Below are 72,089 nucleotides of genomic sequence, written 5' to 3' on the forward strand. Positions count from 1 at the left end.
TGTCTGGCATATGTGTGGCCCGGGTTCGATCCTCAGCACCACATACAAACAAAGATGTTGTGTCCGCCGAAAACTTAAATTAAATAAATAAATAAATATTATTTAAAAAAAAAAAAAGAAAACATTTTGGGGGGTGGAAGTGGCTCACTGGTGGATGACAGCCTAGCATGCTTGAGGCCCTGGGTTTGATCTGCAGCCCTATGAGAAAAAAAGAAAAGAAATGAGGGCTGTAGCTCAGTGGTAGAGCACCTGCCATGTACACGTGAGGCACTGAGTTCGATCCTCAGCACCACATAAAAATAAATAAATATAAAAAAAAGAAATGAAATGAAAAATAAAATATTCTCAAATGATTAATCAGAGGTAGCTTTTTTTCTCCAGTGGAAGTGCCTCTAAATTTTTCATGTTAATAAAGGAGAATGGAATGGATGCTGAAACAGACACATCATTTAATGCTAAATTATGTTCTATTCAAGTTCATGTTACCTTTCCACAAGTGTGGCTGAGGTTACCATTAAAATCTGGCACAAAACATCATTGAACTATTCCTCTGGGTCAGTAGTGTAAGAGGACCTCAATACTTCCTGCTTAAGTGTCACAACACCAGATTAATGGTAGTGAACTAGAAAATGTTTTCCAGGCATAGATTTGCACTCCCAATCCTGAAATGCATAGGAACAATTCATCACCTACAGTATCAGACTTGAGAAGGCCTGAAGGGGACTGATTTCTATTAATTCTTGCCATTGACAACTTATATACTTAAGATAGCTTTTTTGTTGTTGTTGTTGTTGTTCTCTTGAGTTGAAGAATCAAAATGAAAATTTATAACTGCCACAGTATCATGTACCCTTTTTATACAGGAATATTTATAGCACCAACGTCCATCTCCAGAGCATATTCTGTACTTTCACTTCTATACTAAAACTCTAATCAACTGAGTCATAAATTCTATTGTAAACAAATCATGATTGTAAATTCTAACTTGACAGTGACATAATTTTTCCTTATTCCAACTCTCCCTGTAACTTTATTACTAGCACAAAACCTTATTTTGTGGGCAGAGGTGAGCTCCTGAGGATCCAAAGTAGTGGATGACACAGTCACAGACACGTGATACACACAGGTCAAACTACGAATCATTCTGTCTTGGTTATCAATGTCAAAATGGGCGTTGCCTTCTTTCCTAAAACTCATTCTCCCTAACTCAGACCTTTTCTGTACTTCCAGAGCTTTCTCCACAGGGCAAAAGCCTGGTTTTGGAGAAAAATACAGGACTCCTGTTCTGCATGGTCTTGGCAGGCCTCCTCTTTTTTCCTCTAACACAAAATGTGCCACCAAAGTGGCACACACCTGGAATCCAGCAACTTGGGAGGCTAAAGCAGGAAGATCGCAGGTTCAAAGCCAGCTTCAGCAACTTAGTGAGTCCCTAAACAACTTTATGAGAGCTGTCTCAAAATAAAAAAAATGGGGATGTAGTTCAGTGGTAAAGCACCTCCAGGTCTCCCAGTACTGGGGGGGGGTGGTGGGGTGGTGGTGGAGAGGGAGGGAGAGAGGGAGAAGTGTATTTTATAATTTAAGAAACCTGTAATATACTTTCCAATGGCTAGCTACTGATAAGATAATGAAGATTACAACAGCCTAAAGACACTAAGAAAGATTATAAACATTCTTGTGATCACCAGATTGCTGTCATCCTCACAGATCTTTCCATGACCACCCTTCACAAATATCCTTTAAAAGAAGAACCTGAGAAACATAAAAGTATCTCTCACTCTGAAGATGCCCCACATTTTCCCTTGAGTGTGTATTCCTTGCTTTACTCCAAAGTGCATCTCTCATTTGAGATAGCCTACTGTCTGTCTTGAATGTGTTTCTAGTTCCTTAAATAAATCTTTCTGTTTCTAACTAGCACGGGCTGAAATTCTTTTCCAACTAGTAAGTCAAGGACCCCACTTGTCCTGAATTTCCTCCTCTCCATGAACTCCTTGAACCCTCTAGTTCTTTGTCTTACTGCTGAGAGCAAACACCTGTCTGTGTTTCCTGCCTTTTTCCTTGTAGAAGACTCAAAAATTCCAACCTGACAATCAGAAGAATAGCCAAACCGTCCCGCAAGCATTTTTGGAGGTGTGGACATAGGGACTGGATTGTCCACTGTTGTCTGGCGGTGGACTTTCCCTGCAGAATGTGCCCAGTGACTGCGCGGGGTATTGCCTTGTAGGCACACAGATCCGTGCGAGTTTGCACGTGTGGCCAGAGTTCCCGGGCGGTCTCAGGTTAGCATCCCAGAGCTTGGGGACTGGGCAGAGCTTCAAGTCCGAGCTCCCAGTTTAGGAGGCGGACTGCACCAGACCTCTCTGGGCTACTGCGGGGTAGAAGCCACGTCTCCCCTCCTATGCGTCTGGGGGAAAGGGAAGACAGAAAGGAATTGTGAGTGTTGGGCGCCACCGTGGCTCCCCCCACTATTCCCAGTGCAATTTCAGCAGTACCAACCATTTGTGGTGAGCAGAGGACCAGTACAAGACTTGTAACCCACCCCCCAGTGCCGAACCAACTCCTCCCCTTCCTTCAGAGAGAAATCTCCCAGGTGCATCCGAAATCGCGGGGTGTGGGACAGAGCCCCAAGAACTGAGAGAAGAAAAGTGGAGACGGAGAAAAGGAGGGGAAGGGAGCGAGGAGCTGGCAGCAAAGGGAACAGCAGATTGCGTCCAGCCAATGGCAAAGGCTGGACGAGGTGGCACCAAATTCCCTTTGGCCAATGACTGGCCAGAGTTTACAGGAGTCTCATTAGCATTTCCCAGAGGCTGGGGCTGGGGCGGCGTGGTGTTGGCGTCGGCTGTATCCCCCGCTGTGTCTCCCGTGGCTGAGCTACACGACTTTCTGTCCCCTCCCCTCTCCCGCCCTTATTTCCACGCGGGGCTGTCTCGGCCAGGCAGCTCTGCTCACTTTGTCCCTTTTGGCAGCAGATCAAAGAGTTTTGAGGAAACGGTCGCCCTAGGCTAACTCTTCCCTTTAAATTTCGAGCCCAGAGAGATCCGCGCACAGCGGGTCGGGCCAGCACAGCCATCCACGTGCCACAGTAGAGAGGTGTTCTGAGCGCAGCTCCACCGACGCCCCGCACCAGCGGACCCCTGAGCCGAAGTCCATCCTCTGTCTCAACTGCGCCAGAATTGCTCCGCAGCCTCAGCCCTGGGAGGGCGATCCCAGCACCCGAGAGCCAGATGCCCGCCCACATGCTGCAGGAGGTAAGCGTCCCAGAAGTGGCCTCCGTCCCGCTGCGTAGCGGGCGCGAATGGGGCTTGTAGGCGACTGGTTAGTGGGGGAGACAATTAAGAGCTTCTGTGAGGAAAGGGCCGTCTTTTCTGCTGCCCTCGGTTGGGGGCGGGGTGTGTGTTGCATTCTGGAGGATTTATTCCCTGACTCTTGGTTCTTGAGCTTTAAAGTCAGGAAAACTCTGGTCCTGCTCAGACCCCCTGCATACATGGGGTTTCCTTTGCGTGTTGCTAGGGGTGCGAGCTGTTTACCCTCCTGTCTCCTTCTGCTCCTTCACCTTATGATTTAACTCCCAATTCATCTGCAATTTCTGGAAACCGTCCCCTATTCCATCTCTAGATACCTACCACCATCACATAGCCTAGGTACTGAGGCAGGGTCTGTGCCTCTACTGCACACCACCCCCCACCCCCAGCTGCATTAGAGAACAAGTGTCCTTTACTGCCCCAGCCTCTGCGTTCTCTTGACTCTCCACTTCTCTTTTCAGATCTCCAGCTCCTATGTGACCACCACCACCATCAGATCACCTCCAAATGAGGGTCTCCATGATGGAGAACAAAAATTGGAGAAGATGTCCCTTTACTCAGCAGAAGATATCCGCCCTGAAATGAAAGATGATATATATGATCACAGCTATCAGGATGCCGAGGGTCCCACACCCAAGCTTGAGTATGTCTGGAGAAACATCATCCTCATGGGCCTGCTGCACCTGGGAGCCCTGTATGGGGTCATACTGGTTCCCACCTGCAAGTTCTACACTTGGATCTGGGGTAAGCAGGTTCCTTTATTCCGAACCAGTACCCCAGGTTTCTCACTGATATTTAATAAGGTGGCGTCTTCCACAGAGCAGAGGCTCCTCTCCTCAGGTTTTGCCTGCCAAGTGTCTTTGGTTGCCTGAGAGACTGACTGGCCTGGGAATAGAGCCTAGTGAGATTGGGGTGCAGGAAGGTAGGTTCTACAGAGTCCCTTAACATGGGTGCTGAGGAGCAAGCACTGAGACCATGGGCAGGGGGCTTTGAAGTATAGATATGTGTGTGGCACAGAAGCAGCTGTCCCCCCAAAAACTTTTCTGTTTGAGTCAGTTGGCTCCCTGTCCCTGTCCTGCCTGCCTGGGTGACTGAGAACCTGGGGCTAGACCAGAGTTTCTGAACTGCACACCAAGCACAGTCAGGGTTGTAGGAAAGGAAAGCTGATGAGGAGAGATCATGCAAAAAGGAAGAACATAAAGGATTATCAATAAGATTCTGACCTGACCCCAGACCAGACCAGGCTGGTTTGTCATAGAGGGGAAATAATAAGGCCATGACCCAGGCTGCACAGATGTGTTGCTCTGTCACTCTAGGTAGGTCTGGATACAGCTTATGCCAGTCAGCAATATGTGCTTAGAATGAAATAATGTTGCAGAAATGCTTCCTGTTCCATTCCCCGCTCTGCCATTTCCTCCTGCTCTTCTCTCCTGAGGCTAGGAAGTGCCCAGGACCTAACAACTTCTAACACCAGCTGCTATTCCTGCTCCTCCCTATTCCTTAGGCAGCTGTAATGAGAGAGAGGTTGCCAGTTCTCCCCTGACCTGCCCATAGCTTAGCATTTTTGGAGATCCATGGCTGGAGGCTGATAGCCCCTGGACCCATGCATGTGCTTTGCAGACAGATTGACCTTTGCCCCTAAAGCCCGAGTAGGGAAGGGGGAGCAGGGAGGTCTAGAGACCCACTGGCCCAATTGCTGCTCTCCGAGAAGTAGGAAGCCAGGACACCCTCTCCAGGAGACAACCAGAAGTTTTCAGAACAAAGAGGCATGAGGAACTTTCTGACAACTTTCTTGAAGGGTAGTGGTGTAGAAGGGCTGATTGGCCATGTGTTAGCCTGTCCCCACCAGGCCTCTTAGGTCTTATAGGTGGCTATATCTGGTCTTGGTAGTTAAACTTTGTCTTGGAGAATTCTCTAGGTGCCATATGGAAATGAAACTGAGAAGATTCCCTTTCTCAGAATCACCTGATACTAAGTGGCAACAACACTACATTTATAGGATTGAAAAGGTCCTATTGAAGTAGGTCATTGTGTGTCATTGCATCATTTCTCCTCAATCAGCTATTTCAAGTGACTTCTGTGTCTGTAGACTCTGGAAGAGCACTTAGGGCAGGGTTGAGGAGATGTCTCTGGCAATGCTGAGGGCCAAAGTGCAAAGCTGTGAGATGTTGCTTAACCATCAATGTGGACACTAACAGTCCTCTGGGGAAGTCAGAGTGAATCTAACTGACTGAGCCTTCTTGAGAGTCTGACAAGTATGCATAGAACAGGCACCAGAGTGCCTGGATTCTGATCCAGTTACCCTTATGATGGGATGGCATATGCTTTAGGAGCCAATGAACCAGGGTCATATGCACCATGATGATACTTCCTGGCCTCTCAGCTGAGTGTTTCTGCTTTGTCTAAAGCCCTTTCTTTCCTTCTGGTGATTGCAGGGCCCTGGCTCACTGTGGTTTTTCTAGGTATGGGTGATGCATATCAGATCTCAGTTACCACATGGCCAGAGGCCATATCAGCTGGAGCCTCCAGTCCCTCTCAGAGAGAATGTGGCCAGTACTTTCCTTGGTATAGTCACTATCTCTTTGACTCTCCTGCGAACCCTGTGGGAGGAAAAGGATAGGGTACAGGAGGGAAGGGAGGGGAGAGAAAGGAGCTGTTTAGGAAACTCTTTATCTCTGGCTGTAGAACACAGGATAATTTGTTACCATATATACCATTTTCAACCCAACTAAATTCTGTGGCTCCTTAAAATCATCCTTTCCATCCGGGCTCCTAGGAATGAAACATTGTTAACAGTTTCTCCCAAGGTCTGAATCCCTGCCTCTTAGAGCTACTAAACAGGAAGACATAGGTACACCTGCCTACTTGCCCTTTAGAGATTGTATCTGGTGCCTGGTGAGCCTGTAGAACTAGAGGAAACAGAGGCAAGACAGTGCTCAATAAACAGGCACCCTTTAAACCATCTATTTCTTTACCTGCAATGTGTGGTGTTACTAACAACTACCTGTGATAAAGCTTGAGCCACTGCACACACGACTGTGTGCAGGACTGACTTACCCTGATAGTATTACACTGCCTGGTACAATACTTAAAAGTTTTTCACCAGCTGGTACATTGCTACCCCTAGTGTCCACTACATCCAGTTGAGCAGTGCCCAGATTGCTATGGCTATCTTCAGAAAATCCTTGTATATAGGGTTCTGAGCTCTGTAGGAATAATTTGATTATCTTCGAGAGGGTAAGCTGAATGTCAAACTGGACAAGACCTTGGATAATACCTCCACCTTTGACAATGACAGTGGCACAGTGGTGAGAGTTTTATTCCTATCTTGCCATCCTGCCTCCTTAGTTCATGAGAATCCTTGACTTGTCTCCATTCGTAGGTGGAGAGGCTAGGAAGTGGTGGTCACTTTTCAAGTAGTAAAAGGCACAGGCCTTGAATGCCAAGGCAGCCCTATGGTTCAGGTAAGGCGGATATTCACCCAAAGCCTAAAGAGCACATGAGTGGTATAGGAGAGTTACTTTGATATGTTTCCCTATGGAACTTTCCTGTTGGTGACTCCCCTATCATCTTGTCCTGGCAGCCTATGTGTACTATTTAATCAGTGGTCTGGGCATCACAGCAGGAGCTCATCGCCTGTGGAGCCACCGAACTTACAAAGCGCGGCTGCCCCTGCGGCTCTTCCTGATCATTGCCAACACCATGGCGTTCCAGGTGAGAAGTGGGTGCTGCTTGGCTTTTGTATCTCTACCTTGTTGATGACCTAGGGTGGAATGGAGGGTGTCAATGCCCTGAGAGAAGCCTCAGCAGGACCATCACTGACCTTTCCAGTTTCCAGGGGTCACCTAAAGTGTAAGCTCAAACATGGAATGCTTCAGAATACTTCAATAGGAAGGGAAGTAGGGGGAAAATAGTCAAAGCTCTGGAGGTACAGGATTGTTTTTGATACCAGTGTGTTCAGCTATTGTGGTCCTTTATCATAAGGGGCCACATCACATAGCCACACACTGAACCTGGTTTCCTGGGCAGACACTGGGAGTGGGGGATACTCTTGGTTTAGGGAGACTATCTTCAGACACCACCTTTTTTTTTTTTTTTTTTTTTTTTTTTTGAGGATGATGTTATCTAAGAGACTCAGGAACTTTGTTGTCGTGGATAATAAGATCACATTTCTATAGCATTGTGTGCTGGGGGCTATGCTATGCACTTCACATAGATGAACTCATTAAGTCCTGATACATCTTAGGAGATAGGTGCTATTATTTAGCTCCCTTTTACAGATGAGGAATTTGAGTCACTTAGAGGGTGGATGGGCCAACCTTGTCACCCAAGGGCAGTATGTACCTCATGACCATGACCACATTTCTATGGTAGCTAAGTCAGCTATTGAGGATAGGTTGTGGCCCAAATTTATATCAGAAATAGAATGAAGGGAATTGGGGTAGAGGACTCTTACAGCTGGTACATTATAGCAATGGGCACAGGATAACTCGTGGTATTAGGCTTAAGAGGAGAAGAAAAAACAAATTAGTCCTGTTTTTCTTGGCAATATCTGAGGTATGGAACCACATTTGGATAATCATCTCTGGTCCTAGAAATTTACACCTTCAAGGTTCCTGATGTTGTCTCTGTGGGCCAAAGAGAAAGAAGAAATACATTGGAACATTTTTTGAAGGAATGGAAAAAGCCCCAGACAAGCCCAGAAGTCCTTTGGAGATGCAGTCATGGTCATGAGTTACATGCTGCCCTTGAAGCTGTCACTTACAAACACATCAAGATAGAACTTCTTGTAGTTTTCCCCATAAGCCAGCACCCCAGGGCCTGAAGCCACCTGCCTCATTCCCTTGCTACAAGAATTGCCCTGTTTTCTCCTAGTGAAATTATTTGAGCATGGTGATTTACCTGTATTCTCCCCATCCTGTAACCTGCAGGAAGCGGCAGTTCTATTCCTGGGTCTATACTGTAAGTTGCTTTTCCATCTGATCTTCAGGGCAAGTGTGCAGAAGAGGGCAGGCCCCTCTATGCCTCCTCTGGAGCCAGACTGTGTGAGGTCATGCCAAAAGCCATGGACCCTTTACATACATTTAAGAATGGCATTTTTCCCATGAGGGCGTCCCTCCTCAGGCCTGCGTTCCTCTTCTCTGTCCCTCCAGAACGATGTTTATGAATGGGCCCGAGATCACCGCGCCCATCACAAGTTCTCAGAAACACATGCTGACCCTCACAACTCTCGCCGTGGCTTCTTCTTCTCTCACGTGGGTTGGCTGCTGGTGCGCAAACACCCAGCTGTCAAAGAGAAGGGGGCGACCCTGGACCTATCTGACCTAAAAGCTGAGAAGCTGGTGATGTTCCAGAGGAGGTGAGTAAAGGGAAGATGGGACTAGGGATGTGGTCCTGGGCACCTGAATCTTAAGGACTCCACCTTTTACCTTAGGTCTTAGAAAATAAAAGCTGAGGATGAACTGGGTTTGTAAATTCAAACTCATTTAAAATCCAGTATTTAACATGCCACAGGTCCTCAGTCAGTTTACGGCTCTGTTCCTTTCTCTCTGAGCTATCTTAATGAAACTTGTTAAAATGCAGCAAATGCTCACTGACCTGGGATAGTTATGGACACAAAAAATAATGTAGTTAAGTTCTTTCCTTCAAGGAGTTTGTGTCCTCTTGGGGTTGAAGGGCTAAGCCAACTACCCAAATAACCACAATACAGGGTAGAATATTGTCTGTACTATGAAAGGTGTAAAGGGAGGGAGATTGCTCAGTGGGGGCAGAGGAAAGTGGTTATGAGAGATCTTCACAAGTATGAGTGATCAGTGATAATGTAAACAGAAAGAACAGAATGAGGCAGAGAAGCCTCAAGCATGTTCCATGAAGGATGTCCTTCTTCTTGAAGTGGGGCAGGTAAAAGGACTACAGAGACTCATGCAGTTCCTGTACAATTCTAGTGTGGATTTAGGATTTTATTCAGTGGGCAACAGGGAACCTCTAATCATCTCCTTTGCAGCCATGTGGCACATTCAAGGGCATGCTTCAGAGAAGCTGCTCTCAGGACAGGTGAAAGTTACCATTGAGCCAGAGAGACAAGAGGCAGGGACACAGGTTAGACAGTAGCAAGGATCCATGCTAGGGAAGCAGTGGCAGCAATGGAAAGGAGTTGGAGGCAAGGAATGACAGTGACATACAAGTGAAAGACGTGACTGCTGAAGGGAGGTAGGCAATCCATTCCCTTAAAATGCCAATCACCTGGCTTTCACAGGAGTGAAGAGTATGGAACAGGGCCTCTGAAAGGACAGAGACCTGCAGGTGACCAAGGATATTCAGTGAGCCTTCTGAGGGACAAGTAGAGCAAAGAATTTCGGGGAACAGGGAGTAGCTAGAATGGAAGCATGACACTGTGACAAAAGGAAGGCTCCTGAAGTCAGATGGACAGCAGCCCAGGCTGCAGAACTGGCTGATGAATTTGAGATTTGATGCTCATCTGTTTAACCAACATGGCCTTATGGTCTCCTGAAAAAGAACAATGGACTTCAAGTCAGGATACAGGTGTTTCCATATTTGTTCCACTGGTTACCAGTGGGGCCTTCTTAGGAAAGTCATTAAACACATTGTTGCCTCCTCTAGAGACTGGGATAACATGCATTGAAAAGTTCTTCCACCCAATTCCCTCGTGCTCTTTTCTGACACTCTGTATTCACAGAGTAGGAAGAAAAACAGCCCAGTCCAGTGAGTGGACAATCCACTTAGGCATGACAGCCCTCCACTGACTCACTGTGGGATCTCTCAATGTAGGTACTACAAGTCCGCTGTTCTGTTGATGTGCTTCATCCTGCCCACACTGGTGCCCTGGTTTTGTTGGGGTGAAACTTTTGCACACAGCTTGTACGTCGCCTCTTTACTGCGATATACCATAGTGCTTAATGCCACCTGGCTGGTGAACAGTGCTGCCCACCTCTATGGATACCGCCCCTATGACAAGAATATCAACTCCCGGGAGAATATCCTGGTTTCCCTGGGAGCTGTGGGTAAGTCATAAGACAATAGCATGACCACATCTAGTGGTTTCCTGATCAGGATATTTGGCTAGGAGCTGGAAGAACCCAAATGACCTATTTTTATGACCACTTTGTAGCTCTGTCTTTTTTTTTTTTTCTTCAGTATAGTTCTAGGGGCAAGACACTGTGAAATCCCTTTGGGAGTGTGGCAACAACTCTTATGTAAAATGGAAAGAGTGAAAAATAAGGCTGCTTTTGATTTTAAGTTGTAAAACAATCTCTAAATCCTACCTACATTGAGCCCCGTTGACTTTTTTCTTCTAGTCATCTTTTACAGGTTTGTAGTCTTGAGGCAGAGAATGCATAAAGAGAAAATTAGAGACATCTGCATGACTTAGAAGCCCAGTGTCTTATATTTAAAGATGCTGTATAAAATGTAGACTACTATGGTATTTTCTAGTATAAAATCCTTTCTCAACAGTATTAGTTTCTTATTCTCCAATAGAAACGCCTTATCACAATTATAATTCAATTCAAAGATTTTATGCCACAGAATATTTTTCTCTCTCCACTGTACTTGAATGTGCCCTACCTTTCAAGTGTGGGCCATACCTTATTATTTGTTGATGCCAACATGAGGGGAATCAGTGCATCTCTTGGTGGCCCGTGCTCCCACATGCCACCCTCGCTCCTTATGTCCTTTATTTTTCTGTCTTCTGTTCTTACAGTGTGCTAGGAACTCCCTTTTCCCATAGTGCTGGGGGAATCCTCCAGGAAAGCAGAGAGTTTGACAGTTCCACCATCAGACTCTACCTTTTCCTGTCCTTCATTCCAAGTGCATATAGACTTTGACCAAGGCCTCAAGTTAGTTTTCCTGGTGCAGACACCATATTTGAAATAAATGACCTATGCGTACAAATCATAGAAATGTAAGAACCTAGATTGAGATGTGTCCCATAATTATAAATGAAACTCCAAACCTGCTCTTTTGGCCTCTTCACCTTACCCTTTGCTCTCTTCCAGCTCTGTTTCCTGCCATTCTAATCTCTTTGCTTCTGGAATTGCTTTCCCCATGGCCACATGTTCATCTTTTCTCTGATAAAGGTGACTTTCCCCTAGAGTCTTCGGCTATCTCTTACTGTCCCTGTTGTGTCCCATTGACTCTCCTCTCCCTTCTCTATCTGTATGTCTATCCTCTTTTAAATCTGATACCTTTGGGCTTGTTGAGGTCTTGCTCTGAACCCATATGTGGAAGTTAGCAATCCTCTATCAACACCCTGAGTCTTGGTGTTCCCTGTGCCCCACTCTGCACTCCTGCTTCCCAGTTCACTGGGTGGTCAACGTGTGTACAGAGATAGTGCATAATTTGAGATGCCTTGGATGTAGTAATTGACTTGGTAGAATTTCCTTCACTTGCTAGTTGTTCGTATCATTGCTATTCTATCTATTTTTTATACTAACTAATAAATAAAGGACCTCTCTTTTTTCCAACTCTGATAAGGGTCAGTGTTATTAGTATTGGAATTGACTTAGACAAAAAAGAGTCCCTCCAGAATTGTTTTTTTACCCAATAGCGAAATGGTCCTGAATCCAGGATTTCTTTCTTTCTTTCTTTTTTTCTTTCTTTGTTTTTTTCTTTTCTTTTTTTTTTTCTAGCAAGGATTTCTCAGAATCTCAGCTTACAGGAAATCTCTAAGTATTTTCAGAGTGGTTCTGTTTTTTCACCCCAGGGTCAAAACTCAGGATTAGGATCCAGATCAGCCTACTGTGAACCAGCCATGGTTGTGGAAATTCTGGCCTCTGGTTGAGCCTCCTTTTCTTTTTGTAGTGATAGGATGGCTGTGGCATTTCCAAACATCCAAAATATGATTTCTAAGTAAGGGTGTGGTTGATGTGGGAAATGGCTGTTGCCACCCATTCTATTGGAATTTCTCATCCTTGAACGGGCACCAGTACAGTGGGGAAAGGTGCTTACTCACCTTGTTAGCAGCACTGCTACAATTTCTTCCTCTGGACTCTCCCCTCCTCACCTCAACACTTGTACAGAGGCAAAGTGCCTGTGGGGTTGTAGGCCAGTATTTAGTGGAACTATGGTATTTTCTAGTATAAAATCCTTTCTCAACAGTATTAGTTTCTTATTCTCCAATAGAAACTCCTTATCACAAAGGCTCCCAGATAAACATGGGTGATCAGATCCTCTTGGTTCATTGCTTATGATGACTCTGAGGGCATCTATTTGTTTTAAGTAGAAGACACAGGGTTCATTTATTCACTCAGCAACAGCAGCTTTCTCTGAGGTTTTTAGGGCCCTGCTGGGTAAGAGGTTGCCAAGATGAGGAAAACGGAATTCCACCGAGATTCATAACTTCTTTCCTTGGTTTGTTCCAGGCGAGGGTTTCCACAACTACCACCACACCTTCCCCTATGACTACTCTGCCAGTGAGTACCGCTGGCACATCAACTTTACCACGTTCTTCATTGATTGCATGGCTGTCCTCGGCCTGGCTTACGACCGGAAGAAAGTATCCAAGGCCACTGTCTTGGCCAGGATTAAAAGAACTGGAGATGGAAGCTCTAAGAGCGGCTGAGTTTGAGGTTGTCCAGGGTCCTGTTCCAAAATCCAGTAGAGGTTTAATGTTCTGTTAATTAACTACTGAGTAATGCTACTGGATGCTAAAGATGATGACCTTAACACATTCCGGTTCAGTAAATGACAAGTACTGAAGGGCAACAACTCCCCTCTTTGATGCTAAAACAATATTCATTTCTTCTCTGTCTTTATTTCCATTGTCCTTTTCTTTGCTTGGTTCCTATCATCTTCCTTTCTCTTCTCCCTATTGCCTCCCAGGCAAGCATCTGGTCAGCCGCAGGTCGGTGTCCAATGTAAAAGCCTAGCAATCTTCCAAGAGCTTAAAAGCAAAGGATTTACTTCAGATACTCTCATGCTTGATCTCTCCTGAACTTTAAGGCAGGTGGCTCCACTTAGCTATGCAACAAAATCTTCTCAAAAGTGCTCATTAACTGTCATTATACGCTTTGCTAGATGGAAGATGAAAATAACTATTTATCACAGAGCTTGCAAAGTAGGTCATTCATCAGGGGAGAGTGAGCATGCTGGATATGATTTCTAAGTAAGGGTGTGGTTGAGGTGGGAAAGTTCTTTTCGTAGTCAGACCCAGCTGCCTACCTAGCAGAGACCTGGAGCCTCTCCACCCAGTATGCATCCTTTCTCTCCTGACTGATTAGAGGATGGCCATGCAGGTTGGCAATGTTAGATTACAGCAGCACATCTTAATGTCTCAATATAGTTTAGACTGAGGATAAATGGGAAGCATATAGTTCTTAGGAAAAGTGATCTCTTCTGGGGAAAAAAAAAAAAATTCCCCCTGTATTAAGGAGATTTGTTATTTTATAGATGAATGAGTTGTCGACTGTGTCCGGAAGTGATGGATACAGCAAGAGCTCATTGAGTTGTGAGGATTCCATGAGCTGCTTGTCCAACTTCTTTCATCTTTCTGCTGTGCTATCTTCAGGATTTTGGTCACTGCCCTTGTAGTAATAGGATGGCTGTGGCATTTCCAAACATCCAACAATGGAAAGATTTTTAGCAGGTGAACTTGGGTCAGAGTTAAACGTGTATAGACATAATTTGTATTGCAGCATGAAAATATTCACTGGGAGTATTTCCCTCTGAAAAAGAAATGCTGAAAAAGCTTGAAGGAGAAGAGGAGCCCATTGGTTTACCCATTCCTCCCACTGCTGGGCAGGAGATGGACAGTTGGAGGGGCAGGGTCTATAGGCAGCTCCTGAGAGATCACTTTCCGAAGGAAGAGCTCTGACAGCACATTGCCCAAGGGTTCAAAAGTCACTGAGTAATTTGTTGGGTGTTCTAGTAAACTGAGTTAGATAGTGGGTCCATTTATTCATTACAGTTTCTCCTTACATAGAATAAAACATAGGCTTCCTCCCCTAGTGTTGTACCTTTTCATGCATCCTTGCTTTGTGACCATCAGATTGCATATAGGACTGCCTGGGTGGGTCAGGAATTTCTTAACTCTTTCTAGTTTTCTGGCTCTACTCCATCTGTCATCTTTCCTCTGCTGGTTCACTCTGTTCTCCAATGTTTTCTTCTTGTTTGAAGAGTCAGCCTCCTATGTCTGTTCAGGGAAGTGAGAACTTGCTATCTAGGCAGCTCCCTGTCCTGTGGACACAAATCTCATGAGCACAGAACTATTGTTTCTCTTTAGCAAGGAGAGCTGACTGTCTCTTTGCTGGTCTCCAGATCCTCTCCAACTTCACCCCTCTGTGCCTGTGCCACACTGATAACTTCAGAAAGTGTAGTGAATGCTCTAGAAATATTCCTGGCTCAGACAGCTTCAGTCTCCTGTGAAGCCAAATGCCCACCATACCAGTGAGCCAATCTCAGAGCAAAGCAGGGTTAGAAGTTAGTCTCCTCTCTCTGGGTTGGAACAGAGAGCATGCTCAGTGCCTCCTGCATATTCAGTAAGACTGCTTGCTCCCAGGGGACACTCAATCCTTGTAGAAGGAGGAGGACGCATAGTCTTCACTGGGAAGCACAAGAAACAAGGGCAAGTCCCAAGTGCCTCGTTTTGAAAGGGGGCCCCAACCTGGAGCCAGAGTCTGCTGTAAACCTTTGGCTGAAATGTGGGATATGAGATGCCATGAACTTTGCTGAAAATATTTGTGTCTGTTCAGCAAACTAATCAACATCCCCTACCACACAACCTAGGGCAGAAAGTAAGATAGAAGAAGTCTAGAAAAACACAGAACACCACTATTTGAAGACCATGGACCTGTCCTGCCCTGAACCTCAGTCCTTAAAGCAGAAGCCTGACTCTGCTCTACCAGGATCAGCAATGTGCAATCCCAAATGCTCTGTCCACTGAGATCTAGCCATGGGAGGAAGCAGGGCCTTCCAGCCTGCAGTAAGGCAACCTGTCCTTAAGCTGTTCATTTTAGTAGAAAATCACCTCATGAAGAGCTGCCTACTCTGTGCCTATCACCGGAAATGTCTGTTGAATGGTTTTAATTCTACAGGTCATCAAATGTCTGCTTGATAATATATAAACAATAAACTCAACCTTTCTCTTTTCTTCTCATCCTGTTCCATGGTTCTGATCTATGCCATGTCCCTACACACATGGGTATGGTGACCTCAGGGTGAGGTCCCCAGTAACTCTGTAGATGTGTTGGTAGGGGCACGCTGGTTCAGTAAGAACACTCTTCAAGATTCTAAAGCTCAATTCAAATGACACATTAATGAGAAACTCTCATCAAGAGTTAATTACTCAATCCTTGCCTTATGGGTGTGCTGACAACAGATTCGGGTGCCTTACTTCTTTTCTAATCCTGTGGTTATGCTCCTCCTGGTTCCCTCTGAGCAGTCCTTTACCCTTGAAAGCCTGCAGCAGTGCCCTAAATCAATAGAAGCCTGGCTGGAGTGTTATCAAGTGCCCAAATTTGAAGGAGAGTAGAAGCAATTTGAATGTATTTGATATTTGAAACATGGAATGGTGGTACTAGACTTATAGTGGAAAGTATGCTTGGTTTGCTAATATCTTCAGTGTACTGTATGTAGCTCAAAGGGTAAGTCTAAAAGGTAAACAAAGCAAGGTGACCCTGTTACACTAGTGGGCAAAGTCTGGGCCTTCTAACCCGATGCCATCAACTTGCTATGTGACCCTCGCTTTTATAACAAACCCACTCCCCAGACAATGTCATTAATCCATTCAGAGCCCTCTTGAGTTAATCACGTCTCTTTAAAGTCCCACCTCTCAATTTGTTGCTTTGGGGATTAACGTTCCAACACATGAACTTTGAGGAGGAACACTGAAATTGTTGCACTGGACAAATCACTCAGTTATAATGTGCCTTGCTTTATTTTCTGTTAAAATGTGGTATGATAATAATACTGACCTACCTCAAAGGACAGTTTTGAAGTATGACTAAAGCTTATTATTAAGCATTTTGGGATCTTCAGAGGAATTCTCAAGCCCCACAGACTTTTCTAGTAGCAGTATCCACCACAAACTTGACATGCACATATGTCTGGATGTCATTATTAGCCTACATGGTTCTCAAGAGATTAAATGCAGCCATTGGAGATGGATGTGTCTCTTATGCAGGGTACCTTTTCCTTGCCTGAGTGGGTTTTTTTTTTTTTTCTCTTCCCATTTTAATGTGAGATAGTAGTTATTGGTTATCTAAGAGTAATTTTGGAATATCAAGTCTGAAGCTAGTTGTACTTTGATCTGAGATTATGTTTGTTAATAATAAAAGTGAAGTGATTCTGATTGCACTGTGTCTTAGAGTGTTTTGGCTGTGATATAATCTCCTGGGACCTGTCTCTATGGTCCACCATCCCATGTGTGTCCTGAACCTTTAAGAGTTAAAAATAAATATAAAAATAGTTACAATGGTTGAGTCATACCCCAGTTACCTGCCCTGCCCTTCCAAAGGGTAACTTTAGGTTAAACTCTGGGAAGCAGGAAAGGAGGTGTCTGCTCCTATTAAATCAAACACATATCTGCAGTTGCAAATTGCCTGGAGGCATGCCAGGACCACATGTGTCGCGTGGTCACAGGGAACCAAGATAGATGCTGGAAGAGGCTGACAGCAGCCGCAGAAGCGGGTTATGTGGTAACCAGGCTGGGCAGCCCAGCTCCTGGAAAGTCTTGGCCTCCAGGCAATAAATGGCTTCCTGACCACTGATATACAACAGCAGGAAGAAAGAAATAATCCAGGGGAAACTGGATTCCTGGAGTAGAGAGGGCTTCACCATCACATGATGGAAAAGGTGTTTGGTTTGGTTTACTCTCAGCTTCTATTGCTTTGGTAATCCTCTTGTGGCAAAAAGAGGGCAGAACTTGTACCATCTGTACAAGCTCCATATTCCAGCTGGAACCTCCTCTACCAAAAACTCGGCTTCTATGAGCTCTGAGAACTAGTTCTGTTAGTTCACCTCACTTTCTGATCTAAGGTTGCCCTTGTCTTGAACAAGAAGCACGACTCTCTTAGAGTCATTGTAACTCAGGACTCTAATTCTGAGTATCCAAAATCAAAGATAGCATACATCGAGGCTTTGCCAGACCTTACTTAGACTGAGGGTGACATTTTCTTCATCAGTGAGTATCTGGCTTTCTACCTTGAGTCCCACTCCCTTTCTACTTTGTTTAAAATGCTGAAGTCAGAATAATTTTTCGGTTGTCCCATAACTGCACCTGCCCTGCCGCGTCTCTGCTGTTGTCATGGACTGGCATCCCAGGGAAACAACATGTCCTCACTGTGCTCCTGCTGCCTTCTCAGTTCCTCCTCTTCCACACCTGGCTGTCCTCCCTCTGATTAAACACACCTCTGTGCCTCCTCCATATTTTCTATATCTATTTGTTCCTCGGACTGTTTTCTTCCTTGTCTGCAAAAGTTATCCAAAGAAAGAGGAAAACAGAGAGATTTTAGAACTGGAAAACAGTTAAGGGAATGAGTGACAGCTTTCTTCGGAGGGTGAGATGGAGAGCAAGAGCTCCCTGGGGGCAAAGCAGTGAACTCTGCTCCTCCATATTTTATGAGAAGGGATAAAGAGATTAAGGACCAGTCTAGGCATCAAGATTTAATTATTGGCAAAAAAAAAAAAAAAAAAAAAGATTTAAAATAATGGAGAAACTAAAATAATGAAAATTTTTATACCAGTGGCCACCATTTTCTCCCTCCTCCCTAAAAGAACCACAATATTCCCCAAAATATCTGTCAGAGCAATGAAAGAAGCAGTGCCTAAATTAAACAGAAAGATGTAAAACTACCTTTGTTTCCTGACGATATAACTAGAATATGAAAATTTCTACAAAATAAACAATTTAGGCAAGGTTTCAAGATATAATAGCAATAGGGGCTGAGGCTGTGGCTCAGTGGTAGAGCACTTGCCTAGTATGTGTGAGACACTGGGTTCGATTCTCAGCACCACATATAAATAAATGAAAAAAATAAAGGTCCCTGCATCTAAAAAAAATTAAAAAAAAAAAAAAAAATATATATATATATATATATATATATATATATATATATAAAATAGCAATATACAAAAATCAATTGTATTCTGTCTAAACTAGCAATGAATAGACTAAAAATGAAATTGAGAAAATGCTTCCGTTTATAGTAGCATCAAAAATAAAGATATGTCCAGTATGATGATACACTTCAAACTACAAAATGCTGTTGAAAGATTTTAAAGGAGAAAGTACTTGAAAGATATTCAAAGGAAGTATATGTTCATGGATTAGAAGACTGATATTGTTACCATGGCAATATCTTGAAATTTATGTATCATTTCAAGGCAATTTTTATCAAATTTCAACTTTTTTCAACCAAAGTACTGAGAATTGAAACCAAGGGCCCTTAACTACTGAGCCACATTCTCAGTCCTTTTTATTTTTTATCTTGAGACAGTGTCTCATTAAATTGCTTAAGGTCTTGCTGAGTTGCTGAGGCTGACCTCCAACTTCTGATTCTTCTTCCTCAGCCTATTGAGTCACTAGGATTATAAGAATATACCACTGTGCCTAGCTCTGATTTTTTTTTGGGGGGGGGGGAGGTACTGGGGATTGAATTCAGGGGCACTCAACCACTGAGCCACATCCCCAGCCTTATTCTGTACTTTATTTAGAGACAGGGTCTCACTGGGTTGCTTAGTGCCTCACCATTGCTGAGGCTGACCTCCAACTGTGATCCTCCTTCCTCAGCCTCCAGAGCTGCTAGGATTACAGGCATGCAACATTTTGCCCTGCTCTAATTCCTTTTTGAAGAGAATTTGACAAGCTGATCCTAAAGTTTATAGGGAAATTTATAAGACCCAGAATAGCCAAAACAAACTGGCAAGACAAGCTCAAAGTTGGAGGACTAATACTTCCTGATTTCAAAAGTACTTCTGAGGGTCAATAATCAAAGTGAGACACTACTGGCATAAGAACACACATAAATTAATGAGATGGAATTAATAGTGTAGATGTATACCCCAACATCTAGGGTAAATTTGATTTTTGATGAGAGTGTCTAGACAATTCAACAAGGAAAAAATAACATTTTTCAACAAATGCTGCTGGGACAACTGGATATCCACATGCAAAGGAATGCTGGCCCACTAACTCAATATTAACTCCAAATGAATCACCTAATGCTATAAAACTCTGAGGAGAAACAAAGATGTAAATCTCCAACACCTTGGATTAGACAGTGGTTTCTTAGATATGAAAGAAAAAAAATAAAGAAAAAAAAGATAATTTGAAGTTTATCAAAACTGAGAACTGTCCTTTGAAAAAAATGTTATCAAGAAATCGAAAAGGTTTGGGGCTGGAGCTATAGCTCAGTGGTAGAGCACTTGCTAGCACATATGAGGCACTAGGTTCAATCCTTAGCACCACATAAAAATAAGTAAATAAAATAGAAGTATTGTGTCCATTTACAACTAAAATATTTTTATAAAGGAAATTGAAAAAGTAACCCACAGACTGCAAATTGGTGCGGACAATTTGGAAAGCAGTATGGAGATTCCTGGGAAAGCTGGGAATGGAACCACCATTTGACCCAGCTATTACCCTTCTCGGACTATTCCCTGAAGACCTTAAAAGAGCATACTATAGGGATACTGCTACATCGATGTTCATAGCAGCACAATTCACAATTGCTAGACTGTGTAACCAACCTAGATGCCCTTCAATAGATGAATGGATTAAAAAAAAATGTGGCATTTATACACAATGGAGTATTTCTCTGCACTAAAAAATGACAAAATCATGGAATTTGCAGGGAAATGTATGGCACTAGAGCAGATTATGCTAAGTGAAGCTAGCCAATCCCTAAAAAACAAATGCCAAATGTCATCTTTGATATAAGGAGAGCAACTAAGAACAGAATAGGGAGGAAGAGCATGAGAAGAAGATCACCATTAAACAGGGTCGAGAGGGGGGAGGGAAAGAGAGAGAGAAGGGAAATTGCATGGTAAAGGAAGGAGACCCTCATTGTTATACAAAATTACATGTAAGAGGAAGTGAGGGGAAAGGGAAAAAAAACAAGAGAGAGAAATGAATTACAGTAGATGGGGTAGAGAGAGAAGATGGGAGGAGGGGGGAGGGGAGGGGAGGGGGGATAGTAGAGGATAGGAAGGGCAGCAGAATACAACAGACACTAGTATGGCAGTATGTAAAAAAGTGGATGTGGAACCGATGTGAATCTGCAATATGTATACGGGGTAAAAATGGAAGTTCATAATCTGCTTGAATCAAATGTATGAAATATGATATGTCAAGAGCTTTGTAATGTTTTGAACAACTAATAATAAAAAAAAGATATAAAAAAAGAAAAAGTAACCCACAAAATGGGAGAAAACATTTGCAAATCATATATTTGATAGGGGACTCAAACTCAAAACATAAAGTGAATGCTTACAACTCAAAAACCATACAAAAAAGACAATCTAATTTGAAAATAAAGAAGTTTTGTAATGGTACATAATAATCGAACATAATAGTGGGTTTCACTGTGGCATAATCATACATACATATAACAACTGAATCAATAAAACCCAAATATACTAAAAAAATAACTGACTGAAGTATTTCATTAAAGGAAGTACTCCGTCTTCCCTTATTTATACAGTTGTATGGTTCTCAGTCTCAAATGTCAAGGAGACAAAAGGTAAATTCTATAAACTGGAGTCTAAGATGATAAATTTGTTCTCCCAAATTACACTAGCTGGAAGAATCCAGGTACTATGTGCTATATTAGTGAAAAATGTTTTGGCCACTGCACAAAACAAATCCAACTTTCCTCAGAGTCAAAATCCAAGATCTCTGTCCACCAGACTAGAGGACAGGCACTACTGATAATAGCAATATCCACATTTCTACAGACAAGCACCACACTGCAGGCTAAACAGCACATCACCTCACTCTATCAGAAGCAGGTGCTGTTGTTGCATGAATTCAACTAAAGAGGTAGCTGGATCAGATCTGGAGAGAACCTGTGAGAGAGCGGACAGTGGCACTGTGGTCTGGCTCCAGAACTGAGGTCTCACCTCTTGGCTCTCCTGAGGACCAAAAAGACAGCCCTGCTTTTATACCCAAGTGCCGGCCAGTGATACCCAGTTATACTCAGAGGCAAAGCCTGGTGGTAGCCCTCCTCCCTGACTGCCAATGGCAGGGAGCTGAATTCAAGTACAAACTACACAAGCTTCCTGTGTTCTGCAAGAACCCAGCTCTCTCCACCTCCTGACCCACCTTAACACTGAGCCACATTTGAGTTTTTAAGCCCTCTCCTCTACCACAGAATCAGACCTGACGTTTCCTCTCTTCTTTTCATTCATACTCCACCCCCTTGTAAAGTTCTGTACTCCTCCAAAGGCATCTTACTTTATTGGAAATGTCTCCCTTCATTTAAAACAGTCAGCACTCAATCCAATAATGGAAAGATCTCATGTCTTCTTTTAAGTTGTGTCTCTACTACATACTGGGGGGAATGTTAATGGGAGTGGAGTCCTACTCTGTGAGCTACAGCTACAGGCAAAGGGCTGATTCATGAACACTGACTTTGAGGCAAATGCCACAGGCTCCAAGAAGCTGAGATTCTACTCTGGGATTGCCAGTGGCAGAACCCTCTTATTTTGACAACCCAGTCTGTCCCTCAATGACTGTTTTGCCCAGCCTGCTATACCCTGTTCTGAGAGGGCTCACAAAAGAACAGTGTGTGCTGTGCTGACTTATGGTGGTCCAGGGCCCAGGCAAGGACCTTCTCAGAGGGACCAAAAGGGTCCTTTATGTCTAGGCCCAAGTCCAGTGGGAGCGGTGAATAGCCAAGGCCAGGCCAGGCTTTGAAAAACCTTGTAAACAACTAGATGAAAAAAATTAAAAATTGAACATGAAAGGGAACCAACGGTCCAAAGTTACAGGTAAACTTTCACTCCTTTCTTGAGAGAATTTTGGTCAGTAGAAAAACACTACTGTTCATTACAGATATGTAGAGTGATATCTTTAGATATACATTATATCTATATACATTATATCGATATACATTATATCTAGGTAATTTGAAGTAGACTTTACACAACATAAAGTAACCATTTTTAAAAAAATCATGTGGGGGGCTGGAGTTGTGGTTCAGTGGTAGAGTACTTGCCTGGCATGTGTGAGGCCCTGGGTTCCGTCCTCACCACATACAAATAAATAAATAAAATGAAAGATCCATTTATAACTAAAAAATATTTTTTTAAAAAAATCATGTGGCATTTAATACATTTGCAATATTGCATAACCACCACTTCTGGTCCCTAAACATTTTTTTTTATCACCCCAAAGAAAATCCCAAACCCTTTCAACAGGAACTCCTCATTTCCCCCCCACCCCCACTCCACCTTCCATCCTTGGCAACAACCAATGTGCTTTCTCTCTATGGGTTTACTTATTCTGGATTTTCACAGAAATGAATTATGTGAGCTTCTGTGTCTGGTTTCTCTCCCAGGATAATTATTTGCATGTTCATCCGCCCTGTAGCATAAATTGGTACTCCATTCCTTTTTATTAATAGTCCATTTAATGGATTATTAATATTCTATTTAATGCGTATTAGAGCTGTATATTGCTTTATCTATTGTTATGAACTTTGGGGCACTGTGACTAGCGCTTTTATGAACATTTATGAACAAATATTTGAGAACTCCTTTGCATTCATTTGGGTACCTAGCTTTGGAGTGTCTGAGTCACATGCAATTGAATGTGTAACTTTTTGTGGGCTCACCAGTGTTTTCCACAGTAGCTGCACCATTTACATTCCCACCACCAACGTATGCGCGTCTCCCTTTATCCTTCATGCACACATTCGTCCCGTCCTCCTCCCTTCCTCAGGAAAGGCAGTCCCCACAGGTCTCCCTGGCCCCGTATGTGAGGGTGGGAGAAGCCGCGCCCGCCGTAGCAAGACCAGTGTCAGGCCGAAGCCTCCGGTCGTGCCTTTTCCACCAACAGGGCAGAGTGCGCAGGGGCGGGGAGGACAAGCTGCCACCTCGCTGAACCACCGCGGCCATCCGTGTGATTCCACAGAACTGCCGTCCTTGTGACTCCAACGCCCCCGTCCTCACTAAACTCCTTAACAGCCCCGCTGAGGTCGGAACGCGGCTGCTCTGTGCGCAGACCGCCAGCCAGGCTCTGCCTGCAACGCTGAGCGCTGAACTCTCAGGGGCAGCTCCCGCAGCCCAAACCGCGGCCTCACGCCCGGAGCCAGAGCCTGGCGGGGCGGGGCGGGGCGGGGCGGGGCGGGGCGGGGCTCCGCCGATGCCCTCCTCACCTCTCACCGGGGTTACTGCCGGTCAGAGACCCGGCCTTCAGGGTTATTAGCGTTCAAGCCGCACGTAGCTCCTGAGCCCACGCAGCCAATCAGCGGCCACTCGGCTTGTCAGACGGCCATCCGAGCCAATCAGAAGGCGCGACCGCTACAGCGCGACCGCTTCAGCCCGTTCGCTGTCGTCTTTCTACTTTCTCTGCCCGCGTTAAGGCTTCTGTCGGACTTCGCCCGCCACACGCTGGAACGCGGAAGTGAAGACTGCCTTCCACAGCGGGAAGTTCTTTTGTGCACTTGTGCGCTTCGAGAGCTCCCGGAATGGGAGAGGCCGCTCCTACCCAGCATATGATCTCCTTTCGTGCCCAAAAGAAATGCAAAGAGCTTTAGCCTTCTGGACAGCCAGCCCCTCCCCTGGGGTCTATGGCCTGTGTAGGCACTTGTTCCCCAGCTGCTCTTGAGGTTGGGGAGACCTGGCTAAGCTGGGAGAGTCGGTGGGCAGGGCGCATTGTGATTCTTGTCTGTATAGTGCAAAATACCTGTCACGTAGGAGTCAGAAAAACTTATGAGGAAGAGCCCAAGGTAAAACAAAAGTGAAGCGTTAGGGAACGTTCCAGGCTGATGTCACCCGACATGAAGGGGGTGCGGAATGGGAGGGAAAGGTGCCTGCACAGAGGGTGCAAATTGCTTCTTATCTGATAAGGAGTCATTAGATATGTTCAAGCAGGACAGGAAAATCTGTGCAACAGCAGAGCAGAGCAGAGGAGTCCAGACTGGGGCTGGTAGATTAGATTAAGTCTTTGGTACAACTCAGGTGAGGAGCAGGGGTAGTGATGGAAATGGAAAGGAAGTCCGAGACGTTTGGAACAGACTCAATAATAACACTCAGTCGATCGAAACTATGAGATGATGGAAAGGAATTGAAATGCCTTTTTTTTAATGATGCAAAGGAAGTACTTTCAACAATTGAAATAGGTAATTTTTTAAAAGAAGTAGAGGTGAGTGTTGTAGCTCTGGTAGAGCCTTGCTTAGAATGTTCAAGGCCTTGAGTTGAAAGAAGGAAGGAAAACAAGAAGAAAAAAGATTTGGAAAGGGGTTAGGAGTTCAATTTTTGATGTAGTTTGAGTTGCAAAAAGTACATGTACATACAAATACTACCCAATAGGCTCCTGGGAATCAGGATCTAGTGTTGGGAAGAGAAATAGAGATGAAATCTAAATGAGTCTATATAAAGATAGAGAGAAAGTTGATAACCTAAGAAGAAATTATAGACTAGGAAGGTCCAAGGGCAAGATAATGGGAATTAGAAACAAAACAGGAAGAGAACACAGTGGTAACAAAAACAAAAGACACATTTTTAAAAAAAATTGAATAATGTAATATAATTGAAAAATAGTTTCACCAAGAGGGAGCAGGAAAAAACACATATCAAAAGTATTTGGTTAAATAGATTTTGTCCTTTTTATTTGTTTCTATTATTTTCCCCTTTTGGTTTTTTTTTTTTTTTTTTTTTTTAACAGTGATTTGAAGGAATACTATGTAGCCATTAAAATTAAGTTCTTGGGCTGGGGTTTAGCTCAGTGGTTGAGCATGTACTTAGTGTCCATAATATCCCTAACATTTAAAAAAAAGTTATAAAAAAACTATTATTAATTTCCATAGAAAATGTCCAATGCATCTTAAGAGAAATATTCAGATTAAAGAATGGTATGTATACAATTATCCTACACTTAAAAAATGTATACGTGGCAGCAAAAGGTCATGAGGGAATTTTTAGCATAAGAAACTTGTTCTGTGTTGTTCAGGTGGTGGTTACACAGTTATATACAATGACCCCCAATCCTCTAACTATAATACCTTCTTTAACCCATTATGCCACAGTTTTCCATTCTGTGAGTATTTCAATGAAATTGACAGGTACATTAAAATAGGTTGGAAATCATAACTACAGATTATATATTATTAATATTAATTTTATATTATAATTATTTTATCACTTAATCGTCATATATATTATATGCTATATTTAAGTTTTTATAGGGTGCTCCACATCTGAGACAATGGGACAAAATGGGTTAGAGAGGGACACATGTTGATTGTCCCTACTTCATAACAGTGTGATGCTGTACTTTATGTAGCAAAAGAAAGCACATTGCCTAGAACACAAGAACTCAGTGAATGAAGAGAAAAATGGTGACCCAGAACCACTGCATAGAGGAGGCAGACTGGGAACATGGCCTGGAAGAATAAGTCAAGACCACACCTGGCCCTCCACAACAAAACCATTGAAAAAATGACCCAGAAGTGATTCACTTCAGACTGAATCACTTATCTTTGTCCATATTTTTTATCGGAACATTGTAATTATACATAATGGTATAATTCATTGTTACATATTTGTACGTGCATGTACAAATTATATTATAACTATATATAATATAATTATATAATAACATAATTATATTATAACAATATAATTTGGTCAATATTATTCAGGAAATTTCACTTATGAGAGGACTTGGAAGATGACTTAAACCATGCCACAGAAGTAGACTTTTTTTTTTTTTTCTTATTGCTTCAGGGCTTTGAATGAAGCCTCCTTTCTCTTTGGTCAAAAGAGAAATCGATTTGAAATCGATTGCTTGGACCTTTCAATGGAAAGTAAGGAAGAAGAAATATGCAAGTATTGAGTCAGCCTGGTTTTGAAACTTATAATTTCAATATAAAATTTTAAGTTGTGCCGCAGTCTGGCTGGGCACAAAATCATGAGCCACTCAAGCAGGAACAAACTTTATTTTTTGAAACTGCCGCCAATGCTCCATCCGCGCCCGGGAAGATTTTCGATGGACCCATGCCGCAGTTCTCCCGGATCCCAAGAGGAGGTTCCTCCTCCGGAATTCCCTCCTACCGCACTTCCCCAACCAATGGGAACTCTCCAGGAGTCCCGTAGCAGGCCGAGGTGGACAGCAGGAGTCCAATATCCATATGAATGCAAATCTTAACATAATCATATCATCTCAATGGCTTGCTGGCATCACCTTTCAACCAAAAATGCCATGCATCATATTACTTGGCTGTGGCTCTTAGCAAAGTTGCCCAGAAGAAGTTATCTGGTGAAAACAGACTAAAAACAGAGCCAGGGATTCTAATATGATTCTGGGTGAGCAGATCCCAGAATCATCCAGTGTTTCCCTTCCCTCTCCTTAGTGTCCTTGTTATGTGGGTGAGTGGTTGGGGGAAGACAAGTGAGATCTGAAACAAGACAGTGTTGTCACAGAGATTGGGGAGAAGGGTGTTGTTCATTTGAAAAGTCTCTGTAGTTACCTTGTATTTTTTTCCATATTTTATGCCTGTTAATTTCTATATAACTTAAAGAGTGAAAATTTTTCATAAGGCTTGTTATGAAAATAGTAGGACCCCTTCCTCGTCACCATTTTCTGCTTCTCAGAGACAACCTTTGAACTTCTTTTAGCTCACTCTTTGGAAGTCCCTTCTGTATCTCTGTGACATGTGACATATAAGCACATGGCCACTTAGTGATTTAAACCCTTTTACATTACTTATTGACTTCTCTCCAGGTCGGAAGAGAATTTTATCTTTTTCCCCATCACCACTAGTACAGCCACCACTCACTTATTCACATGGGCACCTGGATGATTCACTTTCTCAGTACTCTAAGTACAGTTGTGTTGTAATTTTGGTTATATCTGTAGTCCATGTTTATATTACTTAACTATTGTTCACTCAGGAGACATGTGATTCCCTCCTGTGTAATTTTTTGTTTTCTCTGGACCTAATAACTGGTTTTCTTTTAGATTTCTGTGCACTTGCACTTATTATTAGTTCCACCCAATCTCCCCACCAACTTCTACATCTCATCTCAATACATTTGGTCACATCAGGTATTCTCTCAATTTCAATGTCCTGGAGCAGTCTCTCCTGAACCTGTCACCTGTTCCATCCTGGACTGGGTGCTCCACGAACCTCCTGCCCTCCTCTTCTCTTAGGACTTCTCAGAAGTATGATTCTAGTGATTCCCTTTGCTTCTTGCTGGCATTGTATCTTCTGTTCATGGATTCTTTGTGTTCTTTTTTCTTCGTTCACTGTCTTTGGGGAATTGTTCATTTTCTATTAGTCTCACAAGACGTAGAATGTTTTCAGTTATCTCTGGATCTCCAGTTTTCTGAAATTTCATGTTGATATGCCTTGGTATGGATCAATTTCCATGCATTGTCAAGGATATTGTGTGGACCCTTCAAATCTGAGAATGTATTTTGGTGATGTATTGATGATTTTCTCTTCTTCCTCCAATTTTTTTGTTCTCTGTCTTAAATCTCCAGAATTGCAGAATTGATCTTTAATTAAAAAATACACACACACACACATATATGTATATATATATATACATATGTACATATGTATATATACATGTATGTGTGTGTATATAGATATAGATAGATATCTTCTCTATTTTTAATTTCTTTTTCTTTACTTGATTTTTGGGAGATTTCTTTACCTTCATCTTATAACCATCCCCTTTTTTTTTGCATTTTATATCATACCTTAATTGTCAGTGGGCTTATTATTATTGTCGTTGTTGTTATTATTTTTATTTTTATTCCTTTTTGTATTATCTTGTTTGTTCCTTGGATTCAGTGTTTTCTCTTATTCCTTTAAGAATTTTAATGATAGTTTAGAGAATATTTTTTCCTTCTCCCTACATAATCTCTTTTCTCCTATGTTCCAAATTTCTTTGTTGTTGTTGTTTTTGCTCTTTTGTTTTGGCAGATCTGTCTGAGGTGCCTGATGATCCACACCTGTTTGTTTATGTAAAACAGTGGGTACAAAGCCCTAGGAAGCTCTGAGCGAGCACCTCATGTTCAGTGAGAGCTGATCTCTGCCTGTGACAGAAATGTTTGAGTGATTTCAGATGTCAGTATCATAGCTTTTTCCTTCCAGGCTCTTAGAGTCTGCAGAGAAGGTTCTTTCAGTTCCTGCTTGAAGTGTTGAGGCCTGGCTGCTGCATTCTACATGCTGAAAAAGAGAAGGATCTTATGAGTCTGATATCCAGTATGTAAGTCCTTCTCTTTACCCTCCCTTCCCTTCCCTGTCATTTTGCAGTTTCTATCTCCTGACTCCACCACACTGATGCAGTCACTCTGCCCTCAGATGAATTTCATGTTCCCCAGTTAGAGGTCCTGGAGTTTTCTCCAACCAGTAAATAGTTTCCAGTGTTTTGTCTGGAGTCTGGGGCATTTCCTTCTTCAACAGATCAGTGATCCTGTCCTTAGGATTCTGTGCCCTCCCCACCTCCCTCCAAGGCAGCTAGTGCCTCTGGATCTTGAGCCTTTGTGGACTTCTTCCATGGAAACCATGTTGCTTCTGTGCTGTCCCCAGTGCCTGCTTCAGCTTCACTGGTTCTGATTCAGGTTCAGTCTTAGTCATCCACCTGTGTTGCAGCTTCCAGAATCTGCCTGTAGTCTCTTCTCCCATTTTTTTCCATCCTTGGATTATGCCTGTTAAATAATTCATTTACTATGACTTTGCTAGAGTTTGGGGAGGGAGCCTGTACAGGTGTTCACTCTATCTTCCTTACCTGAGATTCTCTTGTGTTTCTCAGAACCTTCTTATTCTGCACATATTTATTGGGTGCCTGCCACAGTCTGGCTGGGCACAAAATCACGAGCCACTCAAGCAGGAACAAACTTTATTTTTTGAAACTGCCGCCAATGTTCTGTACGCCCCGGAAAGATCCGATCCACACAGACATCCTGGCACGCCCAGAGGAAGTTCCTCCCCCGGAACTCCCTCCTACTGTAATTCCCCAACCAATGGGAACTCTCCAGGAGTCCCATAGCAGGCCAAGGTGAACAGCAGGAGTCCAATATCCATATGAATGCAAATCTTAACATAATCATATCATCTCAATGGCTAGCTGGGGTCACCTTTCAACCAAAAATGCCATGCATCATATACTTGGCTCTTAGCATCTCCCCCCTTCTGTTTAAGCAACAAGCAATCTGGCTAGGGACCATGCCTGTTAGGTTTGTCCAATTCATCATATGGTTCTTACCCGTCATCGGAAAACTGACCTCTAGGCGTCAGCCTCCTGTCTTAGGTTGATACCACTGCAATTGGATCATACCCGTCACTGACTACCGGTCCAGCATATAGCCATACTTGTGGATAGGCCTATGCACCAGTGGGGGGGTGAGGTTTTTTGCCTCACCTCTGTTGGCCCCCAAATTTGGCCTTGGTGCTGGTGGGGGGTTGAGGTTCTTTGCCTCACCTCTGTTGGCCCCCAACATTAGACCATCACTAGTAGAAGGGAGGAGGATACAGAAATGCCACGACACCGAGTCAATGGACGGCTCCTAGGAAAAATTGCATCACTGGTGACACATCAGCAAAGATACGCTAGCACTACCATAATTCACTGCATCAACAGATAGATCACAATGCATACAAGTGATACATAGTCCAGGCAAGTTTTGTAAGCAGTTCAAAGCAGAGGAATCTATCAATATGTCCATATCCTCCCAAAATAAATCGACTCATTGATTGAGCATTACTTGTTGAGTTATTAATCATTGATGTATCAGTTTATACAGTCTGTTGTGATAACTCTCGAAGAAGTTGTAGTTTGGTTTCATCTTTGTCTTCACCGGCACTGGGATGAAAATAGGAATTCTGACAATGATGCTTAAAAAAAAAAAATGTAACATTTCAACAGGTACTAAGAAAACAATATTTAGAACAATTTACATTATCCTGGACAGAATTATTACATATAATTAAAAGGAAAGGTGAAAGTAAACAAACAGATCTGTTAACCTCCTATTTGTTCATATATTAAAACAATCCTCAACAGCTGTTTACCCAAATAAATTAAACTATTAAAATCACATGAATAATAAAAAAAAATTCGGATCCATAATTATGAGCGCTCCTCATATATGATATATGGACATACGCACATACAGACATACAACACAAAACAGAAGTGTGCACACGTAACATACAACACATAAGATACAATAGTAAAGGCCTTGTAGCTTTACCTAGGTGAAATCTCCATTGCAATGTTTAAAAACTCCACAGTCAAAAAATAAAACTGATCAGAAAAACATTAACCTGGGTCTGTATGAGCTCAAAAATAAAATAGAACTTTATGATGTGGAAAAAAGCAATAATAAAATAGATATTGAAAAAAGCATCCTGGTTAATCACTGTCGCAGATGTAAGAATAGCCAAGCTGGAGTTCTGGATATCAGCTGTTACGGATTTGAGTCAAATCATCTTCCTTTTGGTTTGTAGAAATTGTTTTGGTTAATCTCTCTGGAATCCAAATTGGCTGCTGTTCTCCCTGTGGAAAAAACACAAACAGAGCCCCGACTCCAGACTATCACTGGGTCAGGACCTTTCCATTGTCCTGTTAGAATATCCTTCCAAAGTACCTTAGGCTTATGTACAATTTTTGGATACAAATGTCTTTCTGCAGCACTAAGCCCTGATGAATCCAAATTTTAAAAGTTTAGAGTAAAAAGGGTTATTTTAAGTTTATCTTTGGGGGATATATACCCCTTTCCAATTCCCTCCTTTTGTTTTAATAAGTACATTTTAATAGTTTGATGAGCTCTTTCAACTATGCCTTGTCCTTGTGGATTGTATGGAATTCCTGTTATGTGAGTAATGCCAAATGATGAGCAAAATTGTTTAAAAGAGGTAGACGCATAACCAGGACCATTATCTGATTTTAACTGTTTTGGAACGCCCACAGTGGCAAAATTTTGTAAGCAATGAGCTATAACATCTTTAGTTTTTTCTCCGGCATGAAGGGAGCCCATCAAAAATCTGGAAAAAGTATCAACTGTAACATGCAAATATTTTAATTTTCCAAATTCTGGCAAGTGTGTGACGTCCATCTGCCAAATATGGTTAGGTATCAGTCCTCTAGGATTGACTCCAAGATTAACTTGTGGTAAAAAGGTCACACAATTTTGACATTGTTTTATTATATGTCGGGCTTGTTCTTTAGTTATTTTAAAACGCTTTTGTAAAGTATTAGCATTGACATGGAACCTTTTATGAAAATTTATAGCTTCTTCTATTGTGGAGAAAATATGTATGTCATGTGTAGATTTATCTGCTAATTCATTGCCCAAACTAAGGGCTCCAGGCAATCCTGTATGTGCCCTGATATGTCCTATAAAGAATGGATCTTTTCTGTCCCAGATTAGACTTTGTATAGTGGAAAACAAAGAGAAAACAGTAGAAGAAGGGCAAATCCTACCAGCATCTTCAAGGGATACTATAGCATTAACTACATACTGACTATCAGAAAAGAAATTAAAAACAGAATCTTTAAACATCATAAAAGCTTGTAATACTGCATTAAGCTCTACCTTTTGAGCTGATTGTTTGGGTACTAAAAATGTAAAAGTTTGATCAGGGGTAACTACTGCTGCTGTACCATTATTTGACCCATCAGTGAATATATTTGGAGCATTTATGATAGGGGTTTTTCTTGTCATCTTTGGAAAAACTACAGGATGCTTAGACCAAAAAGACAACAAAGGATTAAATAGTAAGTGAATATCAAATGAAACATTATATTTACACATGATTATTGCCCAAGTATTTAACTCATTAGCTAACTCATCAATTTGATCCATAGTATATGGAGTAATAATTTTATTGGGAGAAATCCCAAACACTCCCTTTGATGCTTTTATTCCTTTGAGTAGTAACTGTCCTACAGCCTCAGGATATCTAGTAAGAATAGTGTTAGGAGAGTAAGATAAATGTATCCACAATAATGGACCTTCTTGCCAAAATACTCCTGTAGGAATATTTTTTGTTGGCAATACAATAAATAATAAAGGCAAACTTATATCAATTCTATCCAAATGCATATTTTCCATATATGTTTCAATGATTTTTAATGCCTTTCTTGCTTCAGGCGTCAACATGTGGGGTGAATTTGGATCTGATGGACCTTTTAGAATATCAAATAAAGGTCCCAACTCTCCTGTTGGTATGCCTAGATAAGGCCTTATCCAATTTATGACTCCCAATAACTTTTGAAAGTCGTTAAGTGATTTGAGTTGATCTACTCGTATTTGAATTTTTGGTGGACGGACCATGGTTGAGGATAATAGAACTCCTAAATAATTAATTGGAAGATTTAATTGTACTTTATCTATTGCTATCTCTAGATTATAATTTTTTAATAAATTTGTAAGTGTGGCATAACATTCTAGCAATGTGTTTTTATCTTTAGGTGCCAATAACACATCATCCATATAGTGAAATATTTGTAGTTCAGGATTTTGATTTCTAAGTGGCTGGATTGCTTTGTTAACATAAATTTGACACATAGTTGGACTATTAGCCATCCCTTGAGGGAGTACTTTCCATTCATATCTCTGATCAGGACCTTCATGATTTAGTGCAGGGATAGTAAATGCAAAATGTGGACTATCCTCGGGATGAATTGGAATTGAAAAAAAACAATCTTTAATATCTATAGCTAAAACATACCAGGTTTTTGGTAAAGCAGACAATTGGGGAATCCCTGATTGAGCAGGTCCCATAATAACCATCTCATTATTAATGGCTCTTAAATCTTGCAATAATCTCCATTTACCAGATTTCTTTTTAATGACAAAAATGGGAGTATTATGGGGAGATACGGAAGGTTGTATATGTCCCTCCGCTAATTGTTGTTTGACCAGGTCATGGGCTACTTGTATCTTTTCTTTAGTCAGGGGCCACTGAGGAACCCACACTGGTCTTTCTGATTTCCAAGTAATTTTGATTGTCTCAGTGGCCCTTTCTGAAAACCCAATCCATATCTATTTATTTCTTGATCTATTTGAATTGGTGCTGTCATACCTTGTTCTTGTTCTCTTAACCTTTTTTCTTTCCTAAAGCCTTGTCTAGCCCTAGTAGTGGGCGCGTTAGGATTGATGTTATTTGTTAATGTCAAACCTAATTGATCTAGGACATCTCATCCCCATAAATTTACGGGAAGATGATCCAATACATATGGCTGTATAGTTCCTTCACATCCTTCAGGATCCTTCCAATCTAATACCATTGCACTTCTATGGGGATTAGTTGCCACTCCTAGGCCTCGAAGCGTTTGAGTGGCTTGTTGTAATGGCCAATGTTTTGGCCATTCTTGATGAGATATGATGCTAAGGTCAGCCCCTGTGTCCAGTAGCCCATTAAAGTCATGTCCTTGAATATTTAGTTTTAGCATGGGGTGAGAATCTAAATTTAAAGACAGCATAGCCCAATCTACACCTGTGGAGCCTAATCCCTTGGAACCTCTTTCTACAGTATGACTGGAAAATTTATCATGCAGGCTGGGTGTTATTAATAAATGTGCTATTCTATCTCCTGGTGAAATTACTGATATACCTCTTGGAGAACTAGCTATAATTTTTATTTCACCCTCATAATCGGGATCAATTACCCCAGGACTTATCATAAGTCCTTTTAGTGTTGAAGAACTGTGTCCCAATAATAAGCCTACTGTTCCTTGGGGAAGAGGTCCTTTTACTCCTGTGGGAATGATTTGAATTCCCATCTCTGGAGTTAGTACTGCTCTGGCAGAGGCACAGATGTCCAACCCTGCGCTCCCTCTAGTTTGTCTGATGAGGGATTTAATGGATAATGCGTCCTGGGCACTACCTTGATGGTGCTGCTGGGTTCCTCCATTGCCCCGTATATTTGTGGTTTTGGGCCCCGGAGCATTGGGCCCTCCAGTCTGTTTTTTGGCAATGGAGCCTGATGCCTTTCTCCACGATATCATGGGTAAACACTTGGTCCTTGTCTGTTTTTTGATAACGGAATACCCTCTATGGTGGTTTGAGAACGGCATTCATTAGCCCAATGTTTCCCTCTATGGCATCGTGGGCAAATACCCAGTATTCTATTCCTTTGATACCTAGCTTTGTTAAACCCTCCTCCTATGGGGCAACTCCTTTTAAAATGTCCTATTTGATCACAATTATAGCATGTTTTTGGCCTGGCATCTAAAGCCTGTTGTACTGCTGCTAAGATTTGCCCTTGTTCATTAATGTCTCTACATAATTTAATATATGTGTTTAAATCTTCATGTCTCCATGGTCTAATGACCTCTCTGCAGCAACAATTTGCTTGGTCATAAGCCAGTTGTTTTATAAATGGCATTGCCTGTTCTGTATCTCCATATATTCTAGAAACTGTTTGAATAAGCCTATCTACAAATTCAGCATAAGGTTCATTAGTTCCTTGTATTACCTTAGATAATTGTCCTTGTAAATCTCCATGCCCCTGTAAAGTTTTCCATGCCCTAACTGCATCTACAGTAATTTGTGCGTATACGCCGGGATCATATTCAATTTGTTGCTGTTGACCCTCATAAGGTCCTTTTCCTAATAACATATCTAGATTTCTTTGAGGGTAACCAGCTGCTGCATTTCGCCTAGCTGTCTCCATGCAAAATTCCTCATTGGCAACCTTCCATAACAAATATTGTCCTCCATTTAGCACAGATCGACACATGTTAGCCCAATCTGCTGGTGTCATGTCTAAGTTGGTAATGGATTCGACCATGCTCACAGTGAAGGGTGCTTGCGGCCCGTAGGTTGTTACAGCCTCCTTTAATTGCTTCACTGTTTTGAAATCTAAAGCACGGTGAATTCGTTGTCCTCCTGCCTGCTCAAGTACAGAGCATGCTAATCTTTGGGGTCCTGCCTCAGGATTCCATCCATCAACTATGGGAGTTGAGGGCTGCTCAGCTGTAGATGGAGCTGTTGGTTGAATTACGCCCTCTGGTGATAGAACGGAGTTAGTAGCAGCCTCCTGTTGTAATTCCCCGCCTGATGGCTGTTTTCCCTCTAAGCTTTCTTTCTTCAAATTTTCCTCTGTCTGACTAGCTCGAGAGACCTTCTCTTTTGCTTGACCTAACATGTTTTCTACCATAGTCTGGACCTCTAACAATTTACTTAACAGTCTTTCGGTTTGTTTTTTACTAGTTTCTAATCTACTATAAAGGTAACGCAACCCAATAAGATAGTATAAAACAAAACCGAAACAGAATGAAACAAAAACGGAACAAAGAATAGTTGTATCAATTTTCTCTTTCTCAGGGCCGAACAACTTCAAACCTTGAGCCAACCATTTTTCCCAGTTTGCCTGAGAAAATTCTAGGGATAGGCAGCTTGAAACAAAAACAAGATAAATCAAAACAAGAACACATTGTTTTTTGAAATGGTCACTCATTTTGTCGTCTTCCCTCAGGGGCGAGCAATTTTACTCACCTCCAAGCTTCAGGCGTTCTCCGTACGGGCCGCCAAATGCCGCAGTCTGGCTGGGCACAAAATCACGAGCCACTCAAGCAGGAACAAACTTTATTTTTTGAAACTGCCGCCAATGTTCTGTATGCCCCCGGGAAGATCCGATCCACACACGCGGCGTTCTCCTGGCACGTCCAGAGGAAGTTCCTCCCCCAGAACTCCCTCCTACTGTAATTCCCCAACCAATGGGAACTCTCCAGGAGTCCCGTAGCAGGCCGAGGTGAACAGCAGGAGTCCAATATCCATATGAATGCAAATCTTAACATAATCATATCATCTCAATGGCTAGCTGGGGTCACCTTTCAACCAAAAATGCCATGCATCATATACTTGGCTCTTAGCAGGTGCCTCCTGTATGTTGGGTACTATTTACACAACTGGAATGTATCAGTGAACAAAAAAGAACAACCTTTTCAATTGTGGATTTCTCATTCTAGAATGTGAATGGGGTTATAGAGATAATGTTAATCAATATTTAGATTATAATTGGCATTAGAAAGGCAGTTTTAAAAGTACTGTGGGAAAAAAGTGCAGAGGAGATAGGGATTCAGGAGGAATAGGTGGAGATAGGCTACAGTATTTAATAGAATGGTCAAAGTAAACATCATTGAGGAAGTAAAACTTAAGCAAAGTCTTGAAAGGTTTGCAACTGCATGTGTGTGTATTGTGTTTGAGTGTGTGTGTGTGTGTGTGTGTGTGTGTGTGTACATATGTATACGTACATATTTTCCTAATAGGATGTGTTTGTACATATTTTCTATAACTTTTTTCTTTCTTCTTATCCTGTAGTTTGAAGTTAAGTAATGTCTTCTCTTGAGTCCTCATTTCACCTACTATATCATTTTCCAAGGGACCTGGTAGCCCCAATTGCCTGTGCCTGAAAGGATTTTGAACTTGGATGCTGACATTCCATATTACTTTTGGAAAGATGTCACTCCTGAATCCCAGTTTCTCATGTATATGATGGGAAGAATGGTGAGCTGCTAGATCTCATTCCTTTCCTGGAAGCTAGGACCCAAGGGCATCTAAGATTAGGAAAATTACAATAAGAATCAGTGCTGGAATGTAATTTTTAAGGACAACCAAGTGACACAGCCCATATTATTTTGGCAGAAATAAAATGTTCAACTTATATTGGAAATTAGTTTTACTTTGGAGATATTGAGGTAAACTGACTTACAATTTCCATTCACCATACTTCACACACTTTGCTCATTCCTTCAGCCTGCTTTTCTGTTCAGAGTCACAAGCAAAGGCATTAAGTTTGAGTGTTATATTCCTAGTCCTATGCTGATACTTCAACTATTGAGAGTTACAACATCCTGATGAGACACAAGTTACTAGCCTTATATTAAAATAAGCAAACTGAATTTTAAGAAAACAAATTACTGACCTAAGTCACACTGCTAATAAGTGGCACAACCAGAATTCAAGCTACACCAGTTTGACCCCTGAGCATAAGCTCTTATTGTACACTACACCACCTACCTAGTAGAGTTGCCCAGAGTGGCATTCCAAAGAGTTTTATGATTCATCAAATGCACAGATACTAATAGATGAATTTTTCAATATAAGTAATTTAACCTAAAGATAGTAAAATGAAATCCTCTTTTATGTCGTAGGTATATTAGTCCAGGTTGTAAAGAGAAACAAAATCAATAAGATATATTTATATCTATATTGAGAGAGACAGAAGGAGACTGGAAGTGTTGGATGTGATGGCACACATTTGACATCCCAGTGACTTAGGAGGCTGAAGCAAGAGGATCACAAGTTCAAGGCTAGCCTGGGCAACTTAGTGAGACCCCATCTCAAAATTAAAAATAAAACAGGACTGGGGATATAACTCAGTGGAAAAGTGCCCCTGGGCTCAACACCCAGAACCAAAAAAAAAAAAAAAAAATTTCACTAATATGATTATGATATGGAGGCAGAATAATCAAGATCTGCATTTGGCAAGCTGGAACCTAAGAGAATCAATGATGTCAATAGTGTTCCAAGTACAAGACCTGAGGACCAGGAGGGTCAATGGTGTAAGTTACAGTCTGAATCTGAGTGTGAAGGCAGAAGAATGATATTTCAGCTCAAAGGCAGGCAGAGAGAAGGATTTTTTTTTTTTCATTCTCTTTAGACTTTGAACAGATTGGATGAGGCCCGCCACATTAGGGAGGATAATCTACTTTTTTTCAGTCTGCTGTTTCAAATGTTAATCTCATCCAGAAACACCACCACAGATATACAGAAATAATGTCTAACCAAATATCTGGATACCACATGGCTCGGTGTAGTTTACATAAAGTAAAATAAACTATCTTAATTAGTTTAGGAAATTAATTTCTTTAAAATAAACTATCTTTAAAAAGCATAAATAGTCTCTATACATAATGTGAATACTTTATTAAATTTGTGTATCTTTTGGACATTGTGTTATCTTAAAAAATTTTTTAAAAGCAGTCGGAGACATTCATTTACCAGAAGTATAAACAAAGTAGGAGCACCTGGGATGAGGTTGAAGGGTAAAGGACAATTCTGATTCTTTCCTGTCACTTTAACAATTGCCAAAAAGTATTTTCAACTCCAAGGACTTTAATTTTACTTCATGATATGCTTAATTACATGATCATGAGTTTTTTGTTTTGTTTTGCTGTGTTGGGGATTGAACCTGGAACTTCACACATGCTAAGCTCATGTTCTACTGTGCTACATCCCCAAAGAGATTTTAAAACAAATAATATGGTAGAATTATAACTTAAAATCTCAAAGTCCCAGTACCTTCCATTTACCTTTTATTCCTAGTTTTCAAATAAATTTTATTAAATTTGTTCTTCCCACTGGTCTAACATGTGAGTACTGCATACATTATTAATATACTGAATCTATCTTTTGTCTAATTTGATACTTCGAGAGATCACACCATAGGGCTTTTGCCCTCTTTTTGCCTCATTGTTATCACTTCAGCATGAGGGAGTGGGTCAAGCAAAAGTATAAACCTGGACTTTCCATGTTAATGATTTTTTTGTCTATTTTCAGTATAATACAAAAAATGAGTCCTTTAAATAGAAACATTCCTGGGGCATTTATGCATATACATATATAAGCATATAAATATGAGTGGTGGATGAGTGAGCAGAAGTGGATGAGTGAGCGGAACATAAAGATAAATCTAATAAGGTTAGTAGTTCTTTCAGAAAATTTTACTTAGATTTTCAAATATCACATTGCAAGACATCAGGAAACTATGATTCAGTTTGCATATGATATTTTCCACAATGCATCCATTGCTAAAAAAGGAAATATACTTTCTGTATTATTTGATCATGGTAATGATAGGGTTCAAGTGTCTTCGGCTAAATAGAACTTATAAAGAACAGAACTACAAGGCTGGGGATGTAACTCAATTAGTAGAGGATGGCCTTGCTGTGCAGAAGGCCCTGGGTTCGATCCCCAACATCAAAAAACCAAAACAAAACAAAAAACCTAAAAAACAGAATTGCAAATATTATTTATATTTATTGAATTGATTTATTTAACCACACCTATGAAATGTCTTCATTGGGACTGTCATTGTGCCAGACTTTGGAATTACAAAGATAAATAAGATGTGGGCCTTGCCCTTACACAGAAAATCCAGTAGGCTAGTTAGAGACACTGGCCCTTTTGAATGACCAGTGCTCCAAACCTAGATCCCATGGAACAGCCTACATTTTGCTTCCACATTTGAAATGTTCTCACCACAGATTGCTAGCTTAGTGAGATGGGATTCAGTGTATGGGTTCTGTCCAGACTACCTGAGTCAACTCCAAGTTCTGGTAGAGAATCCTGGAGTAAATTACTTAACTTCTTTTTGCTTCAGGTCCTCATCTGTAAAATTAGATAATAATGTCACATACATCACAGATATCTAATGAGAATTAAGTGGAATGCTGCATGTATAATGTGTTTAGAACAATACCTGGCATGTACTAAATAAGCACTCAATAAAAATCACCTATTATTTAGCTATTATTTTAGAACACATACAATGTTCTGTGTTTTATACTGTGTTGCAAAGATTTATTTTGGAAGTTTTTATCTAAAGTTTTGATTTAATCAAAGAAAGCTTTGTAGAAGATATAAATTTAGGACAAAACTAGATATCCTCAGATAAGGAATAACATAATAAATGGTCAGGAGGCAAGTCTAGGAAAACCAGACAAAGTGAGCTATGAGCTGTTTCAATGAAAACAAATGAAATTAAAAAGGAATACTGAGATAATTAGGAATCAATTGATTAAAAATACTTAGTTTTAGAAATGAATATAAACTTCCTGCAAAATAAACTAATAGGTTATAAAGAATTTAAAGGAAGGGGAGGTTTTTCAAGATGGCGAAATAGAGGAGGTTGCTTTCCTGGCTGCTCCATGGAGTGAAACCAAGAAAGCACACAGGCAACTTTTCAGCAAGGTGGGTGAACAAACAAACAAACAAAAAAAAGTGAGGGGAATTTACTGGAATTTAAAATTGGATATTTAAAGCAGATGGGGGACTCAGGAGGTTGGATATAATAAAATAAGAAAGAAATCCCCAGCAGCACAGCCACTGCTGAGCTTGGGCCAGAAGCACTAAGCGAGAGCAATTCCTCCATGAGCATAGTGGAGGGGTAAGGGAATTAAAGGAATGCACATTTTTGGAAGGCCTGAGGCATGTCTGGGTGCCTTTAGAAATTAAGGACTTTGCCCAGCAAACCTGAAAGACACACTGCACAATATCCTTGTGCAGGGAAAGAAGCCACCGTCTCTCCAGGCATCATGTGGAAGACAAAGTAAGGAACCATTTGCAGCTGCTTCCCTGGGGGGACCAGCAGCTGAGGGGGCAAATTCCTGGCATCCCCAAGTTTGGCCCCAAATATAGGCCCAGTAAACACACACTAAACAACATAGAATGTGCTTAAGTGACCAGGAGAAAATCAAACATGGACAGCGGTTTATACAGGACACAGCTGATCATGGAAACCCACCCAACTCTATACCCTCCCTCCAATCCAAGTGCTTGCAGGACCAGCTGGGAGAGATGCATCTGGCTGGGAAGTCTGAAGGGTGAGGGCTGGAGGGATTGTTTGGAGACTAAAGGCAGGACCAGGAAATGGTGGTGGGGTGGAGGTGGGGGGTTCCAAAGGTGACACAGAGGGCTAAGAATTGGGTCCCACATGAGTGGAACCCAGGGAAGATCCCTGGGGTACAGACTTCCAGCATGAACTGTTAGAGTCTGTAAACAAGTCAAAATAACACCTGGCATTTTGCCAGGGGAATGTTAGAGTTTGTAAACAAGTCTGGATGATGCCTGGCAAAATGCCAGAGGGAGTGGTTTGAGAAGTAACAAAAGCGAGCCATTAAGTGTGGAGATTCCTTATTGGTTGACTGATGTATCTAGTTTATGCTAATTAGATAAGCTGTGTGGAATGTATAAATACTGCTCCTGTCCAATAATAAACGGCTTCCACTCCTGCTGTATCAATGTACACAAGTTCTTCGTCACCCCCCTGATTATTCTGCTGCAGCCGGACTGCGGCAGATGGTGGCCCTTACCTGGAGCCCCGGGACACTCGGGGGTAAGTGAAGAAAAAAAAAGCTGCTCGTCCATAGATAGGACGGGAGCAAATCTGCTCATCCCTAGGCAGACAGGGCGAGAGGAAAAATGGTCATTTCAAGAAAATGGAAAAGATTGATACAGTATGTTTGTGTCTTGTTTTGTCTCAGTGTATTGTATTGTTTTTGTGCTGAAAATATGGAAGGGGTGAAAAGTAAATTACTAAGGGAAGGAAGCACCCCAGTGGAACCAAGAATAGTTAGGGCATGTGTTGATAAGAGCCCAAGAACTCTAGTCAGAAAGAAAAAGAAAGTTCAGAAGAAGAAGGATTATCAGGAAAAAAGTTGCAGCAAAAGGCTATTACTAAATACTTTTCGTTACCGGAGGGTGTGTGAAGCAGAGAGGCGGCTGCCAAGTGTGCAAGCCGGTCACAGCGCAGCAAGGATTTTCCAAGAGGCGGCAGCGACTGGCCCTTCCCCGCCTCCTGGCCGGGGAGCTGGCTCTTCCACTGCCGCGAGCCCAAATCTAGACCTGACCTGGAGGCACAGTCTCGCAGGCTCTTGCTCCCTGTGCCCAGTAGCAGTTTGAGACCGGGACTCTCCCCAGGGCCATCTGGGGCTACCCAGGACGCTACAGCCGCAGAAGACGCTACTGGTGTCCCTGATGTTTGGTCATTTTCAAGGCCAATAACTAAGCTACAATGGTTCTCCCACACCTGGAGGCTGATGAGTAATGAGCACCATTAAGGCCTATTTCAAATGTAAAAAACCTTGAGATAATGTACTAAATTGTTCAGAAGGTTGTTTTCTTAATGCCTGCTGGAATACTACAGGATTTTCTTTAGCCATCCGGCGTTCCTGCCTTCGTGCCAGTGAAGACGAAGGTGGAAGAATTTCCAGTGTTGCTGAGACCCGGACAAAACCTCGGCTGAGAAACGGACGAGACTTCGGATCAAACTAGCTGCCTGCAGAACTTACCTGGACTGTGATTTACCTGAACTATGAGTTAATCTATTGAGACACTGCTTTACCAGGACTGAGACAACAAACTGTAATCTACAACAAATTGTAACTCGGTATCTTTGCAAATGGTGCCATTGCTGGTATAATTTTTCCAAGGGCTTCTTGCATGGAGCCATCAAATGGCTTGGTATTGTGGCATTTTGTATCCTCCCTTTCTGTTTGTAGCAGGTTATTTATGGTGTTTCTGTAAAAACCACTATGGTCCTTATTTAAATTAAACAAAAGGGGAAAATGTTAGAGTCTGTAAACAAGTCAAAATAACACCTGGCATTTTGCCAGGGGAATGTTAGAGTTCGTAAAAAAGTCTGGATGGTGCCTGGCAAAATGCCAGAGGGAGTGGTTTGAGAAGTAACAAAAGCGAGCCATTAAGTGTGGAGATTCCTTATTGGTTGACTGCTGTATCTAGTTTATGCTAATTAGATAAGCTGTGTGGAATGTATAAATACTGCTCCTGTCCAATAATAAACGGCTCCTACTCCTGCTGTATCAACGTTCACCCCCCCACCCCCCCCACCCCCCCCACCCCACCCCCGCCCCGGTTATTTTGCTGCAGCCGGACTGTGGCAATGAACTAGCAAGTACTGGCACTGCAGGTGCATTGATTTAAAATCTCCACCAATTGGCATTAAGCAAAGAGCCTAGAGCCCACCTAAGCCTAAACCCTGCCTCCAGGAATTCCTGCTCCTTGATTACCTCTCTCCAGCAATCCAGAGGGTGGAGTATTGAAGCCAGATTTAAAATTAGGTAGTCAGTGTAGTTAGGTAAATCGGGTCTAATATCGAGTGAAATCTAAAATGGAGGCCGTGTGGAGAATGACTCGGGAAAACACAGGACAACTCATGGAATGTTAATGAAGTCCCAAAAGGCCCTAGGCCAAAGTCCACCTCAAAGAAATGTTAATGAACAGCCCCCATCAAAAAGGTGCTGACTCAGAAGTCCTTCCTGACCAGATTACTTTTTGGCCCACCTGTGTCCCACCCCTCGGGCCTTCCAACCCACATTCCATCACCAAACCTATAAAAAGGGGAACACATTTGCCCGCCAACTGGATTCCACCTCTTGGGTCCCCTTCTTCCTCCGGGAGAAGTCTTTTCTGCTGTCCTTTAATAAACTTCTAATTTCTACTCTGACCTTGCCTCGGCGTGCTCTCTGGTGTTATTCTTCAACATTGGGGAAGCAAGGACTCGTCACCGGTCAACAGCGGTAACAGTATCACACTACAGAGGACCCCCACCTAAAATTGCTGAGAAGATAAACTAAGAATCTTTTGAATGCCAACAGAAAGAATTCTTTAACTTTTCATCAAGATTTTTTTAAATTATTTTTCTCTGTTTAATTGTGACCTTATAGTAAATGGACATTTATACATATTCATATTTGTTTTTTTCTCATTTCTAGCATTTTTGAAGACAGTTATTTTTCATGGATTAGTTTTTTGTGAACTAGGATGTTTGATTAGTATATTTTAGTTTTGTTTTATATTCTTTTATTTTTATTTTTAATTTTTTTAAAAATTTTACTTTATATGTATATTTTTCTCATACCTGATTCCCTTGATTCTCTTTTCTTCTGCTAACAGCCAATCTCTATTGTTCTTTCACTCATTCCTTAATTTTTTCCTTCTTCTTCTCCCTTCCTCCTCCCTCATAGTCATCATATTCTTTATCAGTTCTGTTCTCTCCCTGTCCACCATGTGAAATTATAAACTATTTTGCATTTGCTGTTTTTATTGTAAGCAATAACTGATCATATCATTTCTGTTTGTTGTGATAATTAACATTGTGGACATCATAGTAGGAACTATTTAGTTTAATGCTATATATTGTTTGCCTTGGTTGTTGTTATTATTTGTCTCCCCCTAAACAGTGAGGTACTTGAAACCTTCAGGGACACTCTAGGTCCACAGGGTAGAAACTCTACTGCCTCAGATCCATATTTAGAAGGGTAGACACACAAACAACATGAAAATCAAGGGAACAGATTGCCCCAAACAAAGACACTCCAATAACAGAGTTCATTGACACCACAGTGGAAGAAATGTCAGAGAAGGAGTTTAGAATGCACATAGTTAAACTAATCTGTGAAGTAAGGGATGGTATATGAAATGAAATCAGAAAGAAAATACAGGAAGTGAAAGATCACTTCAATAAAGAGGAAGAAATTGGCAGGGTGGTGGGGAGGAACAGAAATCCTGGAAATTAAGGAAACAATAAACCAAATTAAAAATTCAATAGAAAGCATCACCAACAGACTGGGCCACTTGGAAGAAAGAACCTCAGACAATGAAGACAAAATATATAATCTTGAAAATAGAGTTGACCATGTAGAGATGTTAAGAAACAATGAACAGAGTCTCCAAGTGGTCCTTTCTTCCTTCTTGCTTCACCCCACATTTTGTGATATAGAGCAGAGACTCCTTTCTGCCAGGGAAGTGCAGAGATATAAACCACCTGAGGATCCTGGAAACTGCCCCAGCGATGGAAGAAGACCAGGAGCTCCAGAGGAAAGCAATAGAAGCTAAAGGAAGCGAAACGTGGGAAAACTAAAGCAAAAGAAACAATGGGATATATGGGTTGATGGGGAAAACCAAAGCAGAGAGGAGGATGAAGTGTCCCCTTGCTGGCACAAATAAAAGATTCCTAATTAACACAACCAAGAACACATTGCCTTCCCATAAGGAGCAAGCACAAGAACAAAAAGAAGGCAATAAGGAACCTGAAAAAATCCAGGACCAGAAGGAAGCATACCAGAAGAAGCACAAAAGTCAACCCTATAAGCACAGCTTGCACACTCAAGGCTAGGTGGGGTACTCATCCCCCAAGAAGGCAGAGCACCCAGGCAAGTGCAACCCGTGGCCCAGCAGGTGGTGAGGCTGAGCGGGAGGAGCCAGCCCATGCCAGCTGAGCCCACACCACCCTTGGTACTAGGGTGTGTTAGTACAGGTGAGCCGGCAGGGCAGGTGTCTAAGAGCCATCTTCTCAGTAGGTCCTTTGTTGTTTTTAAAGATGGCTGTTGGTGGCAGGTGGAAAATGACCTCGAGACTTATCGAGGAAATAATTACAAAGGGACTTGCCCTGAAGATGTCTTGGCATGTGTGAGCTACTTTGACAGTATAGTATACATCTGTGTTATTTTTATCCTATTTTGTTTGGAAGTTAGTTTCAAAACCTATAAATATAAAATTTAAAGTTTTCAGATTATTAAAACTAGTCCCAGTTTTTTGATGTGCTGCACTTTTGGTCATTTCTCAAAATTTCTCGAAATACTTGTAAATCCTAAAACAAAACAAAACAAAACAAAAAAAACCTTCAAGAATTATGGGATAACATGAAAAGACAAAATTAAGATTTATCCAGACAGATGAAGGTACAGAGATATAAACCAAAGGAATGCACAATCTTTTCAATGAAATAGTATCAGAAAATTTCCCAACTCTGAAGAATGAAATGGAAAATCATAGACAAGAGGCTTATAAAACCCCAAATGTACAAAATTACAACAAACCCAAATCAAGGCATATTATAATGAAAATATCTAGCATACAGAATAAGGGTAGAATTTTGAAGGCTGTGAGAGAAAAATGTCAAATTACATATAGGAGGAAAACAATTTGGATCTCAGCTGATTTCTAAACCCAGACCTTCAAAGGTAGGAGTCCTGGAGTAACATATACCAAGTTCTAAAGGAAAATGGATGTCAACCAAAAATCCTATAGCCAGCAAAATTAAGCTTCAGATTTCAAGATGAAATAAAAACCTTCCATGATAAACAAAAGTTAAAAGAATTTGCAACTAGAAAGCCTGTACAACAGAATGTTCTCAACAAAATATTCCATGCAGATGAAATTTAAAAAGGAAGTTTGTGTGGTCAGAGAAGTAGAAGGAAAAAAAGAATTCATCTGACATAAGTGATATAGAGTTTACATCTATGTGGTTTTGCCTAATGTCTTACTAGCACTATTCTAGCTGACTTGAAGCAAACCTATGGTCATATTTATTACCTGCTCAAGGGCCTACAAGAATTCTCCATGAACTAAATAGACAATATCTAAATTCCTGGGACGGGTATTTTGCAGCCCTGCCATAATGTAAGTACAATTAAGTTTCAAAGAACTTTTTATGAAAAACTAATTATGTGTGTGTGTGTGTGTGTATACACATAAATAATACATGATATTGTTTTATAGCATTTCAACCCTTACATAAAAGAATAGGAATTCTCCTATTGCTTTTTTTATTTTCTACTGAATATCATATTTATAAAATTCTCCCACATTGATATATTCATAATTACCCATTCCATCCTCTAGCTGATGGACAGTTAGTTTATTTCCATTTTGCTATGATTATTCTATATTCTATATTTATGTGCAATAAATTCTCTGAATTCAAATTTCTGGAGCAAAGAATATTTAACTTTACTAGATGTTGATATATTGTTCTCCAAAATAGTTGCACCAACTTGCAGTCTCACCAGCAGTGTATACGAGCGTCCACTTCTCTGCTTCCTCTCTAACACTTTATACCATCAGGCCCACTTGCCAACCTGCTTTTACAGCTTTAATTCCCTCTACTCTCTTTTTTTAATCATCATTCAGGTGAGTTGTAAAACTCATTGACTCCTAAAATGTTCTGCAAATGATTTCCCTGTTCCCAGAGTATTTATTAATCAGTCGCCCCTATCAAAAACCCTGCTAAGGGCTGGGGATGTGGCTCAAGCAGTAGTGCGCTCCCCTGGCATGCATGCGGCCTGGGTTCGATCCTCAGTACCACATTCAAACAAAGATGTTGTGTCCGCTGAAAACTAAAATAAATAAATAAATAAATCACCCTGCTAAATGTTAGGGAAACAAAATTGAGAGGACGTGGTCCCTGCCCTAAAGGACTTTATAATTTCCTGGAGAAACAGACTTGCAAAGCTAGTCACAATGATAGTATATTCAAACATGTTTTATTCATGAGAAACAGCAGGAGAGCAGGGCAGGGTTAGGAAAGAGCTGTTGGTCACAGTGGGTACTTTTACCAGCCACACCCACAGAACTCAGAACAATCTCAGGCTGTTGGGATACAAAGAGGCAACACAAAACATTTTGGCTGTACCCAGGACTTAGCTTCATATTAAAAGGGACAATTTTAAAGGTAGCAAAACTGAGGGATAGTTACACAGACACAGGTCTCTTCCAGCGCAAAGATTCTATCTTAGTATTTTGAGATTTTGGGGGGGAGGCACACTCAGCTGAACAAAGGAAGCCTTCTATTGTCACCTGTCAGTGTTGAAATATTTTTTTTTTTTTTTTAGTTGTGGTGCCGAGGATCGAACTCAGTGCCCCACACATGGGAGGCAAGCGCTTTACCACTGAGGTACAGCCCTAGCCCACAACCCATGTTTTAAGTTCAAGTTCTTGCCACTGACTCAGCAGCCCTCTTTTCTTTCTTAATAAAGAACACTCTTTGAAGAGACTCCCCAGGTGATCCCAAACCCAGCTGTCACAGGTATGTCCAGGTAACTAGAATGACAGGGGACATCTTCAGGCCCTTGGATATCTTCAGTATCTGCTCTACTTCCCACCAACCTTAAATCTATTTAGCTTCTGCTGAGAGCTTCATTACAATCTAGCAGAGGGCCCCTTAAGTATAATTCTGCAATTAATTCATTCAATAAAGACCTAATAAATCTATCCCTGAAATTCATTCATTCAACAATATTTAGTAAGTTTCTTTTATTTTCTAACATTGCACCAAGCACTGAAATACAGATGTGAATTAAACATGATCTTTACTTCAAAGAACTTCTGGGTTGGTGATAAGAAAAATGAAATCCATTCTGGAGAACTAAAACTTTTCTGGAATATTAAGATGATTATGCATGGATATGCTTTGTAGATAAGTGCCATTTTCTGATTATCTATTATTGAAATCAAGATTCTCTGTCCAAATACATCTGTGCACACATAGGACCTTAGATGATTACACTATTAGAACTTAAACTGGTCTCATGGAAAGGGTTTTTGCAATTCATTCCTTCTTGGGTTTGTTTCTGAGGTATTTCTTAGAAGTGAAGAACTTAACCAATAATTTAAGCATATTCTCCATTTTTGAGAGTCAAAGGGCACATCAGAAAATAAACAGAGTACTGTGTCTGAGAATTTTTGTTCCCCTTCATTTTGATGGCATTGCAAACCTTGTTAAAAGAGCCATGAGATGAGCTTAATTATTCTGTAGAATTCATATTGGAAAAACAACTTTATAAGCTGAGTTTTGACATTTTCTATTTTGTTGGCTAATTTTGCCATCCAAAAATTGTTTTATAGTTTAATATCTGGGCTCTTAACTAAATATACTTAGTGCTTGAAACTGAGATACACATTTAGAGTCACAAGTTCAAGGTGTTTTACCACATCTTCAATGTTTTACCACATCTAATTCTGTCCTCAAAGTTTTGACTATAATTCTATCTGTCGTCTTCATATTATCAGCCTTAATAAATTCCCAGTAGATAAAAGTAGCCCAGATACAGGTGTGAATTAAACATGATCTTTACTTCAAAGAACTTCTGGGTTGGTGAGTTCAAAATCAAGTTATCTTGGCTATAATAAGTATTGAATCATCATTTCATTCTTTCATCCAACATTTATTGGGGCTTTCTGAGGGACAGGCATTCTTCTAGATATTGAGAATACATCAATGAGGAAAACAATGAAGTTGACATTTTAGTGGAGTTTACATTCACTTAATCAAAAGTCCCAAATAACCAATTTTGAGAATGAACTCCATTTTTATGGGTAAGGGAGATAAATGACAAGAATCTACACTTTTGGAAAGTTTCAGCATAGTATGGTTAAAGAATCACTGGATTTGTAGTCCAGAGATAGATTTGTAATCCTAATTGTTCAAATACTCCTTGCTATTTTTTTTTATTCCGACTTAACTCATCTGTTATGAAGTGGCATTAAATTTCATAATTCCCTTATGAATTGAATGATCAGTCTGTTTTTCTATTACATGAAACAAGCATTTACTTAAATAAGCTAAATGTATATTCAATGAAAGGTACAGATTTTTTTAAATTAAAAGATGTGTAGGAGTCATGCTAAATTTCTATGCCTTCAAGTATGAGAGATGGTAGTAAGTGAGCATGGGCTGCAGGTCTCACCTGGAGCCGCCCAGGGGTATACTTCCGGGAAGATGAGCAGAAAGATCTGTGAAGGGTCCAGAAATTGGAAGCTGCCTGGGGCTCCAGCTAGAAGGGCGCCCCAGGGCAACTTTGTCTCAGAGTGCATCTCCAACTTCAGCTTTTTCCTCCACAGAACTCATAATGCCTAGGGCTGGAGGGAGCCTAAGTCAGCTTGTAAGCATGCATACACAAGCAGCACAGATGTGTGTACATGCACATAATAGCACAAGCTGCAGGTCACATTAATAGCTATGAAACTGGACCTTGATGTACAAATGTTTTTCCCCCCCTACCCCGTTTATAATGAGAAAAAGGTATTTAAGTTAGGAATGATCCACTCTACAATGAGGTAATCTTTTTTCAAGGGTGCATGGGTCTTATTCACTGTATAGATTGAAAGTGACCCTGATGTAGAAGTGGGCAGGGAGTAAGAAGTAGAAGGCAAGACATCTGACATGTTTTAAGGAAGAGAAGTATTAAGCATGTCAAAGATTGATTTCCTCCTACTTAGAAATGTGTCAGGACAGACACATTTGTGTCAAAGCCAGTGTCAGCAGAGACCTCCTTCAGGAGGTCAGGAGGGAAGCCAGATTTCAGAGTGGGGAGTCCTGAAGGGAAAGCAGCTAGTGTGACCCTTGGAGAGCTGTGTCCTTGGAAGGGAAGAAAGGAAGGAGAAAGGAGTGCATTGGAGAATGGGGCAAGGAAAGAGTTTCCAAGATGAGCAAGAACCAGATGAAATGTTCAAGGTAGCAAAATCAACAGATTTATACACTAAAGTACCATTTTTCTTACCAGGCAGATTCTTTCCCTAGTGAATCACAAGTTTTCATGAGATAGTGTTTTCCCCTAAATGGGACTTGTCTTCTATATTTTAGGATATTTTATAGGGTCCCAGGCTGTCTTTCCTTGTTCTCTTTTCCTTCCTTTATGTATTGTAACAAGCTCTGCCAAGAAAGGCTGAGCTACAGAGCGCTTCAGCACTTAGCATTGAATGAGGACTCACCCCACCTCTCCTTGGTCTCTAATTGAAAGCTGCTAAGGAACTGGCCTGGCCACTGTTCCCAGAAGCCTGGCACTGCAGGAGCTTCTCTCAGTCACCAGAGAGGGGTAGAATTTTGTTTTGTTTCCTGATCTAGTTATCTTTTTTTTTTTTCCTTTTTTTCTTTTTTTTTTTTTTTTTTACTGGGGATTGAGCTGAATCTGGGAACACAACCTCTTCAAAAAAGTGAATTTGGTTTGGTCAGATAATGGTGAATTTCAATGACCCCCTTGCAGTTTGACTTTCTCATAGTCTAGAGAAAACTGCAACCTACAATGCATACAGAGAAATGATATGATCAATAACAAAGGATTACAATAAAGACTGAAAAACAAACTATAAAACTCTGGCTCATAACACAACTAAAGAGTCTGTCCACAGTGGATGTTCACTTCTTTCAAGAAGTCCTTAGAGTCTAGGTATATTTCAAATGCAAGGTAATGGGGGAATGTTATTGATGTGAACCAAGCTCAGAGTTTCTCCCAACTGTTAACCCAACCTGATCCTTCACTTAGAAAAATCTTTCAGAAAAATAAGCATTTATCCTAAGAAAAATTATCTTTACCTCACTTTCTAAACCATATGGCCTTTCCTCACTCTTCTGATAGAAATAAAAAAGAGGAATTTTGTTAGTAGTACCAAGAAAGCATTGCATTACCCAATTGTCCAGCTGGGAGAAAGAAAAAAATTAATCTCTTTCTCTGAAAGAGAGAGAGTTAGGATCAAAACTCCTTTGCTTCTTGTCTTTTTAGGCCCTCTTTATTTCTATGTAGTATCCCAACATGCAGATCCTTCTCTCTGTCTGTCTGTCTGTCTCTCTCTCTCTCTCTCACTCTCTCTCTCACACACACACACACACACACACACACGCATGTGCACAATGAAGATGCACCTCAGAACATCCTTCTCATCATTACATAATCTGGCTTCATAAAGAGCAGGTATACTTAAGTGTCTCTCTCTGGACCTTCCTCAGCTTTGCTGTTATAATAATAATAATAGTAGTAACTGTTTTCTTTCATGACAAAAGAAATAGAGATCAAAAGAAAAACAAAGGCTCCAGTTGTTGAGGAAAAGGAAACACTGGGAATTGAACTTCTCTGGTGGAGTCTCAAGCCCTTGGGCTTCCGGGAGTGTAGCTGCTCATCTCATCCATTTATCCAACTAGGGCCACCCCATTTCGAGGGTTTTTTGTTTTGTTTTTGATCATGCACTTTTCTTCAGAGACCAGGGAAGCTATTCCTTGAGCGCATCTGTTTCATTGACATAACATTTTCCAGATTCCAAAGCAGTTCCTCACAGCTTTCTTTTTATTTCTTAAACTTTCAAGATCCCCAGCCTCTTTGAGGAACAGAATTCCTTTCTAATGTGACACGTTTAGTGAACCCTCCCCTGAATAAACTTGATTTTTGTGTGTGTGTGTTAATTAGTGGGAAAATCTCAACCCAACAAAAACTTAATATGTAAAAATCATGAATTCAATAATTTTAAATGAATTTTTATTTTATTGTTTATAATATATAGCCATGCACAGAATGACAATGTTTTGTTTAACCATGGACTGCATATGTGATGATGGTCCCATAAGATTTTTTTATATATATAATTTAAGATTATTGTATCTCCTTATAAAAGGAATACTTCAACAGATTCTTCATGCTATGAAGCAGAGGAATGTTGATTTTTTAAACAGAAACAGATTAAAAAAAAAAAAAAAAGATACAGGATTCCTTCAGTTCTTTACTAGCCTTAGAAAAACTTTCCAGAATACTTCACACTGTTCTGCAGCCAATACTGTGCATTCTGTATCTGGTCCTGTGTTCCTGTAATGGTAATGGTCTGATCTTTGAGTCCTTCTAAAGGCTCACCATCAATTTTGGTCGAATCTCCTGACTTATGACACATTTGCTTAATCTGCTGACCACCTTTGCCAATGATAAATCCAGTCAAATCTTTTTTTTAAAATTTTATTCATTTATTTATATGCAGCACTGAGACTCGAACCAGTGCCTCACACAATCCCAGGCCCCCAGCCAAATCTTTGGGAATAGTTACTTGTGTTGTAATAATAGGCCCATCAAGATCACCATATGAGCTACGACTCCTTCATAGGAATAACCTTATCCAGAGTCACTCTGTGGTTCATAAGCCACCTGCCATTCTGATGGGCTCCATGTATTTATTGCAGAGTCCCAAGTTTCATTAGCACTGAAACCAACTGTGCCACCATAGCAGTCTCCAGGTCTTCCTCTTTTGTTTCAGGCCATGAGGCCTCCCCCTCTAGGGCCAGAGACATAGCTCAGTGGTATGGGGGCTTGCCTACCATGTGTGTAGGCCCTGGGTCCAATTCCAAGTACTATAAAAAAAAAAAAAATCTTTAATTTAGATCTTCTCCTCTAGGTGGTGGTGGTAGAAGAAGAAGAAGAAGAAGAGGATTTTGAGTTCTGCTAGACCCCAGCCACCTTGACCAGGAGGAAGAGGTGGTCCTTGATGAGGGCTCATATTATCATTATCTCTTCTAGAGAGAGGCATGGGATTCCTACCAGGTGGAATTCTGTCAAAACCACCTCTTCCCTGCCTGGGAAATCCCACTGGATGTCCATGGTAGTCACCAAAAATCATTGTAAAGCCACCATAATTATGTTTCACCATAAAAATTGGGATCATAAGGCTGTGCATGTCCTTTGATGGGAGATTCATATATAAGATCAAGGGTTATCTTTATGCACTCTACCAGTATTTCAGAATTTCTCCAATTGTTTCAGTATCAACACTGATACTCCATATGTGCTCAGGGCCACTGCTGTCTGAAACTGAAACACTGCCATTGTGTCTGTCCAGAGAGCCTTAATATTCTTGCCTCCTTTTCCAATTGCTGCCCCAGCATTCTTGCTCTGAAGCAGAATTCGTAATTCAACCATCTCATCAGTGTTTTGAGATTTTTCAAAGCTTGCTCCTCTTCTATATCTTCTGCAGGGCACTTACCAAATTCACCATACTTTTCAGTGTTGGGGAAGGTTTCCTCTGGCTATTCAGTTTCCATTTTCTTGTATGGAATGGACACACTAATCAGTTATTATTATATATCCTTGTGCAGCAGAACTATAGTGTTCTGGGCAGGACTAATAACCGACACACTACAGTGGCTTCATGATCCCCTCAAAGTCTCTAGGACCACAATGCAATTACAGATATATACTCGGGGAAAAAATTCCATCCTGTAAGATTATAATGAAGCTGGAAAGTTTCTATTGCACAGTGATGTCATAGCTGTCATAATGTCCTAGAGCAACATTACTCACATGTTTGTTGGGATGCTAGTGTGAACAAGCCTACTGTGCAGTCAAATGAAAGTATAACACTGAATGAAATACAGTACATAATACTTAATAATGATAACACACGGCTATGTTACTGGTTTGTGTATTTAATATCCTATACTTTTATCTTTGTTTTTTTATAAAAAAGTTAACTGTAAAACAGTCTCAGGAAGGACCTTTAGGAGCTGTTCCTGAAGAATGCATTGTTATCAAAGGAGATAACAGCTCCATATATATTATTGCCCCTTAAAGCCTTCCAGCAGAACAAAATGTATAAGTGAAAGACTGATCATTCTGACCCTGTGAAGGCCTCACCTATTTTATGTGTTTGTCTTAGTTTTTAATCAAAAAGTTTAAAAGGAAAAATTAATGGAAAACACTTTTATAATAAGGATATAAAGAAAATATGTTATATAGTTGTATAATGTGCTTGTCTTTTAATCTAAGTGATTGCAAAAGAGTCAAAAATTTTAAGAGTTTATAGAGTAAAAATGTTACAATAAGCTAAGGTAATTTATTACTGAAGAAAGAAAAATATTTTTAAATAAATACATTGTAGCAGAGTGATCCTCATGTCCTAGATCTTCATGTGCACTTGCCACTCATTCACTGATTCACCCAGAGCAACTTCCAGTCCCAGAAGCTCCATTCATGGTTTTCGCCCTATACAGGAGTATCATTTTAAAAAATCTTTTATGTCATTTTTACTATACTATACTTATACATTTCCTTCCTTCCTTCCTCCCTCCCTTCCTTTCTTTCTTTCTTTCCCCAGACATTGAACCCAGGGCTTCTTAACCACTGAGCCACATTCCCAGTCCTTTTTATGTTTTCTTTTGAGACAGAGTCTCACTAAATTGCTGAGGGCCTCTTCTCAGTTGCTGAGGCTGGCTTTGAACTTGCCATCCTCTTGTCTTAGCCTCCCGAGACTCTGGAATTATAGGCGTGAGCCACCATGCCTGGCCCCTTCTCTACATTTAGAAATATAGATACTTACCATTGTATTACAGTTGTTCACAGTATTTAATATAGTAACATGCTATACAAGTATGCAGCTTGAGAGCAATAAGCTATTATATATTTATACACCATGTAGTCTAGGTGTATAGTAAGTTTTCCCATATAGGCTTGTGAAATACACTCTATGGTGTTTGCATAGTGGAATATTATTTTATTCAGAAGAGCCCCTTTGGATCACACCTGAGTTTATACTAAGAGGTGACTGAGGGTAGGCCTCTAGATAACTTCAGAGTCGTTATCAAATAACTATCTGGCAACTAGACAGATCAAGAATAGAGGGTTGGAAATTTCACCCCACTCACCAACTTCTGGGAAGGAATGGGGGGTAGTTTAGAGATTAAACTCTATAAAAACTTGAACAATAAGATTTGATGATGTTTTGGAGCAGGGGTTGTGGCTCAGTGGTAGAGCACTTGCCTAGCATGTATGAGGCACTGGTTTCCATCCTCAGCACCACATAAATATAAATAAATAAAATAAAGGTATTGTGACCCTCTACAACTAAAAAAAAGTTCCTGAACATGTGGAGGTACTGGGAGGGTGATGTGCCCAGAGAAGGTTCAGAAGCTCTGCCCCCATCTCCTCCTGGAACCTTGCCCTATGTGTCTCTTCCATCTGGTGGTTCAAAATCAATCAATAAATGTTTGCAGAGTGTTATTCCTGAGTTATATGAGATGCTCTAGCAAATTGCTGAACACAAGAAGTGGGTTTTGGGGCCTCCTGATTCATAACTTTTGGATTAGAAGTATCAGAGCCACAGAGTAGTGATTGGCATCTGAAGTAAGGAAAGGTTTGTGGGATCTGACGCCAACTCTGGGTAGATGGTGTAAGAATTGAGTTAAATTATAGGACATCCAGATGTTTTTGTACAGTTAGATAGTTAGAGAATTTCTTGGTGTGAGAAATCCTATATATTTGGTGTCACAAGTGTTGTTCGAGAGTGTGGAGAAACAGTGCTTTTCCCAGAGTTTATGTTTTGCTTTTTCCCCTTTCATTTGGCTTTAGGCATTTATCTACATGGCTATGGATTAGAGTTTCTATTTTCAATTTATTTCTATTTAGTTTATTCACTTTTCTGTGATTACTGATGCTTTGATGTCTCCTCCTATCTGATTCTATAGTATCCACTTACCATGCATCCTTGCTATTTCTTCATCTTCAAAATCATCATCTCTTTCTCTCAAATGTTGGCTCCGGGTGTCATCTCTAGTTGTTTGGAAGTTATATATCTTAATCCTTTTCTTTAGTGGTTTCTTTTAGATTCAAACTGCATATTTAATTTATATTTCTTTATTGACATCTAAGGTTAATCAGCATTTGTATCCTTCTCCTGAACAAGATAAAAACCTTGGAGTGCTTTTATTTCCTTCCCCACCTCAACAATCTCCAGGTGACTATCCTGACTGCTTTTTATCTTTGCAAACTCCCTTAATTCCTCTGGAGATCTTGTTTTCTCATGCTAATATGGTTTTATTCTCCCTTCCAACCTCCCATCACTTATTTTGCAAGTGTCAGTTTTAATTCTTGCAGAATAAGTTGACACTCAGCTTACAACTTTAGGTAAGTACTGTTGTCTCTCAATAATGGAGTTGTGTCCTATCTTCTGTCTTGCTCTTACCCACCAGGCTAGGACTCTTACATTTCTGTCTTCCTCTTATTTCCAAGGAAGATTGTCATTTAGACTCTGAGGAAATTGTCCAACACCTGCCAGAAGAGGATAGCTTATTTTTGCTCATCATGACTGGTGCTTAACTCAGAACATGTTCTGTAGCTAATATTTATATACACACTTGTCTATTTCCACATGGGCACTTATGAGCACCTGTTGTGCTGACACTACTGGTTGCCTCTTTCACATTCCTAAGTTTCCATGGTCCCAGGGGACTATGTAAGCATGGTGGCTGCTTCCGTCGTCTCATCTTGTACCTCACTATGCTCTGAAACCACTACATATCCTAATTTAGGTGTGAAAGTTTCTTTCTTCCTCTAATCATACAAGGTAAGGTTCTTCAACTAAAAAAAAAAAATCATTTGTAATAAAAGTTTGAGAATTAAATAAAACTTGAACAAACTCATAAAACAAAGACTTCATGGGAGAAATTAAAGTGTATTGAGCAATTTATTCCCCTAAAAAGGGGTTATATAAAGTAAATATTTTAATTCTCACAACTCTATGAGGGATGCAGTATTATTTTTGCCCTCATTTGTGGGTGAAGCAATAAACTTTGAGAGGCATTGTAGCATGCCCAGTTTTACAGAGGGTAAGTCGTAAAACCAGGATTTGAATGTAGGTGTGCCTGACTCCAGAGCCTGTTATTCTAACCACTGTCTGTCACAAATTCTAGTCATTGGCTAGTGCAGTTTGTAGGGTTGTCAGTTTTATTAGTTTTTCCCCCTTTCAACTTTGAAACTTATCCCTAAAACTCACATTTATTCTGAACAATTTCTCAGTAAAGTGTGCTTTGTCTATTATTTGTTCAACCTTCTCCTGAGCCGTTAGAATTTCAGACCTTGTCCCTGTAACCTGCTTTGAGTGGAGTGATCCAAATACAGGCAGGTGAGAAGTTTGAAGACTTCTATAGAATCCACATCCTTTAGCTATTTTGAACCTTCCTGTTTGAACTTACAGGCTCTTTACAAAGTCCAAGACTTTTCACAAAAGGCAAGTACTTGTGAAATCCGTATAAAAGGAGATTAGGAAAGAGATGGGGTGATGTAAAAACTGCTCATTTTAAGGAAGATATACTTATAAGTGGAGTTTGCTTCATGTGGCCATTATTTCAAGTGGGGCTATTTGGGTGAATATTGAGCTTCACAAGTGAAACTTGATACAGAGAACTTTGACAAGGAACAGAAGAAAATAACAATGTTACATATCCTAAGAGGCAGAATAGGTGTGGAGAAGGGTCCAATAACAATTTTAACACTGCCTTTAAAAAGGAAATTGAAGGGGTTGTGGCTCAGTGGTAGAGCGCTTGCCTAGCACGTGTGAGACACTGGGTTCAATTCTCACCCCATATATAAATGAATAAATAAAATAATGGTCCATCAACAACTAAAAAATATTTAAAAAAATAAAAAAAGGAAATTGAATGATTCCACTGAGACCCAGACGAACAAGAAAAGACAGCAATTGCTTCAGGAAGAACTTGTGTGGGATGTCAGGAGAATCTTTCTGAAAAGTTCAAGTTATTTGATGCTGGACTTCCTTGTCAGAAATTAGTGGAATCTTCTCTAGATATATTTAAGGAGAGAACAGGCTGCTCTCCTTCCAGATGCTTGAACCAAGTTTATTCATTCATTCGACATAAATTTCAGAAGTGCCTATGAAGTGCTAGCCACTATCTGTGTGTGTACTAGGGATAGAGCTGTGGAGAAAGAAACTAACTTGTTTTCTTGGAGCTTTGGTGATAGTGGGAGACAGATAATGAACAAGTGGCAGGTACTTTCAGATAAACATGCTATGATACAAGATGATTAACAGGGACGCACTAAAGGATTACCATGGATGTGGCCCAAGAAGTAATTTTGGAAGAGGTGATACATGAGGAGAGACCTGAAAGACAGGAAGGAGCCACCTAGTGTTGATTTAAGGAAGAGCATTCCAAGTGAGAGGGACAGCAAATGTATACTTCTAAGGGTAAGAAGGTTCCTAGGAAGGTAGGAAGAGTTAGGCAGGTTCACAGAGCTGAAGATCTGCATGGCTGAAACATAGTAAACAAAATTGACAGCAGTCAGAGAGACAAGAGGAATGAAGTTGATCAGGAAAGAGTCTTCAAGATGATTGGATTTTACTCCAACTGTTTGAAAGCCATAGGAGGTCTTTAAGTTGTTACGTTTTATTTTTATTTTTTATTTTTTTGAGGGATAAGATTTATTTATTTATTTATTTATTTTGAGAATTTAAATATTTTCTAGTTATTGGCAGACACAACATCTTTGTTTGTATGTGGTGCTGAGGATCGAACCCGGGCCGCACGCATGCCAGGTGAGCGCGCTACCGCTTGAGCCACATCCCCAGCCCAAGTTGTTACGTTTTAGAAACATGTCTTCTGGTTGAGTTGTGAAGAAGGGGTTACAAGGCAATAGAATAGAAGCAGGGAGGACCATGTAGGAAACTCCAGATGAAGCTGTCTAGGTGAGGGATGATGATGGTTTGGCCAAGGGTAGAAGCAGTGGACATATAGAGGAGTGGACAAATCAGAACATTTTTTTCAGTGCTTTGGATCCATCACTTCCAAAAGGAATTATATTTCTCTTATATTATATTTCTATTATATTATTGTTGGAATTATATTTCTATTATACTATTGTTGGAATTATATTTCTATTATATTATATTACTGCTACTACTACTACTATTACTACTAGGAATTGAACCCAGGGGCACTCAACCACTGACCCACATCCCCAGCCCCCTTTTTTAATATAGAGACAGAGTCTCACTAAGTTGCTGAGGGCTTTGCTAAATTGCTGAGGATGGCTTTGAACTTGAGATCCCCCTGCCTCAGACTCCTGAGCCGCTGGGATTATAGGCATGTGCCACCATGTCTGGCTTATTTCTATTATTTTTAAAAAGAAAAACAATGTAGACATATAAGAAGGATGAACATTTCATTTTCAGTGCCATGATTTCACAACAGCATGCAGACTTCCATTGATTTGGGTGGAGAAGACGCAAGTTTGAAATGAGAACACCAATTGAAGCAGTGTAATACTAGTGTTATGGCACAGTCTTGATGGAAATGCATTCTCTGCTTTGTATATCAACAATAGCTCTTTTCTTAACAGTTCCCCAAGTTCCACCATGTTTAATGGATATAAGGTGAGAAAGAGAAGTTGGGTCAGATCAGGCAGAATCTTGTACACTAGGATGAAATCATCATATTTTGTTTTGTAGGAGGAATCATTGAAGGTTTTTCTGAACAGAGGAATAACATGATCAAAAAAACTTACAAAGAAAGTTAATTTGAAAAAGAAAGGATCAAAGGGAGACATCCTGGAGACAAGAAAATTACTTGTGAAATTCTTATAATTATCCAGACAGGAAGGACTAAGGATTTAGACCAGGATGAAGATAAAGGAATTGGAAGAGAGAGGTGAGATGAAAAAAGAATTTGGAGGCTGATTCAATCCACAAAACTAACAATGGAACTAATGGGAGTTAGTAAGTGGGTTAGAAGTAGACAAGGGTTGAATCTGAATGGCTGGGATGTTGTTCAGACAAACTGGGGTACCAAAAGGAGATGATGCTAAGCAAGAGGAAATAGGATAGATCTGTTTCACAATAGTATGGACATACTTAACTCTACTGAACACCATTTAAAAATAGCTTTGTGTTTTATGTTATGTGTTCTTTACCACAATAGAGAAAGGGGGAAGAGGAGGAGAGGAGGAGGGGGAGAGAGGGGGAAGAGGAAATGGGATTTAAATAAAAAAGACTAACAAAGGCAAGCTATTTTTGTCAGCAACAGCAATCTGTTAAAGATCAGGCTTGAAGAGAAGAATACCTTAGATGTGACTTACCAGACAAGCCAAGGAGACAAATGGCCTCCATTTGGCTTAATCCTGCAAAAGTGAAACACGATTTCTAGTGATCACATGAGCTTGTCCAAAATCCAGCTCTTACAGACGACCTCTGGGATTTTGTGTTATCTGGATCTCTGAAGAAACATATTCCATACATTTTTTAAAAAAGCACCAAGGGCCGGGTGCAGTTGCAAATGCTTATAATCCCAGTGGCTGGAGAGGCTGAGACAGGAGGATTGCAAGTTCAAAGCCAGCCTCAGCAACTTAGTAAGGCACTAAGCAACTTAGAGACCCTGTCCCTAAATAAAATACAAAAAAATGGGGCTGGGAATGTGGCTCAGTGGTTGAGTGCCCCTGAGTTGAATCCCTGGTACCAAAAAAATAAAACCCCAACAACAACAACAACAAAAAACACCCCCCAAAAGCACCAAGGAATACACAAAGTTGTCCCCACCCACTACTTATCACAGTTCTGCTGCTGTGCTCAAGGAGGAGTTGTGACATTACGCTTCATCTGTGACCATCCATTGCGTCTTGCCTGACCATTGTCTTGCTAGGTCATCTGCTAGGTGTAGGCTCACATTTAAGAAACTGGCAGACTTTTCCAAAGTGCTTGTATCACATTACATTTTCACCAGCAGTGTACAGAAGTGCTAGTTGCTCCACATCCTTGTCCACACTTGATATGGTCAATCTTTTGAAATATGCCTCTTCCAGTAAATATACTGATATTTCACTGAAGTTTTAATTTGCATTTCCTTAGTGGCTAATGATGTTGAGCGTCTCTTGTGTACTTATCTGCTAACCATATATCTTATCTGGTGAATTGTCTATTTGAATTTTTCCCCTGTATTTTTAATTGGGTCTTTTTGTTTCTTACCACTGAATTTTGAGAGTTCTATACAGAGTCCATATGTAAGTCCTTTATCAGATATGCAAGTTGCAGATGTGTTCTCCCCTGTCTATTGCTTGCCTTTCCTTAATATCTTTCAGGGATTAAAAAAATAAAATCAATTAAAACAATATACATCTTTCAGGGAGAAGAAACTTTTAACTCTGAGGAAGTTTTCTTATATAAAACATGCATTGGCATTGTATCTAACAAACGTTTTGTCCAACCTAAGGTCATAAGTATATTCTACATTTTCTTCTAAAAATTTTATAGCTTTAATTTTCAGACTTATGATCCACTTTGAGTTTATTATTATATGAAATTTACATTAAAGCTCTTTTTTGCTTTTGGATATTCAATTTTTACAAGATGATTGAAGAAACTTTCCTTTACCCATTGAATGCAATTTGTATCTTTAAGACAAATACACCACTTTCCATTTGACTCTATGAAAGTTTAATTTCCTTCCTAGTTCACTCAATCTCCCTGCTTGTCAAGAATGAATACTAGGGCTGCGGTTGTACCTCAGTGGTAGAGTGCTTGCCTAGCATGTGTGAGGCACTAGGTTTGATCCTCAGCACCACATAAAAATAAATAAAATAAAGGTATTAGAGATGGATATATATATATATATATATATATATATATATATATATATATATATATATATATCCATATATATATAAATTAAATACTATATAATTAAATTTATATATATATATATATATAAATTAAATACTATATAATTAAATTTATATATATATATATATATATATATAAATTAAATACTAGCCCTGGACAATGGCACAATGGCAACTGCCTATAATTCCAGTGACTTTGTAGGTGAAGACAAGAAGGTCGCAAATTCAAGTTTGGGTTCAGCAACTTACTGAGACCCTTCTCAAAAATAAAACAAAACAAAACAAAAGGACTGGGAATATAGCTCAATGGTAGAATACTCCTGGGTTCCAATCCCAATACCAGAAAAAAAAAAAAAAAGTTTAGAACTCCCAATATAGTTGGAATCTCTTGTGATCTAGAAATTGGATGTTTTTATCTTCAATGTTTGTCACTTTCTCTTTAATCTTTTGTCATTCTTTTGTGGTTTCAACATTTCCCTCTTTTTCACCTTCTATTTCTCCTGTTGTGTTAATTCACTCTGGTGCTTCTGATAGTTTAGTCTTTATTTCTGAATTTCTTTCTAATTCTCCCATGATTTCTGTCACTCCATTTCTGAGGTGTTCTTTTCTGATTTCTGCCATTCTTTTTTGGGGGGGTGGGGTTCTGAAGAATTGTATGTAGGGGCACTGAGCTTCATCCCAGTCCTTTCTACTTTTTGAGACAGAATCTCACTAAATTGCCAAGGCTATACTTGAACTTGTGCTACTACCTCAACCTTCTAAATTGCTGAGATTACAGTGTGCCACCATACCTGGCTTCTGCTATTTTTTATTGTCTTGTATCATTTGAAAGATACTTTTCAGCTTGTTTCAAGCAAAGTGCAACAGTTTTAACATGTTTCTAGTAGGCTTATCATTGTCCATAGAAACGATATTCTGCTTCTTATGCTTCTTTTCCATAAAAAAAAAAAAGTTTATAGGATTTGACCTTGATACTTTTCTGGCATTTATGCAATTTTGAGATATAAGTATCATGTTTAAAAACAGCATGGCTTACTTTATTCAACTTCCAAATGTGGCTTCCCCCACTTTATGTGGACCTTCTCTTTTTTTGTTTCTATGATCCAATCTGGCTTAATTTTCATTCTACTTCCAGAATTTTCTCGTGTGTGTGTGTGTGTGTGTGTGTGTGTGAGAGAGAGAGAGAGAGAGGGGGGGGGGGGAGAGAGAGAACATGTTCTGAAATGAGGCCTCGGTTGGTCATTTCCAGGAACTTTTAGGGGCCAGATTGCTCTAGGTAGATTTTATTGTGGGCCCAATACACTGACACCTTAGTAGGAATAAGCCAAACTCCCCCAGTTTTTCTCCAATTGACCCATCTCACTTTCCTGTGGGTATATAGTGGTTTTCAGTTGGGGGTCTGTCAGGTGTCCTGTGATCTCTACTTTCTCCCATTCAAGTATTGAAATTGTGCAGAACTTGTGCTTGTTAATTTGCTTTCACCTCCTGGTAAATGGGGCTTATGGGGATACACTGTAACCTGGTCTTACAAAATGTGGTCCATGGGGTTTGGTTTTGCTATACAGTTGCTCTTCCAGGTTTACAGAAGATTTGGAGGGACTAAAACTTAGTCAGTCTCTCCCAGGGTCACCCATTAATTTCCAAGTTTCTAATTCTGCTAATATTTCAATGAAATTTACCAATGCATTGAAACAGGTTGGAAATGATAATTAGAGGTCATGTACTATATTAACTAATATTAACTAATACTATTAAATCTATTGTATACTATATTCTATATTTAAGTTTTTATATTTGTTCCACATCTAGGACAATAGGGAAAATGGGTCAAATAACTGTGCCATTTTCACTGCCATCCATCTAACAGCTGAATTTGATATGTGGGGGAAAAATGCAAAAATGATGCATTCCAATTGTTTAACAAAACCCAGATGTGTAAAATAAAAATGAAACACTCTCTTCTCCTTAGTTCCAATTACTAGAGACTATACTGTCAAGAGTTAGGTCTTCCCTAGTTCCAATTACTAGAGGTATATAATGTCAGAGTTAGGTCTGTAGCTCTTCTTTTTCAACAGCTAAATATGATTAAAGAATGAGGCTCCATCAAGAGGCTGGAACAGGGCAGGGCAACCAGGGAGACTCAGTGGGAGGCTCTGGGCTCTGCTGCACTATAGCAAATCACACTGAACAAGGCTCTTTCTCTTTTGGCTCAGAGAGAAATACTATTTGCCCAGAAAATGGTTTCAAAATGTATTTAAATTTAATTTCAAGCAGATAAAGAAGATACACAGTCATGCACTTGCCAGCACTACTTGGAAAGCCCAGCTCACTTTTGTCCCTACACCCTGTCCCTTCACATCTGTGCATTGTCTGCTTGGGCCCCGGAAGCCTGGGAATGCATACCCTGGGACTAGGCAATTTTACAGGCTGTGTTTTTGCTAGTGTGACCTAGGGAGTAGTTAGATTGGGGATGCCTGGGCTCCACACCAGCTGAACTTAGACTCTCCCAGGGTCACCCAGGAAGCAGCATTTTCATCTGCTCCCACTTTAATGTGTGTTTTGTTTTCCATCAATGTGTGACAGCTCCGGCCAAGGTAAGTTCCAGGATATCATGCTGACAGAGAGAGGGGTAGGAAGGAGAAGGAGGGATGGGGTCAAGATGTTTATGTTCTGCACCTGCCTTGATTCTGGGGAGGAAGAACAATCTCTTATTGGAGGCAAGGCCAAGCAGCTGTCCTGAAAGCAGGGCATTAAGACCCAGAAAGAACATGTGCCAAGAGGGTCAGATCACCAGACCAGGAGGGAAGTTGTAGAGACCAAGGCAGCAAAAAGAGTGATAAGGCCATCCCCACTACTATTATGAACTAGCAGTTCTTTACCACTATGTGCCAACCACGCACAGAATCTCATTTGAGTCTTATATCAGCCTCCAAAGGCAGGTGTGCTTCTCTCCTAATGGATTCAGAAGGATTAGGAAATGTTTTATTGCCCCAGGTGAATGAGTTAGGATTCAAACCCAGGTATGAATTATGCTGAAGACAGACAGATCCCAGGTTCCCTTGCTGGGATGCTCAACACAGAGAAGGGAGCCAGTAGGTCCTCATCTAGGGAACATGGATTTGTGGGGTTACAGTCTTTGCACAAAATGGACTGTAGGAAACACTGAACAAATTCCATTTATCCCAAAGGAGACAAATGAGCTTACTTGATAAATTGTGCACCTATTCCCTAGAGAATCACTGGCACATAGTCAATTCTCAAAATGTTTCTTATTTAATTGAGAAATGGAAGTTACATTTAGTTTTGCAACAACTGAGTCCCCTTAAAAGAACTTTTCCCCTTCCATTTATTTTAAAAATGATACTCCAATGATCTTCCTGATTTTTTAAGAGATGACTGAATCACTCCCTAATTTTATAACCAGAAATTCTCAGGGTAATTGAGAATCTGTGTCTTTGAAAAATTTCCCTTGTGATTCTCTTGGTCAATCAGATTTAGGACTATCTGATCACTATCTGATCAAATCATCCTACAATGAATTACTGGGAGTGGAGGAGAATTTTCCTAATTGAAATGGATCAAATGAGGGGGGTAGCCCCATGTGGCAGAAAGCTTTCTTCTTTAACCTCTCCTTCCTACTTTCCTGTTACCCACCTTCCCCCAATCCCTTCTCATTCTTTCTGAAGTTCTTCCTACCCTAACTAGCTGGGCAATGGCACTTGGAGCAGCAGCACTGAGTGGTGGAGAAACTCCCCAACACCATGGAAAATCTCAGTCTAGTCTTGATAGATGCTGGGGCTGTGGGAACCAGTGCTCTGCAGGGGGCAGCACCTCCTTGGTTTTTCCCCTGGTGCTGGCATGATCTCAGTAGACATCAGCTGGAAAAGCCTGGGGTGGAACATCAGTGCCAGAAATCAAATACCTCCATGTTGTGAAATTAGAGCAAACTGGAACAGACTGAGTGTAAAGACAGACCAAGCTCTGTGCTGAAGTTAATGAAGGAGCCCAAGGCACAGTGTGACTTTACAAACATGTCTTTCTGGGATGGCACCCACTGTCAGATGTGTCTTTTTTTTTTTTTTTCCTTTTTATTTATTTATTTTTTATTGGTTGTTCAAAACATTACAAAGCTCTTGACATATCATATTTCATACATTAGATTCAAGTTGGTTATGAACTCCCAATTTTACCCCAAATACAGATTGCAGAATCACATTGGTTACACATCCACATTTTTACATAATGCCCTATTAATAACTGTTGTATTCTGCTACCTTTCCTATCCTCTACTATCCCCCCTCCCCTCCCCTCCCATCTTCTCTCTCTACCCCATCTACTGTAATTCATTTCTCTCCTTGTTTATTTTCCCATTCCCCTCACAACCTCTTATATGTAATTTTGTATAACAATGAGGGTCTCCCTCCATTACCATGCAATTTCCCTTTTCTCTCCCTTTCCCTCCCATCTCATGTATCTGTTTAATGTTAATCTTTTCTTCCTGCTCTTCCTCCCTGCTCTGTTCTTAGTTGCTCTCATTATATCAAAGAAGACATTTGGTATTTGTTTTTTAGGGATTGGCTAGCTTCACTAAGCATAATCTGCTCTAGTGCCATCCATTTCCCTGCAAATTCCATGATTTTGTCATTATTTAATGCTGCGTAATACTCCATGGTGTATAAATGCCACATTTTTTTTTTATCCATTCATCTATTGAAGGGCATCTGGGTTGGTTCCACAGTCTAGCAATTGTGAATTGTGCTGCTATGAACATCTATGTGGCAGTATCCCTGTAGTATGCTCTTTTTTTTTTTTTTTAATATGGTACACATGAGTCAGAGAGTAAATAACAGACCAGGAAGGATTCTTGTCTGATGATATTTCTACCCTAAGATACATAAGTTTGTCTTGGTGGAGCAGGGTTGAGTAATTCCATTGTTATTCTAATTGTGGACCTTTTCATTGATTCCAACCTGGCAAAGTCTTTGTTGCTGTACTGTCAGCCTGTCTCTCCCTCTTTGCCCCTCTCCCTTTGCATAATGCATATATAGATGTGCTATTTGTACCAAGACACATCCCTTTTAGTGGCATGTTTGGCAATCCAGCTAAATTAATACAGCTAGAAAGAAGATGTACTAAAGTGTACATAAATCTACCAATCTATCTCACTGCTTTCCTTTCTTTTTCTTTCTGATTGGCACATAATATTGTATATATTTATGGGCACAATATGAAGTTTCAACTGATGTATGTACTGTAGATTGATTACATCAGGATAATTAGCATAACCATCACATTAAATTTTATCATTTTTATGTCAAGTACATTGACAGTCCTCTCTTCTAGCAATTTTGAGATAAACAATATGGTCTTTGGAACTATATTCTTCCTACTGAGCCACAGAACTCCAGAACTCATTCCTCCTAAGTGTAACCCTATACTCCTTAACCAATCTCTCCATTATAGCAATTATATGTCCAATCCCATGGTGGCTCCTGAGAGGCCAATAGGAGCCTCATGACTCCCATACTTGGATGTTGACAGATGTGATCAAAGGTTAGGGAGAAGCCAAATATGTCACTCAAAGACTGTGGGAAAAGTGCAGAGAGGCAGAACTACAGGGGAGCAGAGGACATGAGAATGAAAGTCCTGGGTGTTGAGAAGCAAACATCAAATTATGAAGATTCATATTCAGAACTTTCACTTTGTAATTATGAGTCGGGGAGGGAAAAGGGTGATCCTAACTCAAATCTAACTGCACCAATCACTGGATTCAAACACATCTGGCCACTCCTGGCCAACATTGGAGACTGGTCTCCAGGGAGCTTGCTGCATGAAATCAAGCTGCCTCCTGGAAAGGAGTGGGCATAGCAAGGGAAGAGGGAGCCCAGTACCCAAACTTGGCTCAATAACAATGTCTTTGTTGTGAAAAGGGACAAGTGTGAAAAGAGCATGGTGCTTGGTGCTCCTGGTGCAGTGCCCATCTGAGCCACAGACTATGGAGAATCAGGCACGAGTTCTTGCCACAGCTGCCAACCTGCTGACCACAAAGCAATGTGGTACCAACCATCTCTTGGGATTTGCTAGTTTGGAGAACCAGCCCAACATAGTGATAAATGATTGAAGCAAACTGAATAGCAGCCTAACCCTCCATCCACAATTAGATACAGGGAACTGAAAAGGAACTGGAAGTTTTCTGTGCACTCACAAAAATGGTAAAATAATGTGAATTTCTTCAGTATCAGGTGGGACCTGGACTATTAGCATATGTGTGTGTCATAGTTATGAATATGAGGGAGGGAGAGACAACCCAAACACATAAACAAACAAAAGATACTTGGAGACACTTTGCTGAAAGAGAAGCAGTAGCATAACATTTGTGCTTGGGTTGATCCAAAGATCACATTGGCCTAAGGATCCGGAGAAAAATCAGACGACCATAAAACATCTTGTGATGACTATATAGATGTGAATACCTTCCTATGCCAATCCCTCAACAAGTTTCTTTCCTTTAAAAGAGCCTTAGCAAGGCATGGTGGTGCACACCTGTAATTCCAGTAACTATATAGGCTAAGCCAGAAGCTTGCAAATTCAAGGCCAGCTTCAGTAATTTAGCAAGACCCTGTCTCAAAATAAAAAATGAAAATGGCTGGAGAGTTACCTCAATGATAGAGAGCAGCCCCTAGGTTAAATCACCAATACCATGCGGGGGTGGGGAATAAGAGCCTAAGAACCCCCAAAGTGTCTTTCACTCCAGAGATAGTCCACATTCTCCCTTGAATATGTATTCCTTGTTTTACCCCAAGAGCATCTCTGTCTCTTGAGATAGCCTATGTTCTTCCCTGAATATGCACCTGCTTTCCTAAATAAATCCCTGTCTGTGTCTCTGATGCATATTGAAATTTTTTTCTGTTAAGGTCATCATCTTACCCGATGGTCCTGAATTGAGGTCTCTTAGTCCTCCAGAACTCCCTAGACCTCTTCCAGTGACAAACCTACTTTCTAAAATATTAATAAACTTACTTTTAAGAGCTGTTTTAGGTTTACAAAAAGTTGAGTAGAAAGTACAAAATTCCAACATATCTCATCCCTCACCCGTGCACACAATGTTCTCTTTGTCCCTATGTTTTATACATAGAACCTAGTATGGGCAGCATCACTCTCCAAAAACTATGCCTACTCCAACAGTGTGGTGACTCCCAGATAAAGCAGAGCTTTTTTTGTCCTGTGGATATAGAAGCAGAATGGAAGACTGAAGCAGCAGAAGAATAACAACACAGCGGAGACGACCATGTGATCAGTACCTGGCCTTCCTTATGGTTATTGTGCAAAGAGCATCACTGAGATCTCCCAGAAGTGCTTATCACATATTTTTCAGGAATTAGTCCTGGATCAGAACTGGGAATAGGAGCAAGGCTGCAGAAAAGCATAACTGTTAAGAAGCACATTCTAGAATCTGACTTCCTAGATTCCAATCCCATCTTTACCACTTAAAAGGCCAAGTAATAATGGCTAACCTCTCAATGGTGTATTTTCTGTGGCCAAGAAATGGAAGATAGAGTCATTTCTACCTCACATAATTGTTTTAATAATTACATGAGCTTCAAACTTGTGAAACACTTAAAATAATATTTGGTGTACACAAAATAAATACTTAATATAAAGCATAGTGCCTACCACACCAAGTTGCTATGAAAATTTTTAAACAGATATCGGTAATGCATCGACATATTCAATAATGTTGGTTATTATTACACATACACACAGGAGGAGGACTGGAAGGCTAACAAAACTATGATAAAAATTCAATACGGCTATTGCTATGATTTAAATGTGGGTATTATTTCCTAAAGGTCCACATGTTAAAGACTTGGTTATTTACTTGAGTGGTACTTAGGGAGATATGACAGACCTTTAAGAAGATGGGGTCCAGTGAAAGGTTTAATTCATTGGGGCCAGATTCCTGAAGGGGATTGTGGGATCTCACCTACATTTCTGTTTCTGGGTTTATATTGTGAGTGGTTTGCTCCGCCACTCACTACTAACAATATCCCAACCCTCATCAGAGACCCAAGTGATAGGGACCCCTGAACTTCCACTGAAAACTCCAGAACCATGTGCTAAATAAACCTTTATAAGTTAGTTGCCTCAGGGATCTCATTATAGTGATGGCAAGCTGTGATTTCCAGTATCATAGCTTTTTCCTTCTAGGTTCTAATACAGCAGTGGAAAAACAAAAGTAACTACAGTCATTTATGTAAATTATGGACCACTTGTATCTCAGAATTATGAAGCACTAACCTCTGTGTGCATGTACTCAAGGCTCTGAGAACCTGGAAGGAAAAAGCTATGATACTGGAAATCACAGAAACAGTCCTGTTAGGAGGCAGAGATCTCACACTGAACGTGTGCTATGGGGCACTCAGAGCCTCCAAGGGCTTTGTACCCCACTAAACAAACAGGTTGTTCTGCCAAAAAAAAAAAAAACAAAACAGAAAAACATCAAAAAACAAAGAAAGTTGGAACACAGGAGACCAGAGATAATGTAAGGAGAAGAAAACTATTCTCCAAACTATCATTAATATTCTTAAAGGAATAAGAGAAAATATTGAATCCATAAAACAAACAAGAAAATATAAAAAGAAATATCCCAAAAGAATCTCTGGAAGCCACATGTGGTGGCACACACCTGTAATCCCAGCAACTTGGAAGGCTGAGGCAAAAGGATCACAAGTTTGAGGCCAGCCTAAGGAACTTAGGAAGGCCCTGTCCTAATAAAAAGGGGGTGGGGGGGGGGGGAGCGAAAGGACTGGGAATGCAGCTCAGTGATTAAGCACCCCTAGATTCAATTGAGAGTACCAAAAAAAAAAAAAAAAACAACAACAACAACCCCCCCCCCAAAAAAAAGAATCCCTGGAAATTAAAGTATAATATCATAAATATTATGTTTATAACATGTGTTACAAGAATGTTTAGAAGATGAAAGGAAAAAAATCTTGAAATCGAGAAAAGAAAAAGAAATTGAAAATGAGAAGATCATTTTTAAAAAATTAAGAATCAATTCTGAAGATCTGAGAGAACAAAAACAAACAAAAAAAAAAAAAAAAGGAGGAGGAAATCATCAATGAAGAAATCACCAAAACACATTCTCAGACCTGAAGTACAAGCACTTCTAAATACTGATGGTTCCCAGAATAACCTTGACAATGCATGGAAATGGATCCATACCAAGGCATGTCATCATGAAATTTAGGAAAACTGGAAACACACAATCTTGAAAACATTCTGCTTTTTATGAGACTAAGAGAATGACAGTAAACCCCAAAGACAGTAAACCAAGAAAGAAGAACAGAAAGAATTCATAAGCAAAAGAAACAATACGAATGAGAAGCAAAAGGGATTACTAGACTCATGCTTCTGAGAAGAACCAGGTCAGAGGCTCAGAGAGCACCCAGTCCAATGTGGAGCAGGTGACAGCATACCAGGAGAGATGGTTTCAGGACAGGGGAGACTGAGGGAATATCTGATGTGAATAAATGTTTTGACACAAGATGCAGACAACTGGTGGGAGACTGGGTGGAACTAATAAGTGCACAGAAATCTAAAAGGGGAAAAAAAAGTTATTAGGTCTAGAGAAAACAAATAGTTGCGCAAGAGAGAAATCATGTGTGTATTACACAGCTTCTGTGTGAATGATATTTACATAGTCATACTAATATAAACATGAACTGCTGATACAACCCAAATTACAACACAACTGTACTTAAAGAGGACTGAAATAGTTAACCATACAGGTGCCCAAGTGAATGAGTAAGCCCTGGCTGTGAAAGTGATGATGGGGAAAAAGACTAGTGAGAAGTCAATAAGTAATGTATAAAGGCTTTAAATCACTAAGTGGCCACATTAACAAGTCACGTA

General features: G+C 40.6%; 1 protein-coding gene and 1 pseudogene across 1 annotated transcript; one reads left to right on the plus strand and one right to left on the minus strand.

Moving 5' to 3' along the window:
• The first annotated feature begins 2,842 nt into the window (after positions 1–2,842).
• Positions 2,843–15,411, plus strand: LOC114088670 (acyl-CoA desaturase 1-like). The gene is made up of 6 exons (XM_027930403.2): positions 2,843–3,245; positions 3,761–4,043; positions 6,883–7,013; positions 8,453–8,658; positions 10,089–10,321; positions 12,680–15,411. The coding sequence occupies exons 1-6, from the start codon at positions 3,222–3,224 to the stop codon at positions 12,877–12,879; spliced, it is 1,077 nt and encodes a 358-aa protein (XP_027786204.1). The 5' UTR covers positions 2,843–3,221; the 3' UTR covers positions 12,880–15,411.
• A 37,110-nt stretch (positions 15,412–52,521) lies between these two features.
• On the minus strand, positions 52,522–56,789 carry LOC114088671 (heterogeneous nuclear ribonucleoprotein K-like; annotated as a pseudogene).
• Positions 56,790–72,089: the final 15,300 nt, after the last annotated feature.

Source organism: Marmota flaviventris, chromosome 4 (genome assembly GCF_047511675.1).
Source record: "Marmota flaviventris isolate mMarFla1 chromosome 4, mMarFla1.hap1, whole genome shotgun sequence".
Taxonomy (NCBI): domain Eukaryota; kingdom Metazoa; phylum Chordata; class Mammalia; order Rodentia; family Sciuridae; genus Marmota; species Marmota flaviventris.

Excerpts from the sequence above, each read along its gene's own strand:
- LOC114088670 (XM_027930403.2), top strand. The coding sequence starts at position 3,222 with ATGCCCGCCCACATGCTGCAGGAG. Across the intron at positions 4,044-6,882 it reads GTTCTACACTTGGATCTGGG|CCTATGTGTACTATTTAATC; the intron begins GTAAGCAGGTTC and ends TTGTCCTGGCAG. Across the intron at positions 8,659-10,088 it reads CTGGTGATGTTCCAGAGGAG|GTACTACAAGTCCGCTGTTC; the intron begins GTGAGTAAAGGG and ends CTCTCAATGTAG.